This window comes from Acartia tonsa, chromosome 1, assembly GCF_053477335.1.
Source record: "Acartia tonsa isolate MP-2025a chromosome 1, ASM5347733v1, whole genome shotgun sequence".
Classification (NCBI taxonomy): domain Eukaryota; kingdom Metazoa; phylum Arthropoda; class Copepoda; order Calanoida; family Acartiidae; genus Acartia; species Acartia tonsa.
In genome coordinates, this window is record NC_137260.1 from 1950643 (window position 1) to 2014568 (window position 63926).

The 63926-nt window shown below is 34.8% G+C and overlaps 3 protein-coding genes across 3 annotated transcripts; all 3 read right to left on the bottom strand.

Moving 5' to 3' along the window:
- Positions 1-5213: 5213 nt before the first annotated feature.
- On the bottom strand, positions 5214-24510 carry Tcs4 (Threonyl-carbamoyl synthesis 4). The gene is made up of 17 exons (XM_080171235.1): positions 24454-24510; positions 16955-17006; positions 16180-16230; positions 15723-15765; positions 15162-15243; positions 14316-14408; positions 13663-13733; positions 12550-12625; positions 10973-11056; positions 10555-10617; positions 9783-9855; positions 9285-9358; positions 8616-8711; positions 8226-8290; positions 7113-7201; positions 6254-6335; positions 5214-5319 (listed from the first exon to the last, which is right to left on the bottom strand). The coding sequence occupies exons 1-17, from the start codon at positions 24478-24480 to the stop codon at positions 5247-5249; spliced, it is 1194 nt and encodes a 397-aa protein (XP_080027361.1). The 5' UTR covers positions 24481-24510; the 3' UTR covers positions 5214-5246.
- Positions 24511-24531: 21 nt separating this feature from the next.
- Positions 24532-39995, bottom strand: RpL8 (ribosomal protein L8). Its single transcript, XM_080171337.1, has 5 exons — positions 39838-39995; positions 38765-38867; positions 37654-37852; positions 33883-34036; positions 24532-24850 (listed from the first exon to the last, which is right to left on the bottom strand). The coding sequence occupies exons 1-5, from the start codon at positions 39973-39975 to the stop codon at positions 24671-24673; spliced, it is 774 nt and encodes a 257-aa protein (XP_080027463.1). The 5' UTR covers positions 39976-39995; the 3' UTR covers positions 24532-24670.
- A 2388-nt stretch (positions 39996-42383) lies between these two features.
- On the bottom strand, positions 42384-47133 carry LOC145331830 (uncharacterized). The gene is made up of 7 exons (XM_080176680.1): positions 47034-47133; positions 46037-46186; positions 45309-45408; positions 44659-44714; positions 43453-43503; positions 42834-42897; positions 42384-42518 (listed from the first exon to the last, which is right to left on the bottom strand). Exons 1-7 carry the CDS (start codon positions 47101-47103, stop codon positions 42485-42487), a joined length of 525 nt encoding a protein of 174 aa, XP_080032806.1. The 5' UTR covers positions 47104-47133; the 3' UTR covers positions 42384-42484.
- Between the last annotated feature and the right edge of the window lie 16793 nt (positions 47134-63926).

A 63926-nucleotide genomic window follows, 5' to 3' on the forward strand; every position in this document is an offset into this window, starting at 1 on the left:
ATTTTTATATCCTTAACTTAAAAAATTTGGAAAATCGGACATATACATAAGAGAAATTGAAAAATAAGGAAAAAATTAAAAATAGCCAAAAACCTGCAAAAAGGCAGTCTGACTGTCATGGTTGTTTTCTTTAAACGACAGGAAATTTAATTTTGATATCTATAACGGAAATTTTTTTGGAAATCGGACCATTAACACCAAAGATATGGAGAAAAATGTGAAAAATACAAAAATAGCCAAAAACCTGTTTAAGGGTAGTCTGATCGTCATATTTGTTTTCTTTAAAAGACAGGAAATTTAACTTTGATTTCTATAACTGAAAAAATTTTGGAAATCGGATCATAAGGTGGAGATATGGAGAAAAATGTGAAAAATACAAAAGTAGCCTAAAACCTGCTAAAAAGCGGTCCGATCGCCATTGATGTTTTATAGTGAATTGTGCTGAGTAAATCCCATTTCCCCCATAGCGTTACGGACTGACTGACTGACGGACAAAGTGAATTATAGAGTAGCTTCGCTACTAATAATAACTTAAACAATTAAAATGTTTTATTTTGTATTACTCCCAATTAGACAATGCTTCTAGGGCAAAACTTGTGAAACCATAACAAAAACTTTGGATCTACTGCAGTTCACGGTAAAATATTGCTGGTAAGCAATATTTCCAAAAATCTATGAATTGTAAAGGCTGCTAGCTGCCAAACGGCTGAACGTACAGATTATACCCGCACACCATTTTAAGCGGCATAAGAAGGCCTACAAATAATCTGGAATGGCCAAGATCCAATTATGCACAGGGAAAGCTTCACTGAAGAAAAAAAGCGTAAAATAGGTCTTTTTCGCGCATTTCTCTGCACTGCGAAATAATTATGCATTATTGATTTGTGGCTATTCCAGATTATTTGTAGGCCTTCTTATGCCGCTTAAAAAGTGTGCGGGCATGCTCTGTACGTTCAGTCGTTTGGCAGCTAGCAGCCTTTAAAATTCATAGATTTTTGGATTGCTTACCAGCAATATTTTACCGTGAACTGCAGTAGAACCAAAACTTTGAAGCAGAGGCGTGCACAGACATGTGTCAGGGGTTGTGTGAGCCTGAATAAAAGAAGACGGCCGTCCTTCCTAAAAGCTGAGATTGTTTAAAATACATAAAAAAGAATCCAATTTTGGCATAAAAATCTTAATAAAAATTTTCTTAGATACCTAATTTGGTAACTAGTGGCTACGCCCTTAGCCACTGGGGGAGGTGGGGGATGTTATAAAAACTGCCTGAAATCATCACAAGACATTGTTAAAGCTTCACTAAAAAGTACATCCAATTCGGACCAATGTCTTCAGACAAAATAAACTTACTACCTAATAGGAACCATAGGATAGTTGTTTTAAAATAATTAATAGTTATTTCTCGCATCGTATTATAAACGGCTTTCCGCGGATATAAAATGTACAATTATAAGATTAAAACCAGCTTTTTTAAACCCGAAATGCTAAAAAATCAAAATTTGAATGTGTAAACGATTTATACAATATACATTATAAATTTGAATTTTTTAAATTTTGATTTTTTTTTTTGAAGTTTGAAGCTTTTTTAGCTAGTAGTAAATATTGAGCTAGGATGAGGAAACACTCAGGAAACTGCGTACACATTCGGCGATAGCCTGATATCTAGTTGCCGAATGTGTACGCAGTTTCCTGGGTGTTTCCTCATCCTCGCTCAATATTTACTACTAGCTACAAATCTTCAAACTTCCCTTAAAAAAATCAAAATTTGAATGTGTAAACGATTTATACAATATACATTATAAATTTGAATTTTTTAAATTTTGATTTTTTTTTTTTTGAAGTTTGAAGCTTTTTTAGCTAGTAGTAAATATTGAGCTAGGATGAGGAAACACTCAGGAAACTGCGTACACATTCGGCAACTAGATATCAGGCTATCTAAGGCACGGGCTAAAAAAACTGGTTTTAATCCTATGATTGTACATTTTTATATTCGTAGAAAACTGGTTATAATACGGTGCTAGACATAGTTTTTTCGTATGGATGAGAACCGGTTCCTATCCACCAGATTCGAATGAATACGAACAAACAGGTTACATCATAGACTATGATTTATTGACGACATATCTTCCTTAAAGAGTAGCAACGCTACATATGATTACTATATTGGCAGAACAATTTGGAAACCTATTCCCTATGTGTGCAATATTACAAAAATACGATACATATTTTTGTCATACTTAACCCTTAACGGTCGGGGGGGGGGGGCGTTGAACGCCCCCCCATCCGGTTTTTTCTATCTCATTTTCTGTGTGTGAAAGATAAAGAGCCCAAACTGCTTGACTTTTTAAGTGTGGGTATGAGACATAACAGAGAGTTGAAATTTTTTGAATATCTCCATCCTGGCGGGCACAGGATGCCAGCAAACCTAGCAGGGTCATCCAGGTAAAGAGCAAAAATATTTTTTTGACTAAAACAAAGCATTTTATCTTACCAAAATACTAAAATATCCTCTAGTAGTACATCCTCATATTAAATACAGGTGTTCAAGTCAATTTTAGGTTCCAGGTATGATCCTGCAGCTCCAGGTCTCCAGAAATCTTTAAAAGGCTCCTGTGGCCGCAATTTTTGACTTAGAGACTTCAAATTTCAAACTTAAGCTTTTCTTATATATCTACATAACGTATTAAAATTTCATAAAGATCCGCCGCCGTTTTCCCGACGACTGCGGCGGCTGGCAGCTGCCAAGTACAGCTGCGGCCGCTGAAAATTTATATTTTGATATTTCAAATATAAAATTTACATAAAGATAAACATTTTCTGCAAAAAAATTTTATTCTAGCTTTATTCAAGGGGCCCGACTGTAAGGGGTTAAGAAGATTCCATATATTTTTAGTTCTATGAGCAGAGCAATGAATGAGAAAGCATGTTCATTAAAACTTTGGGCACAAGAAAAAATTATAATCCTTTGTCTCCTTACTCTTTTGGGGGAAATTTTTGAGGATGGAATTATATTTCTTTTAAAATTTGAGCCAGTTTGACTGAAAAGTTAGCAAATCAGGAGGGAGGAGTCATTGCTTTTTTAACCTGGGTTCAAATCATTAATCTAAACACAGAACCCAAAATGAACATTTTTCAAGATAATTGTTTGAGTGTTCATTAGTTTCGCACATTTATTAACACAAAAAAACAAAATACAATTTTTTTCAGGGGTCTTAAGGGATAAGACAATGGACATTTAATTGAATTTAGCCGATGAATGAGAGATTGTGTTTGCAAAACTTTGGGTACGAGTATAATTTACAGCACAATTCCCTGATTTTTTTATCATAATTTAAGCGCGGTTCTGATTATTTGGTAAAATGAAACATTTTGGGGAATCGAATGCACACCAATTATTTAAACTCCTTTCTTCTTAGCCGTAGCTAGAGGGAAAAAAAGGCAAAACGATTTTTAGATGTTAACAATGTCCACATATGTAAGAGGCAATTATTAATTTCTAAAAATATTTTTTTAACTAGGGAGAAAGGGAACATTGGACTGTAAATTACAATGGTACTCGAAGTAGGTTTAAAACATTGGGGATTTTTTTTCAAATGGGTTGTATAAAAGAACAATTTTGGGTAATTTTTATTGGAGTTGTACATAAAGAGAGGGGTAGATTTCTGGTAGAATCCGTAAAAGTGTGTGTTTTAAGGCTTAAAAATAATAGTAGAACGATAATATTCACTAAATATGTGTATTTCTTATTGAAAAGAACTATAGACAAATTTTTTTTTTAAAGTTAACATAAATTTTTATCGTGTTACTACTGTTTTTTAACTTATAACACATAAACTATACGGATTTTACCAGTAACCTACCCCTCTCTTTATCACAAACTGTCTTATATTTTATAAAGGTGTTTAGTTACATAGTAAGCAAAGTCATGTAGTGATAACTAAAAGCAAACCTCTTTCTTAATAAAACCCTTTCGTTTTTTTCGTTGTGACTTATTTAATACTCTCATTGGTGTAGAATATTCGTGGATATTATGACAGGGGTAAAATTGTTTCCATTAAGAGCTACCTATTTCTCATGTCTGGTCAGTTCGTTAATCCAGTAGGGGGTGAGGACATAAAGTAAAGGGGGTATCGTTGTTTTAGCCAGCTACAAGTTTCACTTTAGTAGGATAAATGATAATCTGGTGCAAGATCCAAGTAATAATAAATCCAATCTCATAGTTGTCTAAAACTACCACTTTTCCTAAAATTTCTAAACATACACTCTAGGTTAAGATTGCGTGATTTTTTTGTTTAAAATACCAATGAATTAAAAAAATCCCTCATGTTCTATAATCAACAAATAAAAGTAAGCAAGATAAAAATAATATAATAAGTTTATTGTCTATTAAATGATATTTTTGGGAATAGTCCCTTTCGTAACATCGCCCCATAAGGGGGCGATTCGTCGTATTTTTAAAATGGCTTTTTATAGGTTATTTTAGGTTATATTAGGTTAGGTGATTGCCCCACAGGGTTAGAGCCCCCCGCAGGGGCTAGAAATAGGAGAAAAGCTACTGTGAAAAATACGAAGAATCGCCCCATAAGGAGCGATATTACGAAAGGGACTATACCCATATTTTGTATAATGTATGTAAGATCATATCACTAAAAAATACTTCTATTCATTTCTGTTGGATTTATAGAGGAATCTTAAGGAGGTGAGGAAATGGACGATAAATTGATGTATAATATAGAAATGTGAACAATACTAGTTTTAAACAAACCATTCACTACTTATTAAAGTAACCAAAGTTTTTAGCCAACTAATGAGATGTGTTTGTAAAACTTTGGGTACAATATGATTTACAGTCCATGTCCCCTCCCTCTATCTTTATTAGTATTACTAGCGGCTACGCCCCTAGAGGCCTCTAGTGACAATTTAAATGTTTTTTTTTATATTTAAAATATGGCTATTTTGCGTTTGACGTTTATTTTTCGTTGAACTCTTTCTAAAATCAAGAAATTTAAAAAAAATTTATTTCTCTAGGGAGGGTGGTGGTACACTCCCCAAAAATAGTTTTAAACCTTCCCGGGACATATGAGAATCTACCCTGTTAAAGAGAACCCGATCGGCTCAGCGGTTAGCGAGATCCTTCGCTACAAACATATAGACAGACAGACAAACAAACAGACTGACAAACATCGTTCTACTTTGTATTTTATAGATTATAGCTTTACAATTTGTATAACAAGAATAAAATACAATCATAGTTTAATCCATTTACACTTTATATTTGCATCTATTACATCTTGGGATATATCTTCGCCTATGGGGCATCTAAATAGAAAAAAACATTAATATTATCATTTTTTTTGTCAAGAATTATATCACAAACATTTACAGAAAGTTTAATATAATTTTAAATTGGTAGGTAGGTAGATAATTAATTGAAAGCTTTCCAAGAATAGCAAAATGAAGAATTATAGGATTATATTCTGTTTTGTTGGGTTGAACTACTTTGAGATACAGAATAACAAAGTTTTTGATATGGAACTAAAATATTCCAGGGAGTAAGGGAGGGGACACTGGATCGAATATTCAATTTTTAGTACTCTCAGACTTTGGGTACTGGCTTAATGAGAATGTGCAAGAATTCAGAAGTTTCTGACTGAGTTTGGGTACTAGCGCATAAAATGCCGCTACTCGTTGTGTTAGTTTTGAATATAGCAGACAGAGAGTTAAGAATACACGGCCCCCCTCTCATACTCTATTTCACTCCCCTCTCCCCCCATCTCCCTTTCTTAAACCACATGATAGAGAAAGGGAGAAGGGAGGTGATGGCACGGGGCAAGGGAAATAAACTGGATAAAAAGGGGCAGGCATGCGTATGGGTTCATATTTTTGCCCAGCCAGCCAGCAATAATAACAAACCCTTTACAATTTCCTTCAAATTTTCTGGATTAGTCTGGATTTTATTGCCTTTCTTTGAAAACTCTTAAATTGAATTAATTGCCCATTGTCCCCTCACTAACTCCCTGATAATATTCCCATTTTTAGGAATATAAGAATTCTGGATTTCTGGAATTTAACAAAAATCCTTTAAAATTCATGCAACAAAAAAGAAAACGTTAATATTAAACTTTAAGGACTAGTGTAATCCAATTTTTCCTTCCTCCCTGCTCCTCAATTCATACATATTAATATAGGAATCTAAATACATAAGAATTTTCTAAGATGTTTACCACATAACTTTTGTTTTGATATAATATACCTTGTAATAACATCAACATCAAAAACTTGATCAGGTTGAATAATATCTTTCCCCCGTTTCCACAGCTCATAACCTGTCCAGCCTAAATAGTAAAGTTCAGCGGTTTCCCTAATATTACATCTGGACAGTGGATATAGGATATATTGTCAGGTGAAAATTTGTCATCAATTTAGGTTGCTAATATGGAACTCATTAATACGCCAATACGTTCATCTAGTAGGAGGGGAGGGGATTGGGTAAAGGGGGTATTGTTATTTTAGCCAGCTATGAGTCTCGCTTTATTAGAATACATTGAAATCTCGTGTAACATCCAAGTGATAATATAAAGATTATCCTTAATAGTAAAGTTCAGCAGCTACGATTGTGTAACATCTGGACAATAAACGAACGTATAATGCTTATTTTTTGTTAGGTTAGGTTAAGTAGATTAGATGAGGCCAGCAGGGTTGAAACCTTACTCCCCTACCTTTAGAAATAAGAATTTTTTTTAAAACTTAAACTAAGGGGTTGTGGCATCGCTACTGAAAAAAAATATCATGATATTTCTCAGCCATACAGGAAATTTATGTACAGCAAGGCATTACAGACAATTCTCCACGAATATTGAAATAAAAATCATAAAATTATGTCAACTCGGACCTTCGGCCTCTCAGGGCTAACAAAATACAGCAAATTTATGTACAGCAAACTTACATTACAGACAATTCTCCACGAATATTGAAATAAAAATCATAAAATTATGTTAACCCGGACCTTCGGCCTCTCAGGGCTAACAAAATTGGTATAAATCTTGTAACTTATAATTCTAATATCCGCAGAAAGCTGTCTATAATACGATGTGATAAATAACTAGGTATACCTATCATAACACCGTTATCAGTACAAAGTTTGGGTCTTGGAAATAGGGCATTCCAGCCATAATGTTCACAGATTTTGGACAAGTTGGATCTAAAGAGAATTTAACATTGAAGGTATCAAGTGTAAAAACTACTAGGTAATTAAATTGTGAATGAGCTTTTCAAAAATAGGAGTTTCATCAATACTGTTCAATATTTTAGACAAGTTGGATTAAATATAATATAAAGGCATTTAACATTGAAAGTATCATGTGTAAAAACTACCTACCAATTGTAAATATATACAGCGTGTTTTTTTTTTATGAGAACTTTTTTGAAAGCAATTTTACCCCACCTATAGTTATCAGAATTTAATGATTAATGGCTTATTTTCTTCGTTTTTTAATGCAATTAATAGAACATTAAAAAAATATTTCAGTTTTTAATTAAAAAGTACAGTAAAATCAAAAATTCAAAACTTAGGTGACAACATCAAAATGGTTTTAGCGCATTTTTCTTATGCTTAAATCTTCTACCCTTTGCAAGAAAAAAATTTAATTTTCAGTAGTCAACTTTGGGGGGCCAGTACTCCCTCCCTGATTGAGATATGACCTGCAAACTTTGATATATTCTAGTACATGTCCCCAATAGTATATGTATCAATTTTTAGCTCTAGATCTCAACTTTGAAGCGTTTTGCAGCCATTCTTGCAAAAGGTAGAAGATTTGAACATCAGAAAAATGCGCTAAAACCATTTTTAGATGTTGACACCTAAGTTTTGAATTTTACATTTTACTGTAGGTACTTTTTAAACAAAAACTGTTATATTTTTTTAATGTTCTATCAATTGCATTAAAAAACGAAGAAAATAAGCCATTAATCATTAAATTCTGATAACTATAAGTTGGGTAAAATTGCTTTCAAAAAAGTTCTCATAAAAAAAAACACACTGTAGTTTGGGTCTTTTTAATTTTTCGTGTCTTAGTGTTTCTTTAGGTTATATTTGGTACAGTAGCCAAGCAAAGTTTAAGCAAAAATAACCTTCCCCACCTAATATCAATAATTTAAAACATTAAGGGTAGTAGTGTTTTGTGTTCGCTAGGCACTTCAAGGAAAAGCACCAAAATATTGTTTACCTAATATATTGATTGCTAGCAACCCCGCCAGAAACTACCAATGTTCCTTTATCAGGCATTAAATTCTAAACAAAATACAGAAATACATACATAAAAAATTAGTGTTAGTTTTTGTTTAAAGCGTTAGTTGCAGGAAATGCATTTAAACTTGAAAATCATATTTATGCAATTTATATAGCGGGCTATTTTCCCTGTGCCGACTTTTAATTGGGTCCTTGAAAATCAGCCAATAGCGTCGGGAATATTAACACAGCCAAGTCGCTATAAAAGAACAGAAAGCAATTTGCTAGCAGACGAAAAAGACCCCAGATAAGAATCAAAGTAGTTGACTAATTAAACATCTAGGTATATTTATAGATTTTATAGATATTTATATATTTATTTGCTTACCATTGTAATAGAGTATTCAATTCCCCGCTGTAGCCGTTCACATAAATGCTTTGTAATTGAATATTGAGCCCCGGCACAAAAATCTGATAATTCTTCCTAAATAAATAAATGGATATACAATATACGTGTATATATTGACAGGGGAAAATTTGTTGCTAATATGTCGTGTAACATGTACATCATTTATTAGTCCGTTCGTTCATCTAGTAGAAGGGGAGGGGATGGGATAAAAAAGTTTGATAAGGGGTATCGTTATTTTTTATCAGATTAATTTAATCAGAGTACATGAAAATCTGGGGCTACATCTAAGTATTTATATATCGATTTTCAATGTAAAATCATTAGATACATTATTCTGCAGGGATCTAAAGGGATAAGAGAATATAAAAAATTATCCTTAATTTAAATTACAATTAGTAGTTGAACGTTTGGACACTTAACTATATGAACCAACCAATGAGAAGTCATTAAAAGTCCCTATGGTTGTTAAAAATAATGTATAGATAAAAAATAACGTTTGGACACTTAACTTAATGAACAAACTTTTAATAAAAATTTAATAAATGTCCCTAAAGTTGTTAAGTCAACGAGAAAAAAACGTTATCATAAAACTTTGGGATCTGGTGTCAAATGTCCCCTCCCTTTGGCTTAAATATTTTTAAAACTTACCCGCGTAAAATTTAAATTTTCTTTTCCCTCTCTTTTTTCCCGCTCTAAGTTTAGATGAAGGTGCCCTTTGAATCCTAAAATTAAATAAAATTAGTTTATATGATAACTGGTGCCTTTTTAAAATACAAAACTGGCGGGAACAGGATACTAGTACACCTGGCAGAGTCATCCAGGTATTAGAGTAAAAAACCAAAGGGAGAAAGGTTTGAATAGCTGTATCTTCCTGTCGCAACCGTCTTGAGCAACCTTTCTATTGGGTCATTGAAAATCAACCAATGGTATCGCTTATATTAACACAGCCAAGTAGCAGAAAATAATTTAAAAGCAGACGAGAGAGGTCATTGAAAAAAGAAGGGAGGTAGTTGTCTGTATATACTATATACATCTATACTATAGATCTGTTATCCAGGTTTAAGCATATATATACCTAGTTCAATGATAAAGGACGGGAAGGGGAGGAGACAGATGAGGGTTGTTAAGAAGCAAAAAAAAAAAAACCTGCAAAGCTAAATCTACAAGATCGTTCATCTCTGAGTGGAATTCCTAATTTCTTTGCATGTGGGTCACCATTCTGAAAAGTAATAATTTTATAATATATAAAGTAAGTAACAGTATGCCTAATGTTTGTAGCTTAAGATCAATCTAACTGCTCGACCAATATGGTTTTCCTTTACATTGAAGCTTTGTGTAGAGGTTATGGGAAGGTTTAGAACTTTTTTAGGGGGAGGGTACCACAACACTCCGAAGATTAATCGCCTATAAAAAAAATCGCCTATGATAGAATTTCAAAGATAATCTAAATATTTCTTTGTTAATGATAGATTGATTAGCCATAAACTTTTAATGTTTGTTTGGCTCTAAGTCCTCATAGGTTGGTTGGAACACTTTTCTAAGGCCAGTTAATGCACATTACGACTTGATCCGCTATCTCATGAGAGTTCCTCAAATTATTTTATCATCCTCGCCGAGTATGGCAGGTGTCCCGAATAAAATCACAATAATTCAGGACGCTCTCCGCAGAGGAGTTTCATTGATTAGGTATAGTTTCCTAGGTTTTTTAAACCTAAGTCGTCTTGGAGGGAGAAGGTTGAGGCACTTTTGCATAGCCACTAGGGCCAACTCAAGCTCCAAGTTCAAGAACATTATGACTTGCAGAGGAGCTTGTCAATGATGCTAGTAGGCTTACAAACAAAATTAAATAAGCAACCTGTCCACTCACCCATTGATCTCACTAGCAGCAGTTATTTACAAAAAAAAAGAATGAGTTTACCTTGGCTAAAATTTCAATAACTTGTCCACCACTTAAATCTCTCATTCCTGGTAAATTATGAACCTAAACAAAGTTAGGTATTAATTAAGAAATATTAAAACATAAGTAGGCATTAGGTTTACTTTATAATCAAACATTTCTGTAGGATCTTGCTATAGATTTTAGTACATACCAAAGCAATTTTTGAGTGATTATTTACTCGACTGTTAATAAAGTTACTCTTGAAATTAGTGGAGAATAGTATAAATGAGCAAGAAGCAAGCATTGATTAAATTCATTATGGATTATAATCATATGGATATTCTATTAAATAAAGTAGTAAAGTTTTTTGTTTACTCATTAAGATCTGGAAAACCTCTGTTTAAGTTGATATCTAATAGTTTTAGGCTATTTTAAAGATATGAAAATATTGTCTTACCCCTAAATATCTTGCAATTTTATCCAATGCCTCTCCTGGAGAATCATTGATAGATGAACCAAGAATCACAAAATCATCAACATCCTGATAAGTAATAGTATTACAGACAGGCGGAAAAGATGGTGGCAAAATGTTTCTTTAGTTACCATATCCATCTCCTTAGGTAGCATTAATTGATGAAATGAGACTTTTCCTTCTAATTTAAAGCTAATGAAAATTCGATGGTTCCCCTCCTATCGCAAATAAACCCAATAAGTTAATATATAAAATAATTTTGATGCCTATATTAGGTCAGGTTAGCTCCGCAGGAAAAAAGTTTAGAGCCCTCTGCAGTGGTTAGAACCATGTATTTTCAAAAATTCAAAATAATAGAGATTACTTCGTTGGGATTATTATGAGCGTGGGTGAAAGAACCGAAAGAGGACTATCCACGAACAAGAGCACGTGATTCTAAGTACCTTCCAGCATTGATCCTGAGTATTTTCTTTCAGAATATAATAGGTCACTATCAATAATTAATATATTGACGAGAAAATTTATGTTTCACCACTTCAAGTTGAAGAAAAGTAAAAAAATGTCCACCATTTTTCGTTAAAATTCTATCAAACGTTTTGTTGAGTTCGGGGTGTCTTTAATTGTCCATGTTGTCAAATGATAAAAATTTTAAAAAAAGTCAAAAGCACATTTACTATATCTTATATGTTATGTTTAAATTAATGCTAATATGGATTAATTTACAATCTATATAACACGAGTATTCGCATATGTATTATCAAGTATCCATTTTATTAAAAGAATTAGCTTCATAAAAGTTTTCAAAATCAATTAAAATACCTAAAAAAACATGGTGAAACATAAATTTTCTCGTCAATATATTAATAATATATGGTGACCTATTATATTCTGAAAGAAAATACTTAGGATCAATGCTGGAAGGTACTTAGAATCATGTGCTCTCGTTCGTGGATAGTCCTCTTTGGAGATAGGGAATAGTTATTTCTCGTATCGTATTATAAACGGCTTTCCGCGGATATAGAATGTACAATTATAAGATTAAAACTAGTTTTTTTAGCCCCGTGGTGCCGAAGGCACCGGCTAAAAAAACTAGTTTTAATCTTGTGATTGTACATTTCTATATTCGTAGAAAACTGGATATAATACGATGCTAGACATAGTTTTTTCGTATGGATGAGAACCGGTTCCTATCCACCGGATTCGAATGAATACGAGAAAAATTATTCTGATTCTACCTAAACAACAGAGGGTTAAAAATGACATTACTTGTTGTTAGTTAGGTACTGATTTTCTAATAATAGATATAGTTATCGCATCGTATTATAGACACCTTTCCGCAGATATTAAAATAAAAATATATAAGATTAAATCGAGTTTTGTTAGCCCCGAGTGTCCAAAGGCCAGGGTAACATAACTTTGCTTTAATTTCATGAGTTTATTTGAATATTCATGGAAAATTGTCTGTAATACGATAATACATGATTTTTCAGTATGGCTAAGAATCGGTTCTAATCCAGCGGTTATTAATCGGTTGTTTCGAAGCCATACTGGAAATAACATACCTTGGCTAATCCAAGCAGACAATGTCCCCCACTTATTAATAGAATCATAAATGGAAACTTTACTTCATTTTCTAACCTAAATAAAAATACATTCTCACATAAACGACCCCTTCAATAGTGGATGTAAATATTCTTTTTTTTCTCCCTGAGGTAGTCATTTTTCCCCTGGTATCATTTTTTCCCCGGTATAATTTTTTTCCCTGAGCATGGGAAAAAACGTGAAAAAAAATATGTTTTAGTATAAAGAAATGTTCTATCGGTTTCAAACCTTTTCCATTCGATAGATCTTCCCGACTTTGGAAAAACTGTCAGACTGATCTTTGAAATTCAATCATTTATTCCCTCGGGCAAAAAATATTCATTCCTAAACAAAAAACTGGATAGGAATACCCCATTTTATTCAGAGTAACACCCAATAGACAACCAGCCAGTGTCTTAAAGTTAAAAAGAATTGGGCTGCAGTAACACTAGAAAAACTTTAACTAAAAGGGGTAGTTTCACGAAATGCATTTGAACTTAATTTAGTGAACCGCATATTTTATCCTGGTTAAATGGTTAAACTACATTTATATGGCATATATTTGAAAGAATTTTAATTTTCTACCACGTAGTTTTTAAAATATCAAGACTTGAAAATCGTCTTTTTAAATTGCATATATCACAAAAAGACAATTTTCAAGTCTTGATATTTTAAAAACTACGTGGTAGAAAATTGAATTTATTTCAAATATATGCTATGTAAATGTAGTTTACCCCCATTAACTAGGAAAAAATATGCGGTTCACTAAATTAAGTTCAAATGCATTTCGTGGAACTACCCCTTTAAATGAGTTTGTATGGCCAAGACCGTTTTATGTTAAAGATGTTAAAAAGGTAGGTACAATACAATATATTAGGGTGGGTCAATTTTGAACATTTTTATCTGAGAACAAATAAAAAAAGAAATTGGGGGAAAGAAATGTAAAAATTTAAAGAGTTCTGAAAATATTTTGCTGAAAAAAAATTGGAGGGGGAAAAATAAAATTTTTGCAGCAGGGGAAAAAAGAATTTTGTGCAGAATATACACCCCTGCCACATGAGGGGTAATTTTGTTTATTAGTATTGGGAATGTACCTGACTGTTAAGGCATGTGCTATCATATGATGGACTGGAATCATTGGTTTGTTGTACTTCTTACATAAATACTAAAAAGAACAAGTTTAGTTTTCTGAAAACGTACGCCTTTTGAATTAAAACATATTTATGTTATTTGTACATTTACTGACTACCATAAATTAACTAGAATATTTACTGCGGATAGAAAGATGAAAAACTATAAAAAAAATAATCCAAGTTTTGTTAGCCCCGTGGCCGGGTCAGAAGGCCGAGGCAAACAAAGAAAGGATTAATTTTCAAATTTTTGTTTTATTTTCCGTAAAAAATATTAAAATGCAATCAAAATAGGTAAGTTTTAATTTTTACAAATGTTTTGTGGGGAAAACTTTTTAGGTTTCCCTCCAAGTGCCTAGTCGAGTACAGAATCCTCTCCCTCTTATTTTGAATCAAATTAAAAATAAGGCGCGGGGTGTAGTCTTCCATTTGTTTTTTTACTTTATGCCAGGTTAAAGTTAGATTATATTGTGTAGGTACAAGAAAGCCTTGCAGAAGTTAGGCATATGAAAAAAAATTTCGTTCTACTTTTTATTTTCAATTTATTTCAAAAATAAGTCATGGGGGTTTTGCCCTGAGCACTTTGAGGGAAAGCACCAAAACTTTATTTTGTTTACCTTGGCATAATCAGTTCCTATGATTAAAGGTCCCTTTAATCCTGGCCTATTGGTTACAGCTATTGCAGTTACTTCTTCTAGTGATTTATTTGCCTGAAATAATAACATTCAATTATATAGTTATACATCCTTAATGATTGTATACAAAATTACCCCTTTTGCGTATTTGAATTATTAGTCAAAACTAACCATCCAATCATAATTCAATAAAATTACCCAAAGCTTATAAGCCAACAAATAAGATAACATGGTTTAAAAACTTAGGGTACCAGTGTAATTTACAGTACAATTTACAAATACCTAATTTAAAGCTTCTCATTTATCAGATTATCTCATTACTGCATTCTATATTTTATCCTTGTGTAAAAACATGGCCACTGTTGTAATTACACCTCAAGTGTCCCCTCCCTCCCTGTGCAAATACCTGATTTAAAGCTTCTGTAAAAGCATGCTCTATTTTATCCTTGAGTAAAAACATGGCCACTGTTGTAATTACACCTCCAGTGTCCCCTCCCTCCCTACAAATACCTGATTTAAAGCTTCTGTAACAACATGCTCTATTTTATCCTTGTGTAAAAACATGGCTACTGTTGGAATTCCACCTCCAGTGTCCCCACCCTCCCCGCAAATACCTGATTTAAAGCTTCTGTAACAACATGCTCTATTTTATCCTTGTGTAAAAACATGGCTACTGTTGGAATTCCACCTCCATTGTCCCCTCCCTCCCTCCCTGTGCAAATACCTGATTAAATGCTTCTGTAACAACATGCTCTATTTTATCCTTGTGTAAAAACATGGTCACTGTTGTAATTACACTTCCAATGTCCCCTCCCTTCCTACAAATACCTGATTTAAAGCTTCTGTAACAACATGCTCTATTTTATCCTTGTGTAAAAACATGGCTACTGTTGGAATTACACCTCCAAATCTAAAATTATAAACATTTTAAAAGCAATAATCCTACCTACCTATTATATTATTAAGCAGAAAGTTATTTGTCTGTCCGTTAAGATCTCACTAACCACTGAACTGATTAGAGTTTTCAATTTTAGGGAAGTTTTACTTTGGTCTCCTGATTACTTAGGTTATTTTCTGATTCCCTAACCCTTCCAATACAGATCCACTAAATGCTAAGAGCACAGGAACTATTTATCTATAATTATCAAAAAAGGGACAGACAGTGGACATCCCCCAATTATAATAGACCAAATTACCCATTCTTTCTGTACATGAAAACTTTTTAAGGAAATGTTAATAGCCTGAAGTTTTGAACAACCAAATAAAGATTTAATTAAATAAGTCCTCAACTTTTTTTAATAATTGAAGAAAAAATTTAAAATTGGGGTGGGGGGGGGGGGAGTTGTGTCCACATAAGGTATTATCCAAACCATTTAAAAAAGTAGGTACCTTGCTGATTTCTGTGTCGATATGGCCTCTCCTATTAATTTACCTAAATAAAAAATATTAAAACTAAAAATCCCGTTAAACCTACCTACACAAGAAATAAAATTTTGGCTAAAATCAAAAACAAATCATACCTAGACTCTAGTAGAAGCAGGGGTGTATATTTAATAATTTCCATAACCCCCCGGGCCCCCCCCCCCCCAGGAAAATTTACTACATTGGAAAAAGAAAGAGAAAGGGGTGGTGAGTTTTCTTATTTGTTGACTTCAAAACTTTAGGGACTTTTTAAATTTTGATTGGTTGGTTCATTAAGTTGAGTGTTCAAACGTTTCAACCACAGATTGTAATCTAAAGGGGCAATTTTGTATATTGTGCATAAATTTTTCGACCATTGTCTTATCCCTTTAGATCCCTGTGTTGACCTATACAATCACTCCCCCCCACCTCACCTTGCCGTTACCTTGTAAGTCAATAACTGCCGCTCCAGTATCATCACAACTGGTTTCAATACCTACCACAGAATAAATATAAGATATGTTGGTGTTGAGATATAATGATTTATTTGCGTCTAACGGCTACGCCCTTAGAGGTCTTTAAGTAATTGTGTGGGGGGGGGGGGGAGGACGGGTCATCTACTTTTAATTTTTAGAAGAAACATTACCTAAACAAAAATTCAGGGTGAGTTTTTTTTCCTTAGAAGGATATCTCTCGGAAGGATTGAGGTTACCTCCCCCAAAATAGTAATTAACCTTCTCAGGACTGTAAGAAGTTTCAGTATAACGGAGAGAGCCATTGATATCTATTCACCAGTTAGCGAGATCTTTCGGAAAAGACAGACAGACTGAACGTGACTAGAATTAATCCTATAAAGTTCATTTTACTATTCGTGGAAAGCTGTCTCAATTACCCCATACGGGCGAGGCTGCCTCCCTTGACACTTTAAAGGGGATCAAAATATCTCCTTTTCTGTCCAAACACCCTAGATAACTAGGTTAAGTAACACCCAACTCTTTGACCTTTGTCTGGATGTCCTAACTGTTCGTGGTAATGAGTTGCGCCTGTTTGGGCCAAGGCATTCCCGGTACTCTGTCTATCAATGTCGCGCATCTGACTAGAAGGAGTAGAAAGGATATTTAACGTCATTAGTTAAGACGCTGTTTTAAGCCGAGATTTTAACTCTTCACCTACCCGATGACAAGCGTATGCGCTATATGTTAATTAACTAACTCTTGTACCTAGGATAACATTTCTTCTCAGTTTAATTTGCTGCTCCAGCCTCAATAAGTTCCTGTTATTACAAGAATTTAGCATTTATATAGACATACCTTAATTTCAGGACTAGAATATAGAGTTGCTTTGCTTAAAATCAGTAATTTTAATTAAGTGACTATTATGGAGTTGCTACGCTTTCTAAATCGTATCTAACTTTTTTATTACAGAAATCATCATACAAAGTTTGAGATCGAAAGGACATTTCTATTTTATCATACATAAATCAACAAAAGACCTAACCGTAACTTACTGACCGTACGTTACCAGGGTGGGGAAAAACCCAGGGTTTTTTAAAAAAGCCCAACCCAACCCGTAAAAACCCTTAAAACCCTGGGTTTTATTGGGTTTTTTTTCGGGTTTTATTGGGTTTTTTCATTTATGAGTCAAATAAATTTGATATGTTGATGAAATATTAATGTTTATGTTGTTGTAGGTAAAAGGTAAGCAAGATTTCACAATAAACAAGATAGATAATGAAAAAAACTGGCATTTCGATCAATTAAAACCCGTATTAGCAACGGTGCAAAAAATATTCTATTAAGGGGGATGGGAGGTTAAAAGCTTCAAAACATGGAACCTCCTCCTCTATTCCTAAGCTGTCAACACCCCCCCCCCCTCCCAGAAATTATTAAGGTATTACCCTTTTTACTTCCCCTTAATAAAACCCTCTGCACGCCACTGTAACTATTTCCTCTCATAAATTGTTATGTTTTAGTTTAAAAATCAATTATGATTATGTAATTTACACAATTTATATATCATCAATTTAGTAGCAAAGCGTTTTCTGAAATTAAGTATTGAGAGAAAGTAATTTCATAAACATTTGAACAATAAGTAGAGCATCATTTTTATAAGGGGGGGGGGGGGGAGGGTTAATGCAACCATCTCGTAATCAATGATTAAATAGCACTTAGAATTCGAATTTCGATCTGAAATTTTTCATGAGTAATCCTTGGTAGGTCTATTTTCCCTAAATCGAACAAAAAGTTGGAAAAAGTAACGGCTGGCGGCTCAGCCGTTTAGCCGTTGTTTGCCTATTTTGAGGGCAAATTCATCATTAATTATGTAGGAATCAACTTTATAAATAAAATATTTTGGTTTAATTCATGTTAAATGATAGCAATAACCATTTTTAAAATTTCTAGTACCTACAGCAACCGGCAAGAACCGTTTGATAAGGTTTTTGAGCGACAAAAAGTATTATGTGGAGATAGGTTTTGTGACTAATTTGCTCTTAAGATAGCCGAAAAATGGCAAAAAATCTGAGCTGCCAGCCGTTAGCCATTACTTTTCCAACTTTTTGTTCGATTTAGGGAAAATAGACTTACCAAGAATTTTTCATGCAAAATTTCAGATCAAAATTCGAATTCTAAGTGCCATTTAATCATTGATTACGAGATGGTTGCATTACCCCCCCCCCCCCCCCTTACTTCTTATTTTTTTATGTTTTTTAGGTAAAATTTGCTTTAAAATGTTATTAGATCCTAGTCTTTGAGCAAATAGAGGTTAAATTTGTAAATTTTAACGTGAAATTTTCAATGTTTTTTCAAAAACCCAAAAAACCTTGGGTTTTTTTTCAATGGGTTTTTTAAAAAATCCTGGGTGGGTTTTTTGTATGCCCACCCTGTACGTTACAGACCCTGATTATAGAGGGGCGTCGTAGATCAGTGGTAACGCACTGAGTTATGGTGATGAGAGTTTGAGTTCAAGTCTACATGTGGCAACTCGAATTCTCAGTTGAACATATTCACACAACTTCCCTTGGTTGTGTAAGAAGGGAGATTATTAATGTTGTTTGGATACTTAATAGTCACGTACATAATATCTGTACAACCCTTATCCCAAGCTCCTCTGCGGAGAGCGTCATTCATTACGGTGACTTAATTTGGGACACCTGCAGGCTGCCATATTCGGCGAGGGTGAGGTAATAAAGAGTAGTTCCCTTGAGACAGCGGGTCAAGGCATAATGTACTTGGGCGTGGAGCTTGATGGCCACAGTGGCTATACAAAAGTGTCTCGTCCTTCTCCATGACTACTTAGGTCCAAACACTAAGAAACTATGGCTACACACACACACACATAGAAAAGCTTTGCTATTAAGAATAATCTTTAACAGTTTTCTGAGATAAAAGGGGCGAAACAATCAAAGTTTGCTACAAAATAATGCAATGTTTGTTTAATATGATCAAATACCCTTGTAAAAACTCTTTGAAATATTTTCCAGTTTGGAAGACATCGTCGTATTAAAGACAATTTTCCACGAATATTATATTATTATTTATTATAAATTTACAACAGTTTTGTTAACTCCGTAGTCAAACTGTCTCTTACTAAATATTTCTTTTTACAAGTATAACATCCATGAAAGCGAATTAGACGGTGGGACAAACAAGGAGGGGGGGGGGGGGGGGGAAGGGAAAAATGTTTTCAGTTTTCTTCATTTTTACATTTTTCCCCTCCAACCACTATTTTTTATCCCCCCCCCCCCCCCTGAGCAGGGTCAATTTTGAAAATATACACCCCTGTGTATATTATATAACTTAAGAGGGGGGTTTTTAATGCAACCATCTCGTAATCAGTAGGTCTATTTTCCCTAAATCTAACAAAAAGTTGGAAAAGTAACGGCTGGCGGCTCAGCCGTTTATTGCCTATTTTCAGGGCAAATTCATCATTAATTACGTAGGAATCAACTTTTTAAAACATATTTTTGGTTAAATTCATGTTAAATGATAGCAATAACCAATTTTAAATTTCTAGTACCAACAGCTACCGGCTAGAACCGTCTGATAAGGTTTTTGAGTGAGAAAAAGTATTATGTGAAGGGCAGGAGGTACTTCTTGAAGTACTGGGGGATATTGACGTCCCTCCCCTTACCAGCCACCCTTCCTTCCAGGGATATGAAAGGTTTGCGTAGGACTAACTATCCTACCTGTAAAAATCATCACAGTTAGCGAAACCACCCACAAAACCTCAAACACTTATGGCTTTAACACAGCCAGAGGTGTGCATGAAACAAGAACTGTTGGAACTGATGCTCAGTTTACTGAGAATATGAAAGATGATGGTGAAACCCGAAAGGAAGCTATCAACTTGATGACAGGACCAATAAGTTCTAAGCAAAGCTGTAAGATAGGAACCTGGAATGTTAGAACAATGTATGAGTCAACTAAAACAGCCCAAGTAGTTAAAGAAATGACAAGTTACAATATCGGAATACTTGGAATTGCAGAATGTAGATGGACAGGACAAGGACAAACCACAACCAAAGATGGCCACCTAATACTTTATTCTGGTCATGAAAGTCAACATATGTATGGGGTTGCTATAATTATCCAAAAACGACATGTCAATTCACTAATAGACTGGAAACCTATATCAGACAGAATAATTAAGGCTAGATTCCAATCAAGGCACTGCAAGTTGACCCTTATCCAATGCTATGCCCCAACAAATGACAAAAGTGAAGAAGTAAAACAAGAGTTTTATGATCAACTGCAATCAATCAGAAACTCAGTACCCAAACATGACATGTGTCTAGTTCTTGGAGATATGAATGCTAAAGTAGGAACTGACAGGACTGGAGTGGAAAATGCAATGGGACACTTTGGCATAGGTACAAGAAATGAAAATGGAGAACTTTTACTTGAATTCTGTTTAAATAATGATATGGTCGTAGGAGGTACATTATTCCAACACAAAAACATTCACAAATATACCTGGACAACACCTGATGGACAAACAAGAAACATGATTGACCATATTATGATCAATAGAAAATGGGTCAAATCAATGCAAGACTGTAGGAGCTATAGAGGAGCCGACATATTCAGTGACCATGAACTAGTTGTCAGTAAGATTAAATTAAAGCTGAAGCGTACTGGCCATGATATAAAGAGTGAGATTGGCAGACAATATGATTCTTCAAGATTAAAGGACCCAGTGATAAAGAATGAATTTGTCTTAAAACTCAGAAATAGATTTCAAGTCTTAGAGGACCTAAATGACGAGACTGAGATCACATGGACTTCAATTAAAGAAAACTTTCAATCTACTGCTAAGGAAATCCTAGGACACAAGAAACCAGAGAAAAAGGACTGGATCTCTGAAGAAACATGGAACAAAATAGAAGAGAGAAAGAATCTTAAAAACAAAATTCATAATGCTCAACATTTGGCTGACATGGGCAATTTAAGAGCTGAATATACTGCTAAAGACAAAGAAGTCAAAAAGCGCACAAGGAAAGACAAGAGAGATTACATTGACAATCTGGCTGAAAAGGCCCAGAGAGCAGCTGACTTCGGTAACATGAAAACAGTATACAACATAACCAAGCAATTAAGTGGCAAATATAACAAAAAGAGTGGTGAAACTATCAAAGCTAAAGATGGTAAATTACTCACTACAGAAAAAGAAGTTGCTGAAAGGTGGAAATCGCATTTTGAAGAAGTGTTGAACAGACCTGAACCTGAAATTACTGCTGAACCAGAACCAGGACATGAAATAGACATAGACACAAGACCACCAACTATTCAAGAAGTTAAAGCTGCTATACATAGTCTAAAGAACGACAAAGCACCTGGACCTGACTTGATAACTGCTGAAATGCTTAAGGCAGACATAGATCTTTCTGCTAGGACTCTGACTGATCTCTTTGATAAAATTTGGAGACAAGAAAAGATACCAACTGACTGGTCTAAGGGTATAATCATAAAACTACCTAAGAAGGGAGATTTGAACAATTGTGATAATTGGAGAGGAATTATGCTGCTTTCTATCCCAAGCAAGGTCCTATGTAAAGTTATTTTAAACAGAATTGATGAGAAAATTGACAATAAACTAAGAGAAGAACAAGCTGGGTTCCGTGCTGGAAGAGGCTGTGTTGACCAAATTTTCACCCTTAGGACAGTTATTGAACAATGTGTTGAATTTAACAAGCCACTCCATGTAAATTTTGTTGATTTCTCTAAGGCCTTTGACTCCATACACAGACAAACACTCTGGAAAATACTAAGAAGTTATGGTATACCTGAAAAGATGATAATTATGATAACTAAATTTTATGACAACTTCCAAGCCTGTGTTTCAGTTGGAAACAATAAGACATCTGATTTCTTTAAAATAAGCACTGGAGTTAGACAGGGATGCATTTTATCACCTATTCTATTTATATTGGTCATTGACTGGGTGATGAAGAAAACCACAGAGGACAAAAAACGTGGTCTCCAGCTGGGCGTACTAGGACACCTAGAAGATCTGGACTTTGCTGATGATCTGGCACTGATTTCAGAAACAATTAAACATCTACAAGCTAAGACAGATAGACTAGTCAAATACGCAGGACAAGTCGGGCTCTTTGTTAATGTCAAGAAGACTGAAATTATGAATATACCTACAAACCCTGATCAAACTATAACAATAAATGGTGAACAATTGAAACAAAGCAACAAATTCACCTATTTGGGGAGTGTTATCAGCAGTGAAAATGGCTCAAAAGCTGATATTAAAACCAGGATTGATAAGGCTAGGGTTGCTTTCAACAGTCTACACAACGTTTGGAATTCAAAGAAACTTGCTCTGAAAACAAAAATCAGACTTTACAACAGTAATGTAAAATCAGTTCTTCTTTATGGAGCTGAATGCTGGAGAACTGTGAAAACTGAAACAAATCAACTTAATGCATTTCACAATAGCTGCCTAAGAAGAATTTGCAAAATATTCTGGCCAAACAAAATATCAAACATTGAGCTGTATGCTAAGACCAAGTGCAATAGTATTGAAGCAGAAGTGAAATTTAAAAGACTAAGATGGCTAGGACATGTGCTCAGAATGGAACAAAATAGGTTTCCAAAAAAGTGCTTAAAATGGAACCCCACCACTGGTAAACGTAAACGGGGACAACCAAAAATGACCTGGAGGCGGAGCACTGAAAAGGACCTCTTTAATTTGAAATTAACATGGGGAGAAGCTGAAGCACTTGCCAAAAAAAGGAATTCATGGAGGAGCAGGGTGGCCGTATTCTCTGGACTCCACAGTCCAAAAGAGAGACGCGACTGAACTGAACAACTTTTTAAAACATATTTTTGGTTAAATTCATGTTAAATGATAGCAATAACCAATTTTAAATTTCTAGTACCAACAGCTACCGGCTAGAACCGTCTGATAAGGTTTTTGAGTGAGAAAAAGTATTATGTGAAGATAGGTTTCGTGACTTTTTTGCTCTTAAGATAGTAATAAAATGGCAAAACAGCTGAGCCGCCAGCCGTTACTTTTCCAACTTTTTGTTCGATTTAGGGAAAATAGACCTACCAAGGATTACTCATGCAAAATTCGAATTCTAAGTGCCATTTAATCACTGTTTACGAGATGGTTGCACTAACCCCCCCCCCCCCCCCCTTATTTAAGTATGGCAAACTTGCAGATACAGAATTTCGTATAAAACCATACTTTCATTTATAGACCTTGGTTTCAAAAAGCTTAATTCATAATATTTGACCTACTTCTAAAATTAAACAACGCAGTTTCTGAAAGCTAATGTAGATTTGCTACACTTTCCAAATCGTCCCTAGGGGGAGGGGGGGTGGTTTGTTTGTACAGTTATAGGAAATAAAGATTCATTATCAAAGTGTGCCGTTTGGGCTGGTTTTTATAGTTATCAACCTAATTCTTTTTTTTGTAGACTCTCTTTTATGATTGGATCTACCTGTAAAACTTTGAAAATTGATTTTAGGGGTTAGTGGGGCAAAAGACCCCCTCAAACACTAAAATTTTAAGTTAGGAGCTCACTTGCTAAGATATCGAGCTGATTTTTTAAAATGGAAGCTTTTATTACATAAATGAGTTAATTAACCATCCCATATATCATTTTTGCGCTTTACTTCTAGGGGTTTGTAAGCTCAAAACTTATAAATTTTGTATTTGGAGGGGTTGTTTCACCCCAAAAGCCCCTAGAAGTAAATAGCAAAAATGAAATATGGGATGGCCAATCAACTCATCTAGGTATGTAATAAAAGGTTCCATTTAGAAAAATCAGCTCAATATCTTAAAAGATAAGCTCATAACTTAAAATTTTAGTGTTTGGAGGGGGGAGGATCTTTTGCCCCACTAGCTCCTAGAAGGAAAGTCCCGAAATTCAAAATAAAGTTTTACAAGTAGATCTCGAATAATATAAGAGTCTACAAAAAGAATTAGGTTGATAAACTATAAAACAAGCCTTAACACGGCCATGCCGAAATTTGATACTAAAATTTTATTTCCTAGAACTGTACTCACTCCCCCCCCCCTCCCTGTTCATATTTAGGAACATTCATAAAGTTAGAAATTGATTAAGATAATTCTAGCCTGTCTAAATTACCGAAAAGGACAACCTTTTCAATCGGACGTATATCATTACTTATTATTGAATAGGTAAGCTTTAAAAACTCAGAGTAGCAGTGCTATGCTTAACACGGGATAAATTCTAGTCCCTGGCGGTGAAACTATTCCGTAACATTTTATCTAAACAAAATTAACAAATCTGAAATAATATCAATAAATAAAAACATTATTTCTTTAGTGAGAAAGTGTATTCAAGATCGCACACATTTTTATAGTTTATATTTTTATATAGGATACAAGATACAAGTATCCACATGTAGCAAAGATGGTTGTTGTAATTAAAGTCCAGGATGATATAGTTCTTCTTACAGTTTGTCCTTGGCGATGACACGGGTACCACGGATCCTACCGGTCCTTCTGGCGGCGATGAGACCGACCTTGCGACCAGCAGAGGCTCCTCTCTTGACAGTGGAGGCCTTACCAATATGTTGATGGTTACCACCACCGTGGGGATGCTCGACGGGGTTCATAGCAACACCACGAACCTAAAATTATTGAACATTAAGATTTATGAATAACTTAAATAGACTTAAACAGGGATTTTAAGGGATAAGACAATGGACAAAATATTGATGTACGTAACCAAAGGTGATAAATCAAAATTATCCCTTCTCTAGAAAGATAAAACAGGGGTGTATATTTTTAAATTTGACCCGGCTGAGGGGGGTGGGTGTTACAAATAACTTATGTTACATTCAGGAACATAATGATGCCAAGCTGATAACCATGCCAAGCTGTCAATTAAGATCCATGCCAAGCAGTCAGGAGATACAAGTCCTGCTGATCATGTTGAAGAAGTAGAGTGGGAAGGAGACTTCTTCATTGTTAATTAAGCTATGCCAAGCTGTTATTTATTAATGTTAAAAGCTGCCAAAAATATATTTATGTTGATCTTATTTGATATGTTTATTTATTAGTTGTTTTCATTACAGAATAAGCTTATGTGTTTCTGGGCTTAAATTATACCCATGTCAAGTATTGTTTAGTTTCAGAATAGAGATGCAAATGTTTGTTCTTGTCTAAATGGAGACACCTGCCATTTATCACTGCGCTACCACCTAAGGTCTATTTTTACAATGGTAGCAAAGTAATAAAAACGACTACGGCATTGTCTTAATATTTTGTAAGAAAAACATCTCTCTCATATTCTCCGAAGTGATTAATTAATTAAAACTCTATTCGAAAAGCGTCTACGGTAGAGCAACAATAACGATATCAAGCAGAGCGGTGCACCGATATCAAACTGGAAGGGAACTGTGGTTCAAAGGGGAATAGTCCCGATATCAAGCCGCCAAGTGGGGGTTTGAAAGATAACAAAACTGAGGTGTCAGAATTAGAGGGTTTAAAAACTAAAAATCAGGATATAAGCCCAGAAACAAAAATGTCGGAAGGAAAAGGGGAAAAGGAGAAATGGTACTATGGGAAGGGTATGCCTGTCCCTAATATTGAAGAATATGAACAGTTCTCAACTTGGGCGTCCGTCGTTACAGCGTGGTCTAAAACCACAAACATACCAAGCAAGGAACAAGGGTTCATTTTAGCGCAAGAACTACCTAAATCAAGCGAACGTTATGGAGCAACCCTGCGGGAAGACGTGTTTAAAGAATGTCCGCCGGAAAAGTTAATTGAGGACGACCAAGGTGTGTCCAAGATAATTGAATTTTTAAAGGGTAGATTTTGGGTAGATTCTGAGCAGGATGTGTATGACACACATGATAATTTGAAAACAATCCATAGAAAGAAAGGACAGTCGTTGAACGACTATATTATAGAGTTTGATAAACTCATGAAAAAAGCCGAACAATTAAAAATTCGCCCTACGGGTGCAACAATGGATATGTGTCTAGCAATGGATTTGATAGGTACAGCAGATTTGAATGGTTATGAAAGAATGCTAATTAAATCAGTCTGCAACGTTACAAAAGATGATGGAAAAAGGTATGAAACGGTTAAGGCAAAAATGCGCGAAATTCTCGGACAAAACGGCGATAAAAATACATCAAATAATGAAAATAATGTATTATTATCCCAAAATAATTCCAAATCGGACGACGACATTCGTAACAACTCTACCGATGAAGCGTATATTGCCAAAGGCTGGAAACCGCCACCAAATCATAATAAACGATACCAAAATTCAAAAAACCGATACCAAAATAAAAGTGGGGGATATAAAGCTAACAATTCGCAACAAGAGAGCAATGGGAGGCAATTTTATAGAACAAAACCCAAAAACCCCCCCGGTCCAGATGGAAGGCCACTTAGATGTTCATGCTGTAAAGCAAACACGCATTTAATAGCAAATTGTCCAGATGCAATGGAGAACAGAAAAGATAAGAGATACAAAGAAGTGTACATAACAAACAAAGAAACAGATAAGGATGAAAAAGTACTGCTAGAGATCTCAGCTTCAGAATCAGAACAAGAAGAAGGAGGAGAAGCATTCTGTTCAGTTTATTGCTCAGATAACAAGGAGGATTTAAGTAGCTTCACAGCAGAGGCTCTAAACAAAGCAGCTCTGGACACCTGCTGCACTAGCTCCATCTGTGGAGAAAAATGGATGAAGGTTTATTTGGAGGCGTTGCCAGATGATATGAAAGGAAAACTGATTGGACCAAATAAAAGCAACAAACACTTCTTATTTGGGAATCAAGGAAGACTCAAATCTATTGCTAAATATAAAATACCAGTTAAAATAGGAGGAGAAGAAAATATTATACCCATAGATGTTATATCTTCAGATATTCCCCTACTGCTATCAAAGGGAGAGATGAAGAAACTAGGAATGTCTCTTGATATCAAGAATGACAAAGGTTACATCAACGGCAAGCCATTGATTCTTACAACAACTAATGCTGGGCATTATGTAGTAGACTTGTTGATGAATAACGAAGAGCTAGAAGAAGCATGCATTGCTGAACTAGATGGAGATGATGATAAAACACAGATCAAAGCACTAGAGAAAATCCATCGCCAATTCGGACATCGTTCCAAACTGCAGTTTGTGACTATCTTGAAAGAAGCAGGTAAGTGGCAGGACAAGTATTCAAAAATGATTGACAAAATAATGAATAGGTGCGAAGGCTGCATTCTTAGAAAAAGATCGCCAGATAGACCGGCTGTAGCTCCACCTCTGTCAAATGACTTTGGTCAAGTTCTAGCCATGGACTTGAAAGTATGGGATAAAGACAAAAATATATACATCCTATATATGATTGATACTTTCAGCAGATACCAAGTTGCCACGATAATCAAAAGCAAAGAAGCTTCAGAAATAGTCAAAGCATTCACCACCAAATGGCTTCCAATATTTGGAAGAGTTGACAAGATCTTGACAGATAATGGCGGTGAATTTAACAATGAGGAACTGCGTGAGGCTGCCAGCCTATTGAATGTGCAGTTGTTGTCCACGGGGGCCAATTCCCCCTGGCAAAATGGCATGATGGAGAAAAATCATGGCACAACTGATTCAGTGACAGTCGCAGTAAAGAGAGAGTTCCCAGCAATGAGTCTGGAAGTAGCACTGTCATGGGCGGTAACAGCTGTAAATTCAATGTCAAGCGTGAGGGGGTTTTCACCGTATCAGATAGTGTTTGGGAGAAACATCAAGCTTCCAAATATCCTTGAAGATCCACCTCCAGCTTGGGAGGAACCACAGAAAAGCAAAGAAATGATGGATACTCTGAATGCCATACATGCAGCAAGAGTAGCATATACCAAGTCAGAGAGATGCGAACGCATAAAGAGAGCTTTGAGAGCCAAGATAAGAATCAATGACACTATCTATGAAAAGGGAGACATTGTCTACTTCAAGAAGGAAGGAGAAGATACTTGGAGAGGGCCCGCCAAGGTAGTATTTCAAGACAGTAAGGTGATTTTCATTAGGATTGGCTCAATCTACTATAGAGTGAGCGCCAATAGAATCATCAAGGCAGGTGAAGAACTAGCAAAAGATATTGTTGAGAAAGAGAAACACGAGAACAATGAGAATGAAAACAACACAGAATCAAGAACAGAACCGATACAAACGAGAAGGCAGACAAGCAGTTACACTGACAACTGTGTACCAGACTTGAACAGTCTTACAATGAATGAAAAAGAGAACAGGGAAAGTAACACCGAAGAGATTCAGATTAGAAATGAGGAAGAGTTGGAAGCACCAATAACTCAAGAACAAGAGGACAGAGATAACACAGATGTACCTCAAACTACTGAGCAAGTAGAAACTGAACCTCAAGGTGAAAACGCAGGAGATAATGAAAATCAAGCAGACAGCAACACGAACAAAGGAAGAAAAAGGAAAAAGGTAAGCCAAAAACCGTTACCAGAAATAAATGATGATGGAACAATCAGAAATGCTGCGGCTATACTGAAAAGAAACGACAGAATTGAAATTCTGGAAAATGGTAAATGGGAAAAAGGTATCATTCTGGGACATGGAGGAAAAGTAGGAGGAAAACATGCCGGATGGTACAATATACAGCTTGATAATGGAAATGTATTTCATGATAAAGTCTCAAAGAGAGATATAAGATACGAGAACACAGAGGATGAACAACATGTGGAAGATGAAGAAGTTATGTTAAACATACGTCTTGACACAGGTAAAACACTAAAAATAGAGGATATTGATAAAAGAAAAGTAAGAATGGAGAATGAAGAGGAAGAAATTGTATTGTTAGTAGCAGAAAGTGTACTAGCTGTCATGGTACCCAAGGAACAGAGAGATTCACCTGAATGTATGACGGCTAAAATGGAAGAACTGAGCAAGTTACAAGCGTTTAACACTTACAACATAGTAGATGACGAAGGGCAAGACAGGATAACAACCACCTGGGTGCTGACAGAGAAAGGAACGGAGAAAAGAGCCAGACTTACAGCAAGAGGATTCCAAGAAGATGGAGAATTTCCAACGGATAGCCCTACTGTACAAAAGCATTCGATGAAATTAATCTTGTCAATTGCTGCAACAGAAGGTTGGGACATTAGTACTACTGACATAACATCAGCATTTCTTCAAGGAAGTCAGATGGACAGGGAGGTTTATGTGAAACCACCGAAGGAAGCAAACATGCCAAACAAGCTATGGTTATTGAATAAGTGTCTGTACGGTCTGAAGGATGCAAGCAGAAAGTGGTATCTAAAGGTTGTTGAAAAACTAAAGAAACTTGGATTCAAAACAAGTGTGTATGATTCAGGAGTGTTTTATCTAATCAAAGACGGTATTTTAATAGGTATTGTTGCATTACATGTGGATGATTTTCTCCACGCCGGTAATGACTACTTTAACAAAGTTGTCATGCCTCAGGTACTAGCGTGCTTCAAGGTTGGAAAGTCTGAAACCCGTGAATTCATGTATACAGGATTCTTTATGAAACAAACAGAACAGGGTATCAGAATTGATCAAGATAAGTATGTCAAAAACGTCAAGATCCCAGTGGTGGATCTTCAACAATTGAAGGATAGAAAGAGAGAGATGACGCATGAGGAACTAACTCTCTTGAGGCAGTTGACTGGAGTAGTAAATTGGACTGCAAGAGCAACAAGACCGGATCTTGCATTTGAGATGATAGATCTGTCAACGAAATTCAAAGGAGGAGTAGTGGAGGACCTGATAAGAGCTAAAAACGTAGCTGCAAGACTGAAGAAATTGGAAATGTCAATAATGGTGTCAAATCTAGACAACTTGGAAGATTGTGAAGTCATTGTATATACGGATGCGGCGTTCAGGAACTTGAATGAAAATACAGATAGTTGTGGTGGATATGTGATCTTTTTAGTTAACATGAAGAATGGAAAAGTGGCACCCCTGGAATGGAAGAGCGGGAAGCTAAAGAGGAAAGTGCTTAGTACTCTGGGAGCAGAGACCCAAGCATTGTATAATGGTCTGGATGCGGCTATTGCATTGAAGATGATGTTATCAGAACTGTATAATGGAAAGATCAATCTGGAAGTAAAGGCCATTACAGACAACTATTCAGCAAGAACGGCAGTATATTCAGAATCAGAAGTGTCCGAAAGGCAGTTACGTGGTGATATTGCAGTTATCAAAGAAATGATAGAGACAGAAAGAGTGAAGGAGATAAGATGGGTCAAAGGAGAACATATGTTGGCGGATCAATTAACAAAACGAGGGGTTAACAAGATTCCCCTGATGGAGGTGTTAGAATCTGGAAAAATGAGATATGACACCCTAAGATTAATTAGAGACTGAGAATCTATAACCTGGATTAACCTAAAAAGGTTAACATCGATACCAAGAAATTGTATATTTGTAAAATTTTACAAAAACACAAAAATCTAAATAAAAATCCACAAAAATACCAAGAAAATCCAATAAAAATACCAAAAAGACAGAAAATCCAACATAAAAATCACAAAAATTACCCAAAAACCCAAATTTGAACAAATTATAATAAAAATTGTATAAAGTACGTTTTTTTAATACAATTAAGAAATTTACGAGGCTACACAATGTACGCTGGGAAAATAACAAGACAACAGACATTTCGTGGTATACAAAATGCGTCAAAGTTGGCAACATCATACAACAGAAAGTAAAACAAGAAACGCGGCATTCTTTGACCATGCGCGAATTTCAGAATCGAGCCGGGACAGCTCAAAATTCCTCATTTTTCAATTTTTAAGTTAAAAAGCAACTTAATCCCAGCATTTATTATATGAAAGTATAAAATATTAACAAAAATGTGATAAGAAATCTTCGTATAGTACAAATTTCATAAAAATTGTGTTAAAAATCCATTATTTATTGATCGTTATTTTACGGCAAATATACCAAACAGTATTATTATTAAAACTTTTGTTGGCTTAAAACAAAAAGCAAACGATACCAAAATCCGATACATTATCAAGAATTATCTAACTAAAACGTATTTTAAACAAGTTATTTAAATCATTTTTGGTCAATTCTAATTTGACAAACATACCAAGTTCAGCTTTTTTTTCCACATATTTTCTTTTTAATTCGATTTTAAAAACAATATTGGCCTATATTTTTTTAATATGGCAAAAGATATCAAGCTGACATTATTGTTGATTTTATTATATATAAATCAAAAACGATACCAAGTGCAATTTTCTTTTCAGAATTAAACATGCCTAACGCGGCCAGATTTAACCGCAAGGACGTCGACGTAGTCTTCGCAAGCTTCAAGATGTTCGAGGAGCTGTGGGACGAGGAGAGGATAGGTAAGCGGTGGATTTCCCTTGCCGATAAGTCAGCCAAGGAGATGACAGAGATCATCATTGATGCCATCCGCGACCAGGAGACCAGCAAGAACCTGGTGATTATGTCCTATCAGAAATTCGTCGGCGGGAGTAATATGGAAACACTCAAAGGTTATCTCAATGAGATTAAAGAAGAGGTTGAAGCTCAACGAGCTAACAAGCTTAGCTTCAGTACAGCTTACTTTGTTCCCAATCACGCCACTGTGTGGAACCAGGTGGCAGAGTTTAATAGGTTTGTTCACACATTGAACGACCAGATGGGCGTCACCCGCGTGAATATTCACAGGGCTATTATGGCGCAGCTATCCGACACCAACAAATCCCTGCGTATCAAAGCCTCCATGTGGAGTGAAAACCAACTGGGAGTGTACCTAGGAATGACACCTAGCTACGAAGCTTGCAGAAATATTGCAAAAACTCTCATCACGGTTTTTGACAAGGCTTTTTGCGACCTTAACAGCGTCAACAGTCCAAGAAGCAAGGAACCAAGGTTGATGGTGCCATTATGTTTATCTGTAACTCCCGGATTTTCAGATAATCAGTTTATGAGACAGATCATGATGGACAAGCTCATAATAAAGTCCAAGAAGAAGCCAGCCAAAGATGCAAGACTCAAATGCTCCGAGCAGAGAACTCCAGGGTGGCAGGACTGGAAAATCTACCAGATTCATGGACCAATGAGGAGATTCGACGAGAGAGAGGGGGCCTTAGCAGCCCACAAAGAATGGCTGAAAAGATCTGATCCTGTACCTCAGTGGGGACAAGAATGGTCTGATGATAGAGATTTTGTCATTGTCAACTCTCCAGAGCCTGTGAACGTCAGACAGGTGGAGCCACAAGAGGAGAATGAGCCACAACCATGTGAAGACCAGCAACAAGAGCCGGTGGATGTTCAAGATGTTCAAGAATCCCAACAAGAAAAAGAGGAAAGAGATTGTAATGAAGACCAGCTTGTTGGTGCTGTGGACAAGATTGATACATTAGAGAGGCAAGTTGCTATTTGTCAAGAAAGAATTAAAGCTTACAAGCAACAGGCAGACAACAAGGAGGCACAAGTATACAAGGAGAAAGCTGCCACAAAATGGTGGAGAAATCAGGCTGAACTAAGGACTCATGAGAAGAACAAGGCTGACGAGCAGGTTAGAGCACTAGAAGTCAAGCTAAATACGCTGTCAAATGATCATGCTAGGTTGATGACAGATTATGAGTTTCTACGCAGTCTGTACGAGAGTGAGCGTCCTTCCACCAGAGTCAAGGTTGTCAGCAACATCCGGAACAAGGGAGGAAAGGAGTATTAGTCAACAAAACAAGAAACTCCAAATTGTAATGAATGTTACAAATAACTTATGTTACATTCAGGAACATAATGATGCCAAGCTGATAACCATGCCAAGCTGTCAAATAAGATCCATGCCAAGCAGTCAGGAGATACAAGTCCTGCTGATCATGTTGAAGAAGTAGAGTGGGAAGGAGACTTCTTCATTGTTAATTAAGCTATGCCAAGCTGTTATTTATTAATGTTAAAAGCTGCCAAAAATATATTTATGTTGATCTTATTTGATATGTTTATTTATTAGTTGTTTTCATTACAGAATAAGCTTATGTGTTTCTGGGCTTAAATTATACCCATGTCAAGTATTGTTTAGTTTCAGAATAGAGATGCAAATGTTTGTTCTTGTCTAAATGGAGACACCTGCCATTTATCACTGCGCTACCACCTAAGGTCTATTTTTACAGTGGGGGAATAAAAAATATGTGGTTGGGGGGGGGGGGGGGGGGGAATTTAAAAATCAAAAGGACTCAAAGCATTTTTTCTATTTTTTTCCCCTCTTTGGTAAAAAAAACTAAAAATAAGTGAAAGGGGGCATAACATGAATAAAATAAAGAGTTCTGAAAATATTTTTCCATTTTATCCCATTCATTGCTGGAAAAAAAAAATAGGAGGGGGAAAAATAAAAAATTTTGCAACAAGAGAAAAAATGTATCTTGTGCAAAATATACACCCCTGGCTTAAAATTAACATAAGTTTTGCATTTTTTATATATAATATCATAACTGTCCCATCGGCTCTCGCAAATTGCTAAATCTATTACTTTCCTCAATGATAAAGCTTCTTATAGATCTAAAGAAAGATTCTACTATTTAGGGGAAAAGTATATTAACCTTGCCCAATAAAATTATCTTTTTAAAACTTAAATTAAAGAAGAAGAGACTAAGAGGGCTTTAGGGACCTACCCGCTAGAATATAAAATAGATTAAATAAACTCACCTTAGGCCAGCAGTTCCTCTTGACCTTGTACTTGTGATAGGCTCTACCAGCCTTCAACAGAGGTTTGTCAATCCTACCGCCACCAGCAACAATACCAACCATGGCACGGTTGCTAGAGCTCACAACCTTCTTGCAGCCGGAAGGCAGCTTAACTCTGAAACAAAAAAATAACGTTAGAAATAAAGATAAAGACAAAACACAATAATAAAAGGAATTTTCTTGAATAATTCAGGGGTGTATATTCTGCCGAAGATTTCCGGCAAGGGGTGGGGAGGATTAAAACTTAGGGGGGAAATGAAAATAATTCAATTTACTGAAAACATCCGCCGCTACTATTATAAAGAATAAAATCAACAAAAAGTTACTGATCCACTCATCCGGACACAAAATCCCAGATTGGTTGGAAATCTAATTTAAACCATAGGGGGAAAATTAAATAATTTGCAGCAAGGGAAAAAACGAATCTTGGAGAATATACAACCATGAACAAATGTCTAGAAAATTGTAACAAAAACTTCATTGAAAGAAGTTTCTGCTTTTGATTTTCTAATTTCATATACCATAGTTTACCTAAACAATAACATTAATACAGAACATATTATTGTTTCAGTACATACTATGGAATCTAATCAAAGTTTATTGAATTTTAATTATTAAATAGATATATCTAATTGACCCCCCCCCCCCCCCATCTGCCTTAAACTTGATATTTAATGTAAATTCCAAGTAGTTGTCGGTTTAACAGCTTTAAAATGTAGTAGGCGTGAAATATTTAGATATATCTAATAGACCCCCCCCCCTTTCTGCCTTACAACTTTATATTTAATGTAAATTTCTAACTTATGTCTAGAAAACTGTCAAGAAACTTCATTGAAAGAAATTTCTGCTTTTAAATTTCCTAATTTTATATACCATAGTTTACCTAAACAATAACATTAATACAAGACATATTATTGTTTCAGTACATACTATGGAATCAAATAAGATTATTGAATTTTTATTATTAAGTAGATATATCTAATAGACACCCCCCCCCCCCCCCCCCCACTCTCACTGCCTTACAACTTTATATTTAATGTAAATTCCTAACAAATGTATAGAAAACTGTCCAGAAACTTCATTGAAGAATGAGATTTCTGCTTTTTAATTTTCTAATTTCATATACCATAGTTTACCTAAACAATAACATTAATATAGAACATATTATTGTTTCAGTACATACTATGGCATCAAATAAGTTTATTGAATCTTTAATTGTTAAGTAGATAGATCTATTCTTGACAATCAAAATATACCCCCCCCCCCCTCTCTGTCTTTTAACTTGATATTTACTGTTGTCCAGAAAATTGTAACAAAAACTTCCTTGAATGAAATTTCTGCTTTTAATTTCCTAATTTCATATACCATAGTTTACCTAAACAATAACATTAATACAGGACATGTTATTGTTTCAGTACATACTATGGCATCAAATCATAGTTTAATGAATTTTAATTATTAAGTAGATATATGTAATAGACCCCCCCCCCCTCTGCCTTAAACTTTATATTTAAAGTAAATTCCTAACAAATGTCTAGAAAACTGTCCAGAAACTTCATTGAAAGAAGTTTCTGCTTTTGATTTTCTAATTTTATATACCATAGTTTACCTAAACAATAACATTAATACAGAACATGTTATTGTTTCAGTACATACTAAGGAAACAAATCAAAGTTTATTGAATTTTTAATTATTAAGTAGATATATCTACTAGACCACCCCCCCTCTTTGCCTTGTAACTTTAAATTAAAAGTAAATTTTTAACAAATGTCTAGAAAACTGTCCAGAAACTTCATTGAATGAAATTTCTGCTTTTAAATTTCCTAATTTCAAATACCATAGTTTACCTAAACAATAACATTAATACAGAACATATTATTGTTTCAGTACATACTATGGAATCTAATCAAAGTTTATTAAATTTTTTAATTATTAAGTAGATATGTATCTAATATACCCCCCCCCCCCCTCTGCCTTAAACTTGATATTTAAAGTAAATTCCAAGTAGTTGTCGGTTTAACAGCTTTAAAATGTAGTAGGCGTGAAATATTTAGTTAACATGGGTTAGCCAACAAAATTTGAAATCCTAGATTATCATATATCACCAGTTCATTAAAATAAGGCAATAATTCTTCCTTATCTTTGGTTAGTAATCTGGCGAATAAGGGGGGGGGGGGGTATTATTGAATTGATCTCTTAAATAAGAATTGAAGTTAATTTTTAAAGTAACGGGGGGGGATGGGGGGGGTTAGCAACCATCTCGTAATCAGTGATAAAATGGCTCTTAGAATTCGAAAAAAATTGCTCTACTTTGGCAAGTAGTTGTCGGTTAAACAGCTTTAAAATGTAGTAGGCGTGAAATATTAAGTTAGCATGGGTTAGCCAACCAAATTTGAAATCCTACAATATTATATATCGCCAGTTAATTAAGATAAGGCAATAATTCTTCCTTGTCTTTGGTTAGTTACCTGGCGAATAAAAAGGGGGGGGAGGGGGTATTATTGTATTGATCTCGTAAATAAGTATTAAAGTTAATTTTTAAAGTAATTTTGGGTTTGAACCTGTGAATTCTATATTCGGAAATATGCACACTGTCAAGTTGCTAAAAGAGCACAAAGCAATTTACTAGCAAACGAAAAAAGTTCCCTTCACTTTGGCAAGTAGTTTAAACAGCTTTAAAATGTAGTAGACGTGAAATATTAAGTTAGCATGGGTTAGCCAACCAAATTTGAAATCCTACATTATCATATATCACCAGTTAATTAAAATAAGGCAATAATTCTTCCTTATCTTTGGTTAGTAATCTGGCGAATAAGTGGGGGGGGGGGGGGGGGGGTTATTATTGAATCGATGTCGTAAATAAGTATTTAAGTTAATTTTTAAAGTTCCCTCAACTTTGGCAAGTAGTTGTCAGTCAAACAGCTTTAAAGTGTAGTAGGCGTGAAATATTAAGTTAGCATGGGTTAGCCAACAAAATTTGAAATCCTACATTATCATATATCACCAGTTAATTAAGATAAGGCAATAATTCTTCCTTATCTTTGGTTAGTAACCTGGCGAATAAAAACGGGGGGGTATTATCGTATCGATCTCGTAAATAAGTACTAAAATTAATTTTTGAATAAATTTTGGGTTTGAACCTAGATGAACTATTATCTTTTTAAAGTACTCCCTGAATTTATTACTATCCGTTCAAAGCTGTTCATAATACGATGAGAAAAATAAATAAGGGGGGGGGGGGGGGAGTTTTGACACATATTTGCGTAAACCTGGTGTATAGGCTTTATCTTTGGACTGAGAGGATAGGTTATTAAAGATAAAGTCATTTTTATACCATGAATTTCCCCAGATCTAAGATTTTTGGATAGGCCTCCAGATTCCGGAGCTCCAGGCCTCCAGGTGGTCTCTAGACAGGTAAAAATCTAAAAAATTCTTTAAAGAGTTTGAGGTCAGCTTATGAAACAAAATATGCACGTTTTTTCTTCAAATTATGTGAATAACATTCAACTCTTTAAAAAAGAAATTTTATCTTTTAGTTTTACCTGTACAGAGGCCACCTGGAGGCCTGGGGCTCCGGAACCTGGAGGCCTATCTAAAATCTGGGGGAAATTAATCATATAAGAATGTTTTTATCTTTAATAACATATCCTCTCAGTCCAAAGATAAAGCCTATATACCAGGTTTACGCATACTAAATAACTACCAACCAACGAATTATCAATTCATTATGACCTGGTCTTCTTGGTGTCAGTGTTGTGGGCAATAACAGTGGCGTAGTTGCCGGAGGCTCTGGCGACCTTTCCTCTGTCTCCAGTCTTCTCCTCCAGGTTGCAGATGATGGTACCCTCGGGCATAGCTCCGACGGGCATCACGTTGCCGACGGTCAGCTGGGCCCTCTTGCCGCAGTAGATGAACTGTCCAATGTGCATACCTAAAATAATATTTAGAATCAAGGCGACGATTTCAGTTAAAATTTATGGTAGCAAATTAAAGAATATTTAGACAAATATTATAGGAAAATCCTACATTCTATATTACCCAAAGTAATATTAATTTTCCAGTATGTTTTCAAACCGGTTAAATATTCACTGGATTAGAACAGATTCTTGGGCCATACATAAAAATAATAAAAAGTATCGCAGTGTGCAAGACAATTTCCCCAAAATTTAATAAATTCAAAAAGTTAGAATAGGTAGTTTTAGTTATTTTTTTTCTTTACTATCCGTAATAAGATAGGTCATTATTCCCATTATCCTATAATATAAAGTAGTAAGCGTTTTTTGTCTGTCCCGGAGGATCTCGCTAACTGCTGAACCGATATTGATCTCCTTTACAACGAAGCTTCTTATAGGTCCTGGGAAGGTTTTAAACTATTTTTGGGGAGTGTGTCTTCACCCCCCCTCCCGCCCCCCACCCCCCAAAAAATATTTTTTTACTCTTTTAAAACTCAAATTTAAAATGAGATGAGGTCGAGTGTTGAGTGCCCCTAGAGGCTTCTAGGGGGTGTAGCAGCTAGTTTGGCTTAAAGTAAGTCAGGGGTGTATATTCTGCAAATTTGACCCTGCTCTAGAGAGGGTGGGGGGGGGGGGGGGAATATAAAAATAAGTGGTTGGGGGCAAAAATGGAAAAATTAAGAGAAATGAATTTTATTTGCCATTTTCTCCCCTCCTTGGTGAAAAAACTAGGAGGGGAAATAAATAAAAAGTTTTGCAGCAGGGGAATAAATAAATCTTGTGCAGAATATACACTCCTGAAGTAATTTCTTAACCTAATAACCATAGTCTTAACTGAAAAAAATCTGTCGTCCCCAATGTCAAGAACCCTGGAAATGTCTTTAAGCTACCTTCGGCAGCAACCATGAGCTCCTTGTCCTTCATGGGCTTGTTGGGGTTTCTGAAGTGGATAACAGCAAGGGGGGCACCACGGCCGGGGTCGTGGACAATATCCTAAAATTAAAATAAATGTTAGTATGGCTTCGAAACATATTAAGACCAGTTCTCGGCTATATTAAATATAAGCATCTATAGCATCATATTACAGAAAACTTTTCGTGATATTAAAGTAAAAAAAACACATAAAATCAATTACAGTTTATAAGCCCGGGTCTTTAGCCCATTGGGGCTAACAAAGCTGGCTTTAAATAATCTAATTCTTCATTTTAATATTCGTGGAAAGCTGTCTATAATACCATGCGATAAATAACTATCCCCTTATTTGCTTGCGTAATGTACCAAAAACTTTGAAAAACAAAATAGCTGTTTTAAATTGTAGGTACGGACATTGACATATTTCTGTAAAACAAAACAAAAAGAAAATAGCCAAATTATGCTTTAATAAAAACAAGACACACATTATAATAATATACATGCTTTAGCAATAAAAATGTGGGATGGGTGAAAGATTAAGTTAGCATAGGTTAGCCAACCCAAATCGGAATCCTCCCGATTATTTTCTATCATCATTTGACTGAGATAAAGAAATAGATTTTCATTATCGATGGATATCTGATGAAGTATTGAGGACAGTTTTACATATCAACTTACATAAGTTAAATTTGCCTAAGAATTATTATGTCCTAAAGAGCATGACAAACAGACATAGACAAGTACAAACTTTGTTGGTATGGGTAAGTAGAACAGTCATCCAAAATTAAATCATAATATAATCATATATTTGGTAACAGAAGAGTCGCCGGTTAATTTAAGAAGCTTCAAAACAGATTATTATCACTTGATGAGAACCGGTTTATAGTCATAAAAAAAACAAATTACATCGTATTACAGACCATTTTCCACAAATTAAGATAAATCAAACGTCTTAAGTTTGATATATGGTCTTTTACTCTAATATCCGTGGATAACTGTCTAAAATACGATGAGATAAATAACTGGAGATATTAAAATCAAATGCGCTTACCTTCACAACACCCTTGATGTAACCATGTCTCTCGGCAAAGTCGATAGCCCTAAGCTTGGCGGCACCCTTCCTGTGGCTGGTGTGGGCCTTGAACACAGATCCTCTGCCCTTTCTGCAGGCACGAATGACACGACCCATCCTTGCTGAAATTAATCACACAATCTAAATATAGATCCTTAACTTTATTATTTATTTCTTTGCAGGGAGTGATAATAAGCCTAATTAAGACATTAATGAGGACAACAATATATCACTTCGATGATAAGTTAAGGCCTTATATATAAAAGACAGATAAAATCTTTCTATCTACATGTAAGGAAACGTCTCCGACCGCAGGACCGATTCATATCTTCAGCGAGAATATATCGCCAAGAAAAATTCCTTCTCCATCCTTTGACATCGTGAAACTTACGTTAATTAATGATTACATAAAAAGACAAAACTACTGGAAAAGATAATTAACTTAACTATTGTTTAATTCAGATTTATTGTCCTTTTAGAATCCAAATTATTTTTAATATTTGAGAGATCTTTTAACCTAAGCCAAAAAATAAAGTATTGATATAAAGGTACAATATTTCACGAAGTTAGTCATCTTAACAATTTAGCAAGAAAAAACTGTCCTTTCGTGACTACAATAATATGACCCTGTAAACTGAGGAAGCAACTAGCCACCCCTTGAATAGTACTAAAAAGATACTGATATTTAGTCTAAAAACACATGTAGAAAGCATTGTGCAATATTGCTTCCTTGAAGACAAAATTGGATATTTTTGAACTCTTAAAATAAATTTTTCGCGTTGTACAATTAATTACCGCTAAAAACACATTAAAAATAATAAAAATTTGTTTAAAACTTAATTAATAATAATATTAATTCACTTAAATTAGCTTTAAACTTAAAAATAAAACATAACACTGCGGCTACTGCTGAGGGCGCATGGAAAACGTGGAGTATGCGCACTCGCTCAAAGAATGCCCCGTAACATTATCAACAGCAATTCTGAAACAGGATGCCGACTTTTGACAAAATATCTCTCCTTTTTTCTAAAGTAGTAAATATTCACCATTCTTTTCTATCAAAAGTATTTTTATTTGCAAAACATCAACATATGAACTGTGTTTTTTTTTCAAGAATATTTCTATAAATGCTTTCAATTGTAGTATAAGGGAGTTGATGAATGTTAGAAAATTCAAAGTCGGCAACTTATATTTCTAACCAAATGTCGTCTTTGTTAAAAGATAAGTTTTAAGAACTATAAACTTTTAATAGACAAATAAGAAAAATCTCGAAAATCTTTATTGTTATATTTAAAACTAACGGCTGCGCCCAAAGCATCTAGGGGATCTATATTCAAAGGAATATGGAAGCGCAATAAAATAGCCTAAAGCCATAATACACATTTTTATAAAAGTAAAATATCCTAAAAACAATTTCAGGGCATATTAGAAGATTCACTGTTTAAAGGAGAACAATATCGGCTGAGCTGTTAGCGAGATCCTTTGATATATAAGAAAAAAGCTTACTACTTTATATTAAAGGACTAGCGACTTCGCCATTAGCCTCTAGGGGCTTTGTCCCAAGAGGTTTAATCAAACCAATTTTACATATTTTAGATTTAAAAGAAAAATTAAGCAAAAATTTATTTTTGGGGAGGAGAATTTTTTTTTTTTTTTTTTTGGGGGGGGGAGGGGTAGTCGACCCCACTATTTTAATTTTAGTTTTAAAAAGAAATTTTTTTTTTGGGGGGGGGGGCCTATGAGACGCTACCCTGTAAAGGAGAACCCGATCGGTTCAGCGGTTAGCGAGATCCTTCGCTACAAACAAACAAACAGACAGACAGACATCGTACTAATTTGTATTATAGATATTCATGGGCGTGCGCTAGTAGGGGGATATTTAGGATACTTCGCCCCTTTTGCACAACTGCCTTGCATGATCAAAGATGCATAACCGTTAGTCTGTCCGCTAGAATCGCTGTCAATTTCTCGGCTGCTATTACGATAATGTTTAGATGATTCTCCAAGCCTTTGAGCCACCTGTTACTATACATTGTCCATTGAAATTTGTGGATTTTATACCAGTCTTACTTTATTTATGAAATGGGCATACTTTTTTTAAAATTCTTATTTGGGGTTGGGTAGGTCAACCCTAAGAATAAAGTAAATATTATATAATTACTGTAGCTAAAGATTTCGATAATAACTGAACCGATTGAGTTCTTGCTTTTATTGAAGCTTCACATAGGTCCAGGCATGCGAGACGTTCAGTGGGGGTAAAGAGGTGTTTTTCCCCTTCAAACTTTGAAAACCCCATCACATTTTACCACTCTCAAATTATATTAGATTAACAACTAGATGTATATACAGATAACTAACTCACCCCGTATTTTAATGACCTTTTTCGTCTACTAGCAAATTGTTTTCTGCTACTCGGCTATGTCAATATTTTGGACACCATTGGTTGATTTTCACAGACCCAATAAGACTGGGCACAAGGTCCTTACTCTATTGAGCTAAAAGCGCAGCCACTAGTAAAGAAAAAATATAATAATCTATATTTATTATTTATTATAAATCACATTGCTACAGTATCCAATATACATATAATTACAATACTTAAATAATAATTAATTTTTTTTTGAATTCAGCAGATAATACCCGGAAACTTTTCAAGAATCCTAAAAGAAGAATTAATAGTTATTTATCACACATCGTATTATAGATAGCTTTTCGCGAATATAAAAATGAAATTATAAGATTAATACAATTCAAGTTTTGTTAGCCCAGAGTGCCAATACTTGTATTAATTTTAAGATTTTTTTACTATTCGTAAAAAAATATTGTTTATAATTCGATGCTGTACATTATTTTTCAGTATGGTTGAGATTTGGTTATAATCCAGGGGATATTATTATAGTTTCGTCTTATTTATTAAGCTTTGCTTTAATGGATGTTGTCATCCTTGTTTTAGATAATTGTTTAGCATATTTTACCTTTGAGATTGAGCTATTCTTGCAAATTTTTGTGTGATACACTCTTCGCCTACTTTAGTACATCCTGATCAAATAAATTATGATTAGTTGGTTCAAACTAACCATGTTAAATCTTTAAAACAAATAATTTTATCCTGCAGAAGGGGTAATCTTGTTAATCAAAAATAGGAATCCACATAAATTTATCGTCAATTGTTTCATATTCTAACTAGCGGCTACGCCCCCTAGATGCCTCTAGGGGCACTTGAGGAGGGCGGAGTTGAATTCGATAACCATTTTTTTATTTTAGTTAATAAGAAACAGTAAAAAAATTGGGAGGAGATTTTTTTTAAAGATTTAGTTTAACATAAATTTTCTATAAAAAAAATTGGAGGAGTGGATTTTTTTTTCAAGGGGTGATTTCTCTTGGTAGGATGGTGGTAGTACCCCTCCCCCAAAATAGTTATAAACCTTCCTAGGACCTAAAAGAAGCAACGCTGTAAAGGGGAACCATATAAGTTCAGCAATTACCGAGAATCTTTAGTACAAACAGACAGACAAACATCCTGTTACACAATTGCATGAACAAAAAATCACAATGTTTTTTTTAAAAAAAAACATGAAAAAATTGAAAATATACCTTCTCTGCAAGATTCTGTCTCAACAGTACCAATAGCGCGTAGACCGAAATCTAAAAAAAAACAAGGATGACAACATCCTTAAAAGCGAAGCACTGAAATGGTAGGACAAACGGACATTAACACTTGTATAGTGTTAGAACTTAATTATCATAATATAAATTTATAAAAGTCAAAGCAAAATTGTAAGTAAATTTGTTGAATAACTGCTTGATACAGGATAATGCTTATGGACATACTTACATTTTTAGGACTTGATTATAGAGTTGCTTCGCTAATTACATTAAACTTTGTTGTCCCAGGAATCATTATACCAAAAATCAGATTAATTCGATGATTAGATCACATAAAAATTTGTTGTTAAACTTTTTAAAAAAATCAACATGTTTAAAATGGAGGTACGGACATTTTGGTAATGATTATAGAGTTGCTACGCTTTCTAAATCGTACCTAACTACGAAAGGAATCACCATGTAAAATTTGAAATCGATACGACAATTCTAACATGCCTAAATTAACGGGAAAAGCTATCCGTTACGGACGTACGGACGGACCGACCCTAATTATAGAAAAGCTTCGCTTTTAAAAACATTTTCATAAATCGAGCAGATTCGTTATAAGCGCGTAGCTACTCTATAATTCGAAATTGCCGTAGTTCTGTCTCAAAATAGGAAATATTTTCTGAGAGGCATGATTTTGTCGGCTTCGATTAAAATAGATGACTGATTTTTTTTTTGTAAAGATCACCCTTAACGTCTACTTTATAGGTCCACCCCCCCCCCCAAAATAAAAAAAATATACTTTTTAAAAATCTAAATTTAAGAAATGGGTTTTGGGATTCAACTCCCCTCCCTCCTCAAGTGCCCCTAGAGGCCTCTAGAATCGTAGCCGCTAGCCCTTAGATAAAGTAACAGGATGTCTGTTTGTGTGTACCGAAGGATCTCGGTAACCGCTGAACCGATCGGGTTCTCCTGAAATGGTTAGATTCTCATAGGCTCCGGGAAGGTTTATAACTCTTTTGGGGGAGGGTACCACCACCCTCCCAAGAGAAAACGCCTTCAGGAAAAAAATCCCCCCTTCCAAAATTTTACTTTTTCTTTTCAAATCTAAAATAATAATTGGGTTATCAAATTTGACTCTCTCCTCCTCAAGTGCCCCTAGGGGCCTCTAGGGGCGTAACCGCTAGTATAAAATAAAAGGATACTTACAATCATAATCGACATAATCTTGTATATCATTTTCAATTCCATTTTCACAGAAGTCTCTATCGAAAAATCCATTTTAATTTTCGGGTATAGTCCCCTTCGGGGCATCGCCTCTTAAGGGGCGAATTTTCGTATTTTCACAGTATTTTTTTATAGGCTAGATTAGGTGATTGCCCCACAGGGTTATAGCCCAGCACAGGTGCAAGAAATGGAAAAAAAGTTACTGTTGAAATACGACGAATCGCCCCTTTAGGGGCGTTGCCACGAAAGGGATTATACCCCAATTTTCTTATACTAACTGTCCCTAAAGAAACAGCAAATGAAAGACATAAAGTCATGAGAAATAAGATGACAAATGAAAGACATATTAAGTCATGAGAAATAAGATTATAAACAAGTGTAAAAATAATGGAAATAGTTTTTAAAAGCGAAACTTCTCTAAATTAGGGTCGGCCCGTCTCTCTGTCTGTACGCCCATCCGTCCGTGACGGTTTACTTTTTTGGGGGGAAATGGAAGTATATAATGTTCGCATTTTAGAGCTTCGCTTTTATGGATGTTCTCATCCTTGTTAATAAACAAAGTCTATGATTAGATACCTATAAGATTTGTATTTTATTCTACCAATATTAAGATTGAAATGATTTTTCCGTTCCTAACTTGCAGACAATACGTCTCATTGGTTTGAGTAAGATTTCTAGTACACCAGACATAAGTACTTGCACAATAGTCAGCTTTGGCAACTTCCTCCTCCTCTAAATAATAAATTTATAGTATAGATGTATAACCAGCTAACTACCTGGATCCTCCTATAAAAGGACCCTTTCATCTGCTATCAAATTGCTCTCTACTCTGTTATAGCGACGATATTCATTGATTTTCAAAGATCCAATTGAAAGTCGGCACAGGGTCCTTGGGAAGAGGAGGGGACATACAGTTATTTAACCCCTTAACACTCTATTGTCTTTCTCTAATCTTTAAGTAAATCGATGTATTAGTACTTGGATTATGCACCAGTTAGGACCTCCAGACAAAGGGTGTGCAATCAAAGAGTTGGTTGTCTGCTGGGTGTTACATATTACTTAACCTAATACACCAGCTGTTTGGAAAGAAAAGAAGAGATATGACTCCCCTTAGTTAACCTTGGTTGTTGGACATGACGTTAAAGTTTTATGGACCACAGCCTATCCCATACGAGGTAATTGATATTAGGGTTGGGCCGGATATCCGGCCATTTTCAATATCTGGCCGGATACCGAACATTGAAACTATCCGTATAACGGATATCCGGTATCCTACGGGATATCCGGTATTTTGCCGGATATCTGGCAATGACCAAAAAAGTATCCGGCCCAACCCTAATTGATAGTTAATATGACTTACCATTTGTTACATTAGATAAATCCATATCCCGTGCACACCAGGTAAAAGCTGGAAAACAGAAATCCTGGATCATAGATCCACTGTTACATTCAGAGAAAAACTCAGCGGCGAAAACCTCACAAAATTCTTCCTTTTCTCTGTCAATTATATCTATAAAAATGAAATAATAAACTGAAACAAAAAAACAGATTTATATAGGTCTCAGAATTACCTAATTAAATACAGATGGCACAATAAGGTGATTTATACATACAATATTAGATTTGTTGCTTACAACATTGTGCTTAATTTCCATTAGAATCATCTTTAAAAGTCAAGATGATAGAATAGTCATATTATATAAAAAGTGTGTTTCAAATGTTTTTTTTTATGTATCCTGTATTTAAGAGTTTAAGATCAATTGACACATAGATACATTCACTGAGTGAAAAAGTCTTTGATGCTTCTTTTATTTATTTATTGAAATATATTTCGGTGGACATTGCACCCTTTTCAGTCTAAATGACATAAATCATATTAATTTAATTTACATATTAAAAGATATGTAAAAATAAAGAAATTTTTAGAACTATAAAGGCAGAAAATGCTAAATAAAGAAAATAATATAATCAACCTTGTAGTTTAGCTGGATGTTAAAAGTATTAGAATTTATGCTCAGAATTCAGATTTTTAAGTGCTGGTACTCTATAATTTCATATGACAGAATGTCAGTTAAGTAAGCTTAGCTTTGATGTATGTTGTCATCCTTGTTTACAGTTCTAAGCTCATTACGCTTGTTACATTACTTTAATGTAAAGCTCATCAGCCGCGCGTTAGCCACAACTAAGGGTCCAATCATAACCATTTAATGAATGCTTTGACATTTCTTTAAAAAAGAGGGATTTCCATAATTTGGTCAGGTTTAGAATTCCAACTGAATTTTAAAACTGTATAAGGTTGGTTTCCTTGAATCTTACAGGCGGATGACGCGCGGCTGTAGAGCCCTATTTTAGATTACCTTTAGCGGAGACACATGTTATGAAAAACATAACCAAAACAATTTCTCCATTGTTCATTTTTAAAGACATTTTTCTTCTTTTTTATTTGAAATCTGAAATATATACATGATTACGTTCATTTAAAACATGCTGATTTTAAAACATTTTTTGGCAATATTTTTTGTATGATATAATTATTAAAATCAAATAGACATGTTAGAAATATCCTATCAATTTCAAACTTTGCATGTTTATTCCTATGACTTTAGGTACTATTTAGAAAGCGTAGCAACTCTATACTCTTAATATTCACGAAAAAAAGCTTATAGAGTAACTTTACTGTTTACTTTTTTTACGCTTTTTAAGTAGCGAAGCTACTCTATAATTTGAAATATCCGTTTGTCCGTCTGAAACGTTTTGGGGGAAACGTGAATTTCTCGGCTCCTTTTAAGATAGACGCCTGAAATTTTCAGGGTTTAAATAAGTTAACATTCTCCATATTGTCACCAAATTTTATTAAGATTCGTCAATTGCGTGGGGTGCTAGATCGATTCCTAGATTTTTGAGTTTTCATTAATTACTCAACTCCTATTTAAGACAGACGGCAGAAATTTTCAGGGATTGAATAAGTTCCAATTCTGCATACGTCTATTTCGTTTCATCGAGCTTTGCAATTTGGTTGGGGTGCTAGCTCGATTCCTAGATTTTAAAGTTTTCATGATTTTCTAGACTTCTATTTAAGATATACGACTAAAATAAATTAAGGGACTTAATAAGTTTACATTTTAAATATTCCCACAAAGTTTCATTAAGATTTGCTTATTCGTTGTGGTGCTAGATCGATTCCTAGATTTTCACATTATAAAATTTAAAAGGTTTCGTGATTTATTTTAATGTTTTTTATAACACTTTTTTTCTGGTTGTCGTCCATCCATAATTTTTTAGCTTCGCTATTTATGGATGTTATCCTTGTTTTGGATCATTTTCACCCTTGTTTCGTTTTCATTTAAAACTTTCTTTGTGTTATAACACTTTATGCTGGTAGGCATTTGAATACTGATGCGTATCTGCTTTACAATCATTATAAAACTTGATTCTCTATCTTGACTTTAAAGTTACAGAGTAGTTTTTCCAATTAAAAAGTCAAGATGAGCTGAATTTGAATTTCCGAATGTGTACACAGTTTCCTCGGTGTTTCCTCATCCTATCTTGATATTTAAAAAAGCTTCAAACTTCTAAAAAATCTAAATTTTAAAAATATAATTTTGAATGTATAATTTTTTAATCGTTTATACATTCAAATTTAGATTTTTTAGCAAGTAGTAAATATTGAGATAGGATGAGGAAACACCGAGGAAACTGTGTAAACATTCGGAAATTCAAATTCAGCTCATCTTGACTTTTTAATTGGCAAAACTACTCTATAACCCACTTTGTCCGTATGCCTGTAAAACTGAATTATTATTATCAAATTTATCCGCTCTGTTATTAAAATCTAAGATGATTAAAGTCCCTTGACAGATTCTGACGTCATACGAAAAAATAACCAATGAGAGGCCAGCATAAATTTTACGATTGGTCAATAACAGTGTTATACTGGCCTCTCATTGGCTATTCTATCGTATTACGTCATAATCTGTTAAGGGACTTTAATCATCTTATTAAAATTCTTGGTTGAAGGATACACTGAATGTTTGAACCAACCAATCAAGATTCGATAGAAGTACCCGAAGTTTTTAAGCCAACTAATGAGAAAAATTGTTCAAAACTTTGGGTACTAATATAATTTACTATAAAATCAGGTTACTTTGTCCGCCTGTCTATCCTTTCTTACAAAATATTGAAGACATACCCTATAAATCTTGATTTTTGGTAAAAATTTCTATGCTTTGCCATTTATGAATGTTGTCATCCTGGTTAAAAGTTTTCCTCAGTCTAATATCTGGTTTGCAGTATCTATGGTAATATCCCTCTAACAGAAAATGAAACATAACCACCTAACCCTCTTAAATCTATTTCATTTGTCGAATTGTAGACAGATTTCCGCAGAATGTAAAAAAATTGTAAATTATTTCCAGGTTTTTAATAAAGTTTTCAACTTAACTTTAAGGAGTTTTATTGATTTTTGATTGGTTGGTTGGTTTTTTCATAAAGTTGAGAGTCCAAACATTTCAACCACTAATTGTAATATACAGAAGGAGTAGTTTTGTGTATCATCATTGGAGATGTACATCAATTTATTAACCACTGTCTTATCCCGTAAGATTCCTGACTACATACCATACTAATTCTCACGTTGACATATAACAACACAATATTGTGACAGGGTTAAGTTTGACCCCGCAAGGTTTAAGCACTTTAGACGTGTAGGGGTAGGTGATGTATACTATCTTCTTGTTGTGAATATCTGATTCTGGAAGACAAAATAAAACCATAAAAAAAAAACATTTTAACCCAACAATATGGTAGATAAAAGTTTTAAAAAACTTCGCAAAAAAGTGTAACATCAAAATAAACAATATCCTTTTTTGTGGTTTTTAAGCCAATAAGAACAACTGAGAAAATTATATTTCCCATGATTTAGACTGGCAGACAGACGAACTGACAGACAGACAATAAAAGTCAATTACTGAGTAGCTTCGCTACTAAATCGTTGGTTGGTCATCTTTTAAAAATCCGCGACAAAATTATGAATTTAAACTAATTTTAGAACATTTTTCCTTATTAATTACTAGCAGCTTCGCCCCTAGTCTCTAGGAAATTTTTTTAGAAAAATGTTGGGGGGGGGGAGATTTTTTTTTTTTTTTTTTGGGGGGGGGGCCCGGGAGGGTAGTCGACCCCACTATTTTAATTTTAGTTTTAAAAAGAAAAAAAAAATTTTGTTTGGGGGGGGGTTTATTTTCATTTTTTTTGGGGGGGTTAGGGGTGTCCCACCCCCCAAGAAAATAGTTATAAACCTTCACGGGACCTATGAGAAGCTACCCTGTAAAGGAGAACCCGATCGGTTCAGTGGTTAGCGAGATCCTTCGCTACAAACAGACAAACAGACAGACAAACAGACAGACAAACAGACAGACAAACAGACAGACAAACAGACAGACAAACAGACAGACAAACAGACAGACAAACAGACAGACAAACAGACAGACAAACAGACAGACAAACAGACAGACAAACAGACAGACAAACAGACAGACAAACAGACAGACAAACAAACAGACAAACAGAAAGACAGACATCGTTCTACTTTGTATTATAGATATTTGCTAGATTGTCGATTCTTTTATTTGTGCAAAAGTAGTTGCATAACAATATTCTAAAATAAACCAGGGAGGGAGGGATCAATGATGGTATAAATAATCTTCTTTATAATTTGAAATGTCCATATGTCTAAAACGTTTTGTGAGAAACGTGATTTTCTCGGCTCCCAAAAAAAATAGAAGGCTGAAACTTCTTGCCAAAATTTCCATCTTAACGGAGCATGATTAACTATAAGTCATCCATGGCAGTCAGACTGCTTTAAGACAGGTTTTTTAACTATTTTTATATTACTTACATTTTTCCCAATTTCATTGGTGTTTATTGGCCGATTTTTAAAACTTAATTTCCTGTCGTTTAAGGAAAACATCCATGGCGGTCAGACTGCCTTTTAGCAGGTTTTTGGCTATCTTTATGTTTTTCACATATTCACCCTTTATCTTTGGTTTTTATGGTCTAATTTTAAAATTATTTGTAGATATGGATAGAAAAATTAAGTTTTCTTTCGTTTTAGGATAATATCTATGGCGGTGTGACTGCCTTTAAGGGTTTTGGTGTTATTTTAATTTTCTTGAGGATGACAGTATTAATTGTTATTTCGCGCATCGTATTATAAACAGCTTTCCGCGGATATAGAATGTACAATTATAAGATTAAAACCAGTTTTTTTAGCCCTGAGGTGCCGAAGGCACGGGCTAAAAAACTGGTTTTAATCTTATGATTGTACATTTCTATATTCGTAGAAAGCTGGATAAAATATGATGCTAGACATAGTTTTTTCGTATGGATGAGAACCGGTTCTTATCCACCGGATTCGAATGAATACGAGAATAGTTATTTCTCGTATCGTATTATAAACGGCTTTCCGCGGATATAGAATGTACAATTATAAGATTAAAACTAGTTTTTTTAGCCCCGAGGTGCCGGAGACACCGGCTAAAAAAACTGGTTTTAATCTCATAATTGTACATTTCTATATTCGTAGAAAGCTGGATATAATACGATGCTAGACATAGTTTTTTTCGTATGGATGAGAACCGGTTCCTAACCACCGGATTCGAATGAATACGAGAAAAAAGGTTTTCTGATTTTTCTCTATAATTCTTGATTTTAACAATAAATTGTTCTTTAAAATCCTTGTCCTTATTCTTATATATAATTGTTGTGCTTCACTACTTATGGATGTTGTCATCCTTGTTTATTGTAATATTGTCCTATCCCTTAATACTGTTATGTAAAGTAAAGTATTGTATTATTGTATACATGCGGAGACGAATCTTTCAGGGATGTAGGGATTGATAAAAGAAATATAATCTCATTCTGTAAAAGTAATAAGATTTTTGTTTATGTGTAGCCAAGGATCTAACTCACCGCTGAAAATATTGATAGTGAAGCCCCTAGAGGCTAGAAGTGAAGCGATGGATTTTAAAAGTAAATAAGAAACTTTAGAAAATAAAAACAAAGTCTATCTGTTGTGTCTGCATACCGTTAGAACCGCTATTTTTTTGGAGATATAAGAACGATTCCTGTGCTACATATAGTTAGGGAGCTACGTCCTAAAATGTCCCAACTGACTTAAAACTTGACTTGCGAGTATATTAGTAAATATTAGACAATAATTCTTGCAAAAAGACGTGCGTACATTTTTGAAATTCAAATTGCGTGGCTTGTATTAATGGCAAAAATGTTAGTCATACCGTTGGAATTGCTATGAACTGTACTTTTTGGAAATATGAGAACGGTTCCTGTGCTACAAATAATCTAGGAGCTAGGTGGTAAAATGATCTAAAATTTACTCGCAAGTCAAGTTTTAAGTCAGTTGGAACATTTAAACACGTAGCTCCTTAAATATACGTAGCACAGGAGTCGTTCTTATATTTCCAAAAAATAGACTTCTTAGCGGTTCTAACGGTATGCGTAACATTTTTCTACTATTAAGACAAGCCGCTCAATTTCAATTTTAAAATGTCCGCATTTTTTTGCACACCCTTTATGTAGGCGTAGCCACAATTAAAGGTAAAAAGAGTATCTAGTTGTCAGAATGGTATTCTAAGTACTATTGAAAAATTGATGTTTGCTCTGATTGGTTGATAAAAGATTACGAAACAAAAATTAGTTGCTAAGGGGTGCATTATCGTTTCCACAATCAATTCCAACTCTACTGAAATATTTTTCATAATTCTATAGATAAAAAGAACAGGATGTCTGTCTATTTTCTATTTTCTTATACCCAAAAAGATTATACTATCTGGTAGATCAATTTGGCTTTCTTTTTAGAAAAGCTTTATAAAAGATACAAGGAAAGTTTTGAAAGATGGTACTTTTAAATTTCAAAGATTACCCGGATCTACTGCAGTTCATGGTAAAATATTGCTGGTAACGAATGCTTCCTGGTTCCTGGCAATATTATAAGATTCCTGGATCCAGCAGCACGCATATTCCCCTAAATCCTAGGTTCCTGTTAGCTGGCAATCTGCAAATTTTCCAGGTTACCAGCAATGAGAGAATATTACTGGCTTACAGGAGTTTTTACCCCATACCCCTTACCACATTTTCTTAGGGGGTAAACAGCAATGATTAATTAGGGTATGTTGCTTCAATTATTTTATTAATAAAGGTAGGGGAAGGATATAGGAGAGTTGGATCTTTACCTATACATTTAACTGTTTCTATCTTCATATCCAATTTCGCGCCAAAATTTGGGCGCGCCTTTTTATTTCATAATACATTGAAAAGTGGGGGAGATACATTCGTAATTTTCATCGTATTAATAAATTATTTTTTTTCTAAGTGAGGCTCTGTAATCAAACAGTAAACCCAACGAACTTGAACGCCTATAGAATGCCAAAACTTAAAACTAGCACCTATAACCTAAACTAACCTAATTATAAAAAAAAGTGCCTCGGCCAGGGAGGGGGGATCAAAATTGAAAAAAAAATTCTATGAGGATAACGCCAACAATTCTAGCCTAAATCAACAAAAAGAGTGACGTAACTGTGAAGTACAGACCATGAAACCATGTAAGTAATTAGATTATGGCGGGAGATTTTTATTTCAAATTATTCTATTCCCTCCCTTATTTAGACCTTCTAATCTAAATCAATAAACCTTTACACACATATGATTTAATTTGCGCCAAAATTGCGTAGCGCAAGTTTTTAAATTCAATTAACACCAGGTATAAACTTTACGGGAAAGAACACTTTCGCGCCAAAATTTGAATGGCATTTTTATTTCGTCTTATAAAATACGGGGTTTTGATTGGTGGGTATTCGAGTTAAGATAACGTAACCTCTTGACAAAAAAGCTAATTGGTTACCCATTTTTAAATTCAATCTCTGATACTTTTGGCGGGTGTTTTAAATTCAAATTATCTTCCTTCCTTTTTTATGTTTTGTGAACTCAAGCAAGCAAGGTTGACAATATAGCAATATTTGTTTTTTTCTCAATTAAGATCTCACTAACCACTGATTCGATGGAGTTCAAAATAGAAGCTTCACAAGGTCTCATGATGGTTTTAGGCTATTTTCTGCCCCCTTTCTATCAATTTAAAACGGAGCCTCTTGATGCTAGGGTCGCAACTGCTATAATCTATAATACAAAGTAGAACGATATCTGTCTGTTTGTTTGTTTGTCTGTTTGTTTGTAGCGAAGGATCTCGCTAACCGCTGAACCGATCGGGTTCTCCTTCACAGGGTAGCTTCTCATAGGTCCCGGGAAGGTTTATAACTATTTTCTTGGGGGGGGGGGATGGTGAGAGACCCCCAACCCCCCCAAAAATAAAAAATACCACCCCCCCCCCCAATTTTTTTTTTAATTTTTCTTTTAAATCTAAAATACGATTAATTGGTTTGATTAAACCTCTTGGGGCAAAGCCCCTAGAGGCTAGGGGCGAAGCCGCTAGTCTACAATATAAAGTAGCAAAGAATTATAATTTAAAGTAAAATATTTAGGAAAAGTAAATTACAATTACATAATGAGTTTCATACTAATTTATAAGTAACAGGGTGTCCGCTTTTGTGTGTGTTTGACTGTCTTTGTACACAGATTGTGGATGATACCCTCAAATCAACCAAAATAGTTAAAATCCTTCCCAGGATCTATTAACCTTAAAGTTTTTCCTGACTACTTTTATATTGTTACTTTACTATGTCTAGCATCGAATTATATCCAGCTTTCTACGAATATAAAAATGTACAATCATAAGATTAAAACCATTTTTTTAGCCGGTGCCTTCGGCACCTCGGGGCTAAAATAACTGGTTTAAATCTCATAATTGTACATTCTATATCTGCGGAAAGCCGTTTATAATACGATGCGGGAAATAACTATTATGATATTTGTCTCAGAACCCCCCTCTCTAATTCATTATAGCCACTTTTGAGTTGTGTGAATCTTATCAACCTCTAATTGTGGGGTAAGTGTAATAAAAGGGAAATTGGAATTAAAAAGGAAATATTGCTTTTTAACAGGAATATTTCAAACATGGCAGTGGCCAGGAATATGCATAAATTGCTGGCAACCAGGAAAGTTAAACATTGGTGGCTCCAGAAATGTTTCTTGTTATGCTAGATCCAGGATTCTTCTGACATTGCCAGGAAACAGGAAGCATTCGTTACCAGCAATATTTTACCATGAACTGCAGTAGATCCGATTACCCATCCTAAACAATACCTCCCATTCCACCCTATAATTTATTTTACTTTTCTTTGTTTTGATTCCCATCTCTACTCAAATATGGGTTCCTCTTAGTGTGTATGTGTGGTAGTCTAGACGGAAACCAAGGTATTATAGTGATGCTACGCACCCAGCTAATCCTGTTATTCTACAATTGTAGAACCACCTGCAAATATGCAGAGTAATGGTATTGATTTCACCTCTCAGTTGTCCTGCAAGTGGAGGGAGGGGTGTTACCCCTCACTCCCCCTTCTTAAGCACCAGACCCTTCCCCTTCAACCACCAAGCTATCAGCACCACCTCAGCCCTGAGGATAGGGGTTCCAAGCCTTCTTTCACCAGATAGATCCACCAACCCTAATCCTGTTATTCTACAATTGTAGAACCACCTGCAAATATGCAGGGTAATGGTATTGATTTCACCTCTCAGTTGTCCTGCAAGTGGAGGGAGGGGTGTTACCCCTCACTCCCCCTTCTTAAGCACCGGACCCTTCCCCTTCAACCACCAAGCTATCAGCACCACCTCAGCCCTGAGGATAGGGGTTCCAAGCCTTCTTTCACCAGATAGATCCACCAACCCACACAGACTATTGTTGTCACAGTAATCATCAAACCTTCCCTTTTAGTACCCAGACCTACCACTCAACCCCTCTATTCTTATCTACCTATTGTGCTGTTCCATGGGCTATCTTGCCTCACCCGGACAGGGATAGCCATCTACCTAACCATTGCAACTATCTATGTTTTACTTATATGATTTACCTTTGACTATCTCTATACCTAATCCATATGCATTTATATTATGTTGTAGATCTTTAGTACTTTGTGAGCTTTGAATAAATCAACATCTTAAATTATATTCTATTTGTTATTTGGTGATATATATAGAGAAGCACATCTTCTCTATAACTACACTTGTCCACGTCTGTTCACACCGCCGTAATACCCGGACTCGGGCAGCGGCTGATAAACTGCGGCCGCTACCACATATGTGTAACCTTTAGGGCATGTAACGTATTGCAGGTATTTTTTTTCAGAGGTAATTGCACACCGATGGCTAAACTGTATAAAAAGATTCGCTTTCAATGTCGCGCATATTGCATTAATTGCATAATGCTTTTTTATAATCAAGTTTTCTTATGAAAGGGAGGGGATATGTCCTGTAAATTATATTGGTCCCCAAAGTTTTATAAACACTTCCCACTATTTCTTGACTTAAAAGAACTAGATTGGGTTGTACAAGCTCGCATCAAATCATCACCCCTTGTCTTATCCCTTAAGATCCATAAGTTGATTGTCAAACGCAAATTCCTGAATGTCTATTTAAAATATAAAAAGTGCATTGCAAAATTTCTGTTCCAGTGCTCTCCCTCAAATTAATTCTAGGCCTTTTTAAAGTGTCTCCCCTATTATTACTTTTTTAAAATGAAAAATTTTGGAGGATTTTTTTTTTTATAGGGAGGGGAAATTAACAGGATATGAACGTTGGTAGCTTTCTGAACCCCAACTGGGGGAGGTTCCTTGATGGTCAATAAGTACTTTGTGGAAAACCAGCTTTTTTTATAATATTAGTTGATATTATTCTTTACTATCAAATCTATTAAAAACAAAAATATCTAAATTCATTTACATCGAGTGGCCATAAGTACCAAGGTTTTTATTGAAAATGATATTAAATTTTTATTTCTTTAAATACCATAATTGATTTTAAATGTACAATTATGTAAAATCATTGTATTCAAGAACTTGACCTTGTAAATAAAAAAAAAAAACAATTGAATTATGGTCAGTCTTACTTATACAAAAATAGACAAAAAAAATTTGGTGACTTTATCTTCTTTGCGTCCAGTTAAACCTTTTCATTGGATCAATCAGAAAATGTATCATTGCCGTCTTATAGTAAAGACTGATGTTGATAGGACCGATCCTGATTACAAAAAATTAAATTAATAGCTCATCAAAGTTGGGGGGGAGGGGGGGATTGTCACCAGCTTAAGATACAAAATTGAAAAAAGGAACGGGAGAGGCTGCAGTCATAGACATCCAAGGGTGAGAGTTGAAAGGTGTTTATCCACAAAATATGAAACACCTTATTTTACCCTTTCAAAATATAGAAAAATACATTAGATTACCCCCCCTCAACCCTTTAAAACCTCTCATTTTACCCCACTTAAAATAAGAAAAAAAACTTGAACGTCCTTAGAGGGTGTTTGTTCTTGTGTTTGTTTTATCTCAACCCTTACAGATCGGGCCCCTATTCCCACCTTAATAGATTGACCCCCCCCCCTATATCTCGGCTCCTGTTACAGTTAGAGACATAAAATTTTTTTCTGGTGGTTCATGTGTATTTTTAGAGAAAATTACTTTTTCTAGTCATAGCGGCCAGACCGCTCCTTAGCCGCTTTTTAGCGGCCAGCCGCTAAATATTAAAACAGCTGTAGAGCGGCCAATTTTGCAGCTAGAATGACCAAATTTTAGGACGAACTTTTGTTTTTCATAACAAAAAAATTACTTTTTCAGATCATCGCCGAAAAACGGCAAATAACGAAAACCGCCATTTTTGGCGGTTACGGCAGTAAAACGGCGGTTGGCGGCGCCAATTAATATTTTTATCTGTTTACTGTTGCTCAAGGATTTACTAAAAAAAAATTTAGGCCTCTAGCTGTAATAGAAGCCACGATATTCATGATATATGTCTGTAGTAAAAGCCGGACAAAAATCGGTCATAAAGTCGGTCAGGGAGCGGTCAAACGGTCATAACACCACTTTTCTCAGAAGGTCATTGATATCTAAGTATTCAGCAAAAAAATTTTAGGTTTCTACCTTATAAACAAAAGTCATAATGTAGAAATTAAGATTTATTTAGAATTTTTTCTAAATTTGGTTCCACCTAACCGACTTTGACCGAACGCCACGACCGACACAGACCAGATATCCTTAAAAGATCAACTCTTGCCGACGTATAATTACTAAACTTAAAAAGTCATGAAGTCACAACTCTCTATCTTACCTACAAAAAAAAATGACATTGAAAAAACAGAGGGGGGGATCAATATGACCCCCCCCCCCCCAATCTGTAGGGTTAAGTGGGTTGTATACAGAAACTTGATGACCAGTATAATTTACGCTACAATGTCCCCTCCCTCCCTGAAAAATTTCAGTTTTTGTGCATTTCGTCTGTCGTTTGGGTTGATGGATGTCAATATAAAGATCAATCACAAAAGGTTTATTATCCTAGATAATCAATTAGTTACAATAAAAACTTTAGAGAGGAACTTCTAACAAGTAAAGATTTGATATATATCTAGAGACATATTTATAGCAATCGATATATTAATATTAATAGGATTTTGCACCAGACTTACATGTACTCTGATAAAGTGATTCTTGCAGCTAGCTAAAAATACCCCCCATTCCCTTCTTCCAATTGAATGAACGAACTGACCAGTAAATGAGGTCTATATTAGCAGGTTCAATTAACGAAATATTTTTCCATATCAATTTATCTAAGTATATTGTATGAAATGAAAAAAATAATAGCTCTTTTAAACCAATAATGTGGTCGAATTGTTCCTTTACTCTGATACTAATGGACCAAAAAAGAGATTGATCATCTATTATTTTTACATTTATTGAAACTAATTACCCCAGCAAGTATACAATAGTGTATGTTTATCCATTACCTATATAAACAAGAATGACAACATCCATAAAAGCGAAGCACTGAAACGGTAGGCCAAACAGACATTAACACTTGTATAATAATCAGAATATAAATGTATAAGAGTCGAAACAAAATTGTAAGTAAATTTGTTAAAAAAAACTGTTTGATACAGGATAATGTGTATGGACATACTTACATTTTTAGGACTTGATTATAGAGTTGCTTCGCTTATAATATTGTACTTTGTTGTCCTAGAAATCAGTATACCAAAAATCAGAACAATCGGATAATTAGATCAAATAAAAATTTGTTGTTAAAAAAGTAAAATATCAACATGTAAAAAATGGACGTACTGACATTCTGGTAATTATTATAGAGTTGATACGCGTTCTAAATTGTACCTAATTACCACAAGAATAACCATGCAAAGTTTGAAATCGATTGGACAATTCTAGCATGCATAAATTAAATAAAAAAAGCTATCCGTCTCAGACGTACGGACGGACGGACCCTAATTATATAAAAGCTTCGCTTTTAACAAGGATTTGTAATCTTAGATGTTTAGCTTCCCTCACTGAATGACTGTTGTACTGACTCAATCCATCTCACAGAAATGCTGTATACCGCTATTGAAATGATTGCCCATAGAGTCAAATCTATTAGAGTATATTAGTGCATCTGTTACTTAACCACATTAAATTTTTTATTGCTTAATTTTTTATATTCTCTTTTAAAGAATACATTTATTTTGTAAAGCCCTTTTTTTAGAATTTCTGGCCCATTTTTATTCTTTAAATTTAGGGAGGGAGAGGACAACATAAATTAAATAAAAATTTCTCCTTTTCTCTAAAATGTTTTCTCCAATCAATTGTTTAAATGTAATTTTCCGGCCAGTATGGCATCGAAACCGATTAATATACTCAGGATTAGAAATGGTTCTCAGTCATACTGAAAACTAATGTATAACATCGTATTACAGACAATTTTGTATGGGATTATACGAATACCAGGAGAATATACATTACATACACTTTTCATCCTTTATATTCCCACTAGCGGCTTCGCCCCTAGCCTCTAGGGGCTTTGCCCCAAGAGGTGATCAAAAAAAGGACCAAGGAAATCTTCTGCAATAAAAAAAATGGGAGGGGATTTTTTGTTTTTTGGGGGGTTGGGGGTGTCCCACTCCCCAAGAAAATAGCTTAAACCATTACAAGGACCAGTAGGTATAATCACTGAAAAGTAAAGCCCAATCGGTTCAGCGGTTACTGAGATAATAAGCTTCAGACGGACAGACAGACGGACAGACAGATATCGTTCTACTTTGTATTATAGATGATGCTGGATATGTATCAATTTAACCTTGTATAAAAATAACAGTATGTTTGTCTGTCTGTGTGAAGCAAAGGATCTCGCTAATTGCTGGACTGATATGGGCCTCCTTTACAGTGAAGTTTCATATTGGTCTAGAAAAGGGTTATAACTATTTTGGGGAGGTTACCTACACCCTCCTAAGTAAATCGCGCAGGAATTTTCTTTTAGAATCGAAAGTGGAAATTCATTAAGGTTTCTAAGTAATGTTAAATGTCAAAATAGGAATCCAAAAAAGACCAAATATTTATCAAATCCTTATCCATTTCCAATGGCTGTAAGCCTTGCCAAGATCTATTTGTACTATATATTGATGTACGGGGGGGGGGGGGGGTGAGGAAATAGGTAATACTTACATTTACATCATAGATTACTAATATCATGTGTAGTCATTTATGTTATCTAAAACAGCCTGACTAATACTTATATACTTACACTTTTATCAAAGATTACTATTCCAAATATATATATAAGTATTAGGGTTGGGCCGGATACTTTTTTGGCCGGATACCGGATATCCGGCTGATTTCAAATGCCGGATATCCGGTAACCGGCCGGATATCCGGCCAACGCCGGATATCCGGCAAATATCCGGTTATCCGGCCAAATTACCGGATATCCGGCCGGATAACCGGCCAAATTACCAAGTATTAAAGTAGTAAAAAAAAATTCTTCATAAATCTTATATAAATTTACATAAAGTTAAACTTATTCAGAAAAAATGTTCTTCTAGCTTCAATAATAAGAAAATTATAGATTTTAAAAAGCAGAGATTTTTGGTGTAAAGTATAAAAAATTATAGAGCCGGATATCCGGCCGGATAGTTTCAATATCCGGTATCCGGCCGGATATTGAAAATGGCCGGATATCCGGCCGGATATCCGGCCACACCGGATATCCGGCCCAACCCTAATAAGTATGTATGTGATTGAATTAAATTGTTACTTAATATATCTAATACTGAAAGGGAGCCCAAAGGGCTATATATTAATGGAAAATAGCTGATTTTATGTGAAGATTCTCCTTACTAATTCATATCTACCCTATCAATAACTTTGTTCGTCTCTCGGAACCCTCTATTATACACCAAATAATTATCACACCCCCCCCCCCTCTAGGGGCGTTTGAATGCTAGACAAATCTACATGACCATTACTCTATTGTTTTGTTTGGCATGTCTTACTACTGATGAATGTGGTGTAATGAGATAAGATTAGCTCCTTGTAATGTCTGTATGTAAGTACATACATACACGTTTCGGTACCTTGGAATTTGGTTCATATTTCAGTATAGAAACCTGATTATAAAGTAAATAACATGTAAAAACTGACCATAAAGTACATGCCAGGTACCACGCAATTTGGTTCATGTTTTAGTATAAACCTGATGATGAAGTAAATACAAGGTACCTTAGATTGTTTATGTTTCAGTAAAGAAACCTGACCATAAAGTACATGCCAGTACCATGGAATTTTGTTCATGTTTCAGTACAGAAAGCTGATCATCAAGTATTTTCCTGGTACCTTTGAATTTGGTTCATGTTCCAGTACAAATACCTGACCATAAAGTATAAAGATATCTAGTTTTAGAGTCAGCCTGCCTTAAAGTACAAGAAATTAAACCAAAAATCTTAGAGTTAACTTTAATTGTGCTTTTTATACTTTAATTCTTTACTTATAAATAATAATTCATTAAATTGTAATTTCTTTCACATTTTTTTAAATTTTTTTCTAAGGCCTAAGATCAAGTTTCTATAATCGAACATGTTTCAAATCCTAAGGTCCCCTTATTCCAGGGTGGGAGGGGATATTGGACTAAATTATTCTGGTTCGCCACAAGAATTTGCTTAAAAACTTTGGGTACTTTGGTTAAACCTTGCAAAATCAAAAATTTTCAACCCATAATTTTAATTAAAAAGGGGTAATTATGTTTATCGTCTTTGATGGTGTACATCAATTTATAGTCTATTGTCTTATCCCTTAAGATCCCTGTAGTATTCACATACATTACACATGGGAATACGTTCTTGTCAATAATAGGGAAATATATTCTCAAGAGAAAAAAAGATTAATGATTAATAGATTGAATAAGCATTAAATTATCCATAAAATGATAAAAATATAACCTGTGTTTATATATAATACTAGCGGATTCGCCCCTAGCCTCTAGGGGCTATGCCCCAAGAGGTGATAAAAAAAATGTTGGCGAAATTCGTAAAAGGACCAAAGAAATCTTCAGCAAAAAAAATGCGGGGGATTTTTTTTGCTTTTGGGGGGGTTGGGGGTGTCTCACCATCCAAGAAAATAGCCTGAAAACCACCACAGGACCAGTAGGTATATTCCCCGAAGAGTAGGATCCGATCGGTTCAGTGGTTTCCGAGATCTTAAGGGACGGACAGACGGACGGACAGACATCATCTACTTTGTATTATAGATATAAAATAGTCAGCTTTTTATCTGTAGCAAATGATCTCGATAACCACTGAATCGTTATGGTGAAGCTTCTTATAGGTCCAAGAATAGGGTATATCTACAAATCATCAGACATAAACCCCTTACTACCTAATATTACAGGATAGGGCTTAAGAAACCTTAACTCATAGTATAGCAAAGGAAATTGTATAATGTATTGCAAGGAATTTTAAGGGATAAGTCAATGGACGAAAAATTGTTAAAAAGGTATGGATAAAAATGTGAAAAATACAAAAATAGCCTAAAACCTGCTTAAAGGAAGTATGACCGTCATAGTTGTTTTCTTGAAATGACAGGAAATTTTATTTGGATATCTAAAACTGAAATTTTTTTTGGAAATTAGACCATAAACACCAAAGATATGGAGAAAATGTGAAAAATACAAAAATAGCCTAAAACCTGCTAAAAAGCGGTCCGACCGCCATTGATGTTTTAAAGTTAAATGAGCTTCTTGATAATGGGAATGTTGTCAGAAAATTTCAGTCTTTTATCTTTTATAGGAGCCGAGATAATCATGTTTCCCCCAAACTAAGACAGACGGACAGACGGACAGACGGACAGACGGACAGACGGACATTTCAAATTATAGAGTAGCTTCGCTACTAATAAAATGATTAACTTTACACTATATGTTTACAAAACAAATCAAAATTCAATAAAGAACCCAAAGTTTTTGAGCCAACAAATAAGATAACGTTGGAATATACATATTACGACGGGTGATTTACAATTTGGGTTTGGCCTATTAATTTTCTTCTTCATATTGAACCAAAGTTTTAAATGAAACGGAATTTGATATTTACTGGATTAGGTTAAGACCCGTTCTCAGCCATACTGAAAAATCATACATAGCATCGTCACACAGCAGCTTTCCACGATTATTAAAAAAAGAATCATCAAATTAATACATTTTTTTTAGCAGGGGCCTACGGCTCATTAGGGCGAACAAAACTGGTTTTTATCTTTATCATAATTCGCGGAAAGCTGTCTTTAATACGATGCGATAAATAACTATTCTGAAATTGAAATGGTCATAGCATACCCAAATTTTGACTTTATTTGTCCTCTAAAGAGAAAAAGAGTGCTATTACATTTTAACAGAAATAATATCTTAGCCTTATATATTTACAATTCCTATGACTTCTATGGAACTTGGAAAACCAGGTTAAGTTAGGTTAAGAAACCCTGTAGGGTTAGAGCCCCAAGCAAAATCAGGAATATTTTTTTTCAATATAAAAAAATAGTGGGTGAGTTTGTTGAGATAAATAAGATTATTAAAAGATCTAATTCTAGTTTTGAAAGGTTTTAATTTACATTTTTTTCTCTCTTTTATGGTTTCATGAATTGTAAAAACCAAAAAATAATGTATGTTGGGCTTAAAGAGTAGGGATAATCACACACACACATATACACACACACACGCAAACACACACACACACACACAGGAAAGAGAACATCCCACACCATAGAGGTTTT

Coding starts and splice junctions, on each gene's coding strand:
- Tcs4 (XM_080171235.1), bottom strand. CDS start 24,480: ATGTTACGGAATAGTTTCACCGCCAGG. Junction 15,766..16,179: donor GGCAGTTATTGACTTACAAG/GTAACGGCAAGG, acceptor TTTTTTATTTAG/GTAAATTAATAGGAGAGGCC. Junction 11,057..12,549: donor GTCTGCTTGGATTAGCCAAG/GTATGTTATTTC, acceptor ATTACTTATCAG/GATGTTGATGATTTTGTGAT.
- RpL8 (XM_080171337.1), bottom strand. CDS start 39,975: ATGGGTCGTGTCATTCGTGCCTGCAGAAAGGGCAGAGGATCTGTGTTC. Junction 38,868..39,837: donor ACATCAAGGGTGTTGTGAAG/GTAAGCGCATTT, acceptor TTTTAATTTTAG/GATATTGTCCACGACCCCGG. Junction 34,037..37,653: donor ACTGACACCAAGAAGACCAG/GTCATAATGAAT, acceptor TTTTTGTTTCAG/AGTTAAGCTGCCTTCCGGCT.
- LOC145331830 (XM_080176680.1), bottom strand. CDS start 47,103: ATGTCTTTAAAAATGAACAATGGAGAAATTGTTTTGGTTATGTTTTTC. Junction 44,715..45,308: donor ACGTATTGTCTGCAAGTTAG/GAACGGAAAAAT, acceptor ATTTTTCGATAG/AGACTTCTGTGAAAATGGAA. Junction 42,898..43,452: donor GACAGAATCTTGCAGAGAAG/GTATATTTTCAA, acceptor TTATTTGATCAG/GATGTACTAAAGTAGGCGAA.